The sequence below is a fragment of the Nicotiana tomentosiformis genome, chromosome 2, assembly GCF_000390325.3.
Source record: "Nicotiana tomentosiformis chromosome 2, ASM39032v3, whole genome shotgun sequence".
NCBI lineage: Eukaryota > Viridiplantae > Streptophyta > Magnoliopsida > Solanales > Solanaceae > Nicotiana > Nicotiana tomentosiformis.
In genome coordinates, this window is record NC_090813.1 from 125,811,696 (window position 1) to 125,872,643 (window position 60,948).

At 40.9% G+C, this 60,948-nt stretch overlaps 3 protein-coding genes across 3 annotated transcripts; 2 read left to right on the forward strand and 1 right to left on the reverse strand.

Annotated features, from left to right (window-relative positions):
- The first annotated feature begins 36,707 nt into the window (after nucleotides 1-36,707).
- On the forward strand, nucleotides 36,708-37,641 carry LOC138905566 (uncharacterized). The gene is made up of 2 exons (XM_070194086.1): nucleotides 36,708-36,767; nucleotides 37,216-37,641. Exons 1-2 carry the CDS (start codon nucleotides 36,708-36,710, stop codon nucleotides 37,639-37,641), a joined length of 486 nt encoding a protein of 161 aa, XP_070050187.1.
- Nucleotides 37,642-42,399: 4,758 nt separating this feature from the next.
- LOC138905567 (uncharacterized) lies at nucleotides 42,400-46,095 on the reverse strand. Its single transcript, XM_070194087.1, has 5 exons — nucleotides 46,089-46,095; nucleotides 44,949-45,038; nucleotides 43,631-44,022; nucleotides 42,805-42,978; nucleotides 42,400-42,534 (listed from the first exon to the last, which is right to left on the reverse strand). The coding sequence occupies exons 1-5, from the start codon at nucleotides 46,093-46,095 to the stop codon at nucleotides 42,400-42,402; spliced, it is 798 nt and encodes a 265-aa protein (XP_070050188.1).
- Nucleotides 46,096-46,894: 799 nt separating this feature from the next.
- LOC117273190 (uncharacterized) lies at nucleotides 46,895-47,452 on the forward strand. The gene has a single exon (XM_033652275.2). It carries the CDS (start codon nucleotides 46,895-46,897, stop codon nucleotides 47,450-47,452), a length of 558 nt encoding a protein of 185 aa, XP_033508166.1.
- The last annotated feature ends 13,496 nt before the right edge of the window (nucleotides 47,453-60,948 follow it).

The following is a 60,948-nucleotide window of genomic DNA, read 5'->3' on the forward strand; positions in this document are numbered from 1 at the left end:
GTCATAGACCACAATTTTCAAATCTTACACATACAACACCTCGTGCCCATAATAACAATCACCTTCGCACGGCAAAGCCCATGTTCTACCATGTACTTTGTAACCGTGATAAATATTAATTTAGATGAACGAAAGATATATTTAAACACCATAAAATATAATAACAATCTTGAATAAAGTAAGGTGTCAAATGAAATAATGAGTTTATTTTAGAAATCAAGTAAAGTAAAATAATATACAATTTGTACGAAACAGAGTATAAGATGGGTTTAGTTTAGAAATCAATAAAATTGAGTTAAAGTATCATTTTTAATCAAAGAAAAAATTTAGTTAAATTAACGAATTATATATAGAATTTGTTAAGGAAAAACATGATAGCAATTTTAAGTAAGGTAAACACCTAATAGGGTGATGAGTATAATTTGAAACCCAATTATAGTGAAAGTTCAATAACCATATAGAATAATAAGGCACCGAGTGAGATAACGAGTTCTATCTTAAGAGGCACATAGAATAAAGCATGTAAGTAATTCTTTTATTTAAACTATTATGTTACCAACGACTCAACAGAATATGATATAGTGACTCCACACAATTAAATTCACATTGACAATCAATTCACCAAGTTATAACGAAGGCACATTGTCACCACCCAAAACCCACTATGGGCCGTGATGGCGCCCAACGTCGCCGTTGGGCAAGCCAACAGTGAACTATCACATTAATTGTTCATTTTATTACTTTCAAAATCATAAATTTTATTAAGGAAGGAAATTTACACTTTTAAATCCACAGGAATGTACATAACTAGTAGTTTATAAAAGAAATGAAAGGCGTTAATGATATATAACTCCGTAAGCAACAACTAGCATATCCCAAAACTCGGTGTCAAAAATGCATGGGTATTTATTGGTATGCGATGTGTCAACTGGAATGCAGCTCACCATAAAGTCTCCTCAACAGCTGCGCCTACGCGCCAAGATGACCACCAGATGAACATGTCGGTTCCTTCACATTTAGTGCAGAAGTGCATCATGAGTACGTTAATCAACACGTACCCAATAAGTATCTAGCCTAACCCTAGAGAAGTAGTGATGAGGGGTCGAAGTCGACACTTACTAGAGGTCCAATAAAGTAATATAATAAATCATAAGCAGATATGAAGAACACAATAATTATGGGGTAAATCTGTAAGTTACATAATCTTCCAAAAATTTCTTTTAAAGGTATGAATTTTTCAGTCTTGTATTCTACCGCAACAACTCAGATGTATCAAGTCCCAGTATCAACTAGATAAGGAATACCATATAAAATGCCAGGCATCAGTGGGAGGATAATCTCGTGAATATTCGACTGCCAGCGATATAACGCACGATTATGCCGAGGTCGTTCGGTCCGATTCAGAATAATGTGTACACTGCCGAGGGTCGAGCCGTACGAACCATAGATGCATATATTATACTGCCAAGGCATTCATCCCGCTCCACAAAAAATGAAGGAAATTATCGAATTACGAGACACGTGCTTACAATACAGTACATGAGCACAAAGTGAATATAATCTTTATTGTTTCTCAAATAACTTGTCAACCACTCAAGGTGAAAAGGCTCAGCCTAATATATATATATATATATATATATATTTCTAAATAAATTTCAATTATGAATTCAATTAATTCAGACAATAGAATGAGTTCAAATAATTTCAATATTATATGATAAAGTCCTAAGTCTACCCGGGCATAAGCATGCTTTAGCCACGTACAGACTCTCGTCACCTCGTGCGTACGTAGCACCCACAACTAGTAGCCGATAACAATTACAAAACCTAGGGGGTAGTTTCCCCCTCACAAGGTTAGATAGGAGACTTAACTCACTCCAAATTTCCATAACCGGTTCCAACGCCTCTCTAAGACCTTAACTCAAAGCCAAACATCCCGAAACTAGTTAAACAACGTGTAAATCAATCAAAATATACTCCAATGCTTACAATTTAACAATTTATAATGATTCCCAACTTCGCTCAAAAGTCAATAAAGTCAACCCTCGGGCCCACGTGGCCGAATTCCGAAAATATTCGAAGATAAACTTTACCCATAACAACACGAACTCAAATATACAATTTATTCCTAATTTCATTTCCAAAATCATGGTGAAAATCCAAAATTATGAATTATAGGTCTTCCTATTAAAATCCCACAATTTCCATGAATTTTTATAAATTTCCATGTGAAAATCCGTATATAATCCAAGTATTTAACTAGTAATAGGTGGGAATCACTTACCTCGTGTTGCTCAATGAAAACCCCCTCAACCTAGCTCCTCAACTTTGGCCAACCCAAGAGAAAATGAGAGAAATAAGAGGTAAGTCTTGATTTAAAAGCACCACTGCCCTGCAACTTTCGCACCCGCAGATCTCTAGCCGAACCTGCGGCAAAAACCATCGCATGTGTGGTTCTCTCCAAGCTAGGAAAATCTGCTTCTGTGAACCAAATTCCGCTCCCGCGGACCGCTTCTGCGGCCCACCCCACGCTCCTACACTCTCGCACATGCGGATACCTTCCGCTTCTGCGACCCCAGCTGCCCAACTCGCTTTCCGCTTCTGCGGAACATTCTTCGCATCTGCGGGCTCGCAGATATGCAAATATCCTCGCATTTGCAGCCATCCCAGCTTAGTCCAAATGTCGCTTCTGCAACCACAACGCCGCACCTACGGGCTCGCGCCTGCGACCCTTTCCACGCAGGTCCGATTGCACCAGATCCTAGCTGCCTCAACACTTCGCCCAAGTCCAAACTCGATCCATTCAATCTGATTCGCACCCGGGGCCCTCGGGACCCCATCCAATCACACCAACAAATCTCAATACCTTATACAAACTTATGCAAAATCTCAAAACTCCACAAATAACATCAAAATCATGAATCGATGATCAAAATCTTACTTTCAACTTCCAAACTTCCAAACATCGATGAATGCATCTGAATCATATCAAAACATTTCGGAATGACACCAAACTTTGCGTCCCTATTTTAAGGCTCGGAACCCCAAATTGACATCGATAACACCAATGCCTACTTCGAACCAAACTTAGGAAATTCTTAAACCTTCGAAATGCCAATCGTCCATAATAAGCGCTGAAATGCTTCTGGACCACTCGGTACTCAACCCGAACATACGCCCAAGTCTAAAATCATCATACGAACCTATCAAAATCTTCAAATCCCGATTATGATATCGTTTACTCAAAATTAAACCTTAGTCAACTCTTCCAACCTAAAGCTTCCGAATTTAGAATTTTCCTTCCGAAACCACTCCGAACTTCCCGAAATCCAATTCTGACCACACGTACAAGTCGTAATACATGAAGTGGAGCTACTCAAGGCCTTAAACCACCGAACGACGCACTAGAGCTCAAAACGACAGGTCGGTTTGTTACATTCTCCCCCACTTAAACATACATTCATCCTCGAACATGCCAAGAACGGTTCCAGAGTTGTCCAAAATTACTGTTTAACACCTTGTGCACCTACCCATGCCACCACAACCCAGTTGAACACATTAGCTCGAGCCAGACTGAATATCCTCCCTTTTTATTTAGTCAATAAGTCTTAGAACCAAATTTTAACCTCCGAATTTCTCTACAAAACCTGATTCTAACATACGAACACCGTATCAATCACTACACAGTGTACCAAAACATGATCATGCACCTTTACTGAAGTCACACCATGCACCGCATGATTCACATGACCATAATAACATCCTCCGACCACAATAGTTGTAATTGCATGAATCTGATGCCTGCAATACGCCTCATAACACATGTAAGCCATGTCCCAACTCTTGCAATACCGCCACGATGAAATAGATGTGTAGAAACTCATAATCACCTGCCAAAATAATAAATCATGGGGTCTCTTCACCTGACAAGCACCATTACCTTATTCTGAACTGAATAAGGATATTTTCTCTTTAATATACCCTACTAAACTCCGATCGCACTGATCTCAGGTCCAATAATCTCATCTCACCCAGTACAAGTTGCTCAGGCAATAATCCACCTCAAACACTGACCAATATCTCATATGACGTCGTCAATGCTCCGACAAGCTACAACTCGAATATGACACATAAGGAGGAGCAAACTCTGGAAAAGAACTACCCAGCCCACGTAATGAATAAAACGGCCAAGCTGATATTATGGTTCCATCTCGGAGATAAGAAACAAGGCACACAAATAAGTATAGGGAACTGTACTTAAAATCTCAATGTTGCGACGTGCAACCCGATCCAACTATGATACTGTTGTGGCATGCAATCTGATCCCAAAAACATACCCGTGGCGCCGTGCCACCCGATCCAACAATATACCCGTGGCGGCATGCCACCAAATCCAATTCTAAGACTCCCCGAAGATCATCTTTCTCGAGCCATCAATTTAGAAACAGAATTAGATTCTGAAACTGCTACACACCGCCATCTCTGACAACCGCTTCTCAGGCACCATTTCACAACACCCTGCCCCGGAGGCAAATCAAAGAAGACACAACACCGGCGAGCCTTAATGCGTTCAACAAGGACGACGACACCACATCACAATTGAGAATTCCACCACGCTCAAAGATATCAAGTCTCGTTACTTCATCAACCCAAGCCTGAACATCCATAGACCGATTGCCTTTCCTTTGCTGGAATTAAGTGTTGAACCTCTAAACCATGAACCGAGAAATCCTCTTTTCGAGCCATTCACTGCCGCGATCCATAAATAAGCACCCTACCATCATACCAACACTGTGTGGTTTATTGATTGACATGGTTAATATCGCTCGTAGCCTTCTCTCAAAGTACTACTCGCCTATTCAAGCTAACATAATGCTTATATTCCAACGGAATTAGGATTAACAAGAACACATTAATTATTCCCATATAATAACCAAGCAAGGTGATTAGGTATATTCTTATCCTAACCGCAAATCCATTCCCGATGCTCGAGTTCAAGATCTTGCTCTACTCAATCTTATATGCAATCTAGAATTCCCTCTCCAGGGTTCAATCCTAGATTCGTAGATAGTATTTAATTGGTGATTAGGAAATCAAATAATTAAGCGCAAGACTGAATAAATAAACTAATATAATAAAATAATAAGAATAATTCAAGATTCAAACTACAATGTTCATGTAGCACCCAAAACTCTAGAACTAATAAATTATGTGATTAAAAGAAGGGAAGAGAAGAAAAACTAGTTGGAAGCCTCCTCCAAGCGTGGTTCGTGTTCCCTCATGTGAATTTATCTTCAATTTGTGTTATATATCCTCCAAATTAGGTTTAGGACCCCTTTTATATGAGTTGGGGCCGTGTAGGACCCACATAACCTTATCTCGAGCGAAATAGGAAAAATCATGTACCACAACGTCTAGACCAGCACGCGAGGCGGTGGCCTAGTGCTGAATCTAGTAGCGTTTCACGTCTACTTGGGCGTTCTTTCAATTGCTGCCTAACTTCTGCTTCGTTTCTCATTCTTTTCCTTAACTTCTCAATTCTTTGCAATTGTCTCTTTTGTCTTCTTTTGTAATATTAAACTTTAATCATTATCCAATAATTAAATAATCATGAATTCATTCTTGTAGTGTATAAAATACTCATAAAATATCTACTTTGCTTCAATTTCATTTCTAAAGTGCCTACACATAAAATAAACTCAATTAAGCACAAACATAGTAAGATTTAGCATTAAAATACCAAAATCTAAGGTAAGTAATATACTAAAAATATATAATTATAGCCAAACATCATTACCCCACACTTATACGTTGCTCGTCTTCGAGTCAACCGATAATTTACATATAATTATAGAAGCACACTATACCAATTACTATGGTTGATAGCAACAATTAAATCTTAGCATATGCAATCACATACACTTCCCCTTTTTATGGCATTCTTCAAAAGAAACATTCACAACGAAGACAACTTGCTCATAATAATTCTAGCATCAAAAACTGACTCAATGTCACAATGCACTCATGGCTTGAGCACCCAACATCATAGAGAAGTCTAATAATGTTACATATCCCTCGTGAAAACCATGTGCCCTCACAACAAGAACAAGAAAGTAAGTTGAATCCAGACATTTAAATCACATGCTCAATATATTTTAAGGACTCACATGCATCAAAAAACGTCGCTCACTCTCACAAAGAAGTCACATGCATGCAATTAGTACCATAGGCTTGCCCATAATGTAAATCTCCACTGATGTAGGCTTGCTCGATCTAAAATCAATTAGGACTTTTTATGGTTGTAATGTGGGCTAAGGGACGGGTAGGATATATTTAGGAATAGTGATTCACCCTCCTAAGTATTTTAACACATCACATAATCAGTTTTAGTGCATATTCTTCAATCCCAACTTCAATTTCACAAACAAATCACCCTCAACATTCCCTCTTTTATTTAAGCACTACTTTAATTCACACTTACTAGCAAAGACAAAATCTCATTTTATTCATCTACATATATTTTTTCTTCAGCATAGTGTTTTCTTTCAATAACAATTCTTTCTTCTTCTACAATTTCCGTTAGTGGTGTATTCCTTTAAAACACAAGTGCATCTTTCTTCCTTTCATTGGTTCCACTCAAAACCCACCCCACACGTAGTCCTTACTTCTTCTAGGAGTTCATTTCACAATTAAAGTGCCTTAAGAGGTAGCATGATCAAAATAATGTCAATTAAGAATAAAAGGGATATGGACTCGTAATGTGGGTGCCAAATAAAAGTCTATAGGCTCAAAAGGGTTTACTAGGGATAAATTTTATTTGTGATAAGCAATTAATTAAGCTCAAAAAGATCAAAGATGGCCTAAAATCTTTTTTCAAATCGAGCATTACCTGAAATTTCACTTCAACTCATATACCGGACAAATTCTAGACTCAATCACAATAATATGGACTACACAAAATCTCACTTCACACATGACACATGACTCACTAAGGACGGTCTCATTTCGACTCTCCAATAATGCAAGTATTCACATAGCCACAAGATATTAAGCATTTAGCACAAAGTGAATATAAGTGAAGCAAAAGAGACATAGGCGTCACAAGACATGCTATCCAATTTCATCAAGGCATTATGAACAATTTCAAAATATAGGGGAAGATACTACACATGATAAAGCCTAAATATACTACTATCAAACAAGTCAAGGGCGCCTAAGAATTACATCATTCTTCCGCCTTTTATTTCCTAAATCCTAATCTACTCTAAAAAAAACTACTACCCGGTTCAAACTATATCCTATGGAAAAGAATCGAGGAACAAAAAAAAAACCACAGGGGATTATTACTACCTTAAAAAAAATAAAAGACATGTGTTTTTTTTGGATTTTTCTGTTTTTCAATTTTTGTTTTGTATTTTTTTTATTTTACAAAAATCACTACACTAAGAAAGAATACTACAATTAAGCTTGGATAGCACATAAAATCACCTAAACAATCTCCTCACCCCACACTTAAAATTGTGAAATGTTCTCAATGCACATTGTAAATAACAAGAGGATAAAAGATACTACCCGGTAGGCCAAAGGCCGAAGAATTAACAGCTCAAGGGATACTCAGACTTCTCTTAAGTGTAGTCCTTTGTGCGGGCACCCCACACTTAGTTTTAACCACCTGCTCGATTTTTCACAGGTCTATTGGCTTTGATTCCATGCTCCTAGTCTTCCAAAACACAAAAAACAACACTATAATGATAACACAATAAAAAAATTAAATAAAAGTAAAAATAAAAAAATAGAATTGAGTTGCCTCCCAACAAGCGTCTTATTTAGAGTCATGGCACGACTTGCTCCACTTTCACCACTTTTTTTTCCATTTTCAGGATATGAATTGCGCCCCCAATTTTGCATCAATTTTTCTATCATGTTCTTGGGGCGGTGGTACAAATACAAAAGAGCCAAGTAAAAATTGTAGCATCTTGCACTTCTTGGCCTTTATGTGAGGGATATCGTTTTGTCTCCTTGGCATCACAAATTTTAGAATATAGGCACTTTGCTCCAGTAATGACTCGGCCAGTCATTTTTAGAGTGCTAGCCCCGATCCCCTATTTATTGCTCCCTCTATTTCATTATATGGTTACGTGACTTGCCGGGAGGGTTTATTTTTGGTTTCGGAGTGAAATAGGACACATAGTCCCTAAAAATAGAAGTTTAAGTTGTAGGGGTTGATCGTAGTTCGAATTGTATGAAGACGATTTCGGAATAGAGTTTTGACGGTTCCAATAGCTCTGTATGGTGGTTTTTGTCTTATGAGCGTGTACGAATGTTGATTTGGAGGTCCGTAGGTCATTTCGGCATTAATTGGCGAAAGTTGGAAAGTTGGACGATTTTTGGAACGTTTGACCGGTAGTGGACTTTTTGATATCAGGGTCGGATTCCTATTTAGTAAGTGGGAGTAGGTCCATAATGTCAATTATGACTTGTGTGCAAAATTAGAGGTCAATAGGACTTTATTTGATAGGTTTCGGCATCAGATGTAGAAGTTAGAAGTTCTAAAGTTCTTTAGGCGTGAATCGATGCGCAATTCGTGGTTTTAGCATTGTTTGATGTGATTTGAAGGCTCGAATAAGTTCATATGATGTTTTAGGACTTATTTGTATATTCGGACAGGGTCTCGGGGGCCACGGATGTGGTTCAGAGCAAATTCGGACCAATTTTGGACTTAGCTTCATTGCTGAAGTCACAGGCCTACTGGTGTCATCACACCTGCAGAGGGTTTGACCGTAGGTGTGGAATCGCAGGTGCGGAGGTTTAAGCGCAGAAGAGAAAGGAGACCCAGGGGCTGGGCTCGCAGGTGCGCCTCCGCACGCGAGGCCTTTTCCTCCGCAGAAGGGGAAGTGGAGGAGGGGCTTTGGACAGGTTCACAAGAGCGGTCTCTTTCTCCGCAAAAGCGGGCTCGCAGGTGCGAGCCATGGTCCACAGAAGAGGAACTCCTGGACCTAAGTGGAATCCGCACCTGTGATGGTTTATCCGCAGGTGCGGCGTCGCAGAAGCGACCCAAAGACCGCAGAAGCGGAAGTCACTGGGCAGAAAAGGGAAATTCGAGGGTTTGATTTCACAATTCATTTTGGGACTTTGATAGCTAAGTTTGAGGCGAAATTGCGAGGGATTTTCAGAGGAATTATTGGGGTAAGAGTTATTGAATCGATTTCTGGTTAAATGACACTAATCTATCATTGTTTTTATCATGTAATTAAGGATTGGAGATGGAAAAATTGGGGAAAAGTGGTAGAACTTCTTAGACTAAGTTTTTGGGTTTTGAAAGGCGAAATGAGGCCGGATTTAAATAATTCTTGTATGGTTGGACTCGATGTCGAATGGGTGTTCAGTTTTTGTAATTTTGGTCAAATTTCGAGACGTGGGCATGGATCGACTTTTTGGAGCAATTTTTCAATTCTTTGTTAAAGTCGTAATTTCATTATTTAAATTAGTTTCTTAGAGTTATATTTATAGTATGAAATTATTTTGGCTAGATTTGAGCCGATCGAAGTTGGAAAATCGAGGGAAAGGCCTTCTTATTGATTGATTAAGCGAGGTTTGAGGTAAGTGACTTATCTAACCTTGTGTGAGAGAAATTCCCCTTAGGATTTGGTATTGTTATGGTAAATTGCAATGTGTGAGGGCCGTGTACGCGAGGTGATGAGTGCGTACACGGGCTAAATGTTGAGATTTCGATTTTATTTAAGTAGTTTCCTTTCTATGCCTTAATTGAGCTACTCTAGCATATGTAGTCAATATGTTTAGCCTATTTTCACATGTCTACGTGTCTTACCACTCATTTGCAATTTTTACAACATGTGTAGTTGAATTACCTGTTTCCTTGATTCCGTATTCATTCTTTAACTGTAGGATTCTTTGCTTGTATCATCATTGTTTCAATTGTTATGTGTTGGTTTTCGTGATGACTGTTGGTTGTGGCACGAGGTTTCTACCGTGTGGATTGTTATTGTGGCACGAGGTTTCTGCCTTGCGAATTGTTATTGTGGTACGAGGTTTTTGCCGTGCGGGTTGTTATTGTAGCACAAGATTTCTGCCGTGCGGTTGTTATTGTTTACACGAGGTTTTTGTCGTGCCGTTGTGAGATATTTACTTTTGGGACTACGAGGTGGTACTTCGGGAATACCCTTGTTGTTTTCCTATGTTTGCTGCAATGTTGTTGTTGTTCCTTAACTTGTAAGATTTGTGTTTCCTTACCTGTTGTAATTGTCTTCTTTTATTCCGTGTTGTTATCTTCTATGAATTTCTATTGTTACAGTTTTCTATCATTTCATTACATCATTGTATCTTCTGCCTTGTTTTTCCTATTATTCCTAGTAGGGCCCTGACTTGACCTCGTCACTAATCTACCGAGGTTAGGCTTGGCACTTACTGGGTACCGTTGTGGTGTACTCATACTACGCTTCTGCACATATTTTTGTGCAGATCCAGGTGCATCCTATCAGCCTCAATATTAGTGTGTTGTGTTGCTGCTTTGGAGACTTTAAGGTACACCTGCCCGCGTCCGCAGGCCTTGGAGTCCCCTTCTATCCCGTTCTTTTCTTACTTCTTTACATTTTGATTGGCAGTGATGTATAGGATTGTTCGATACTGTATTTAGAGCTTGTGACTTATATCTCACCAGGTTTTGGGATTTTACGTATTGAGTTTTGGTAGATTCATTTTATGAAATTGTTGGGATGTTCAAGTTTTAATCTCTTATTTAATGTTTCCGCATATTGATTAGGCTTACCTAGTTTTAGAGACTAGGTGACATCACGATATACTATGGAGGAAATTTGGGGTCGTGACAAGTTGGTATCAGAGCACTAGGTTCATAGGTGTTATGAGTCACACGCAGGTTTAGTAGAGTCTCACGGATCGGTACGGAGACGTCTGTGTTTATCTTCGGGAGGCTATGGAACTGGTAGGAAAAGCTTCACTTCTTTGATTCCTTATCATGCAAAAATTTTGACTACGGATTCTAAATTTTTGTCTTTCTATTTTCTCACAGATGGTGAGGACACGTATAGCTGGATCTGATGACCAGACACCCGCAGCCCCTGCTAGAGCCGCGAGAGGCATGGGCCGGGGTAGAGGCCAAAGACGTCCATGTGGTGCAGCTAGAGCACCGCACGAACTGCTACAGAGGAGCCACCAGTAGCACCAGTTGGAGGGCAGGCACCTGAAAGGCCTGTTACTGCACCAGCCCTCCAGGAGACTCTTGCCACTTTGGCTCAAGGAGGGTTGATACCCCTTGCTCCTACCACATCTTAGGCCGGGGGAGTAGCACAGATTCCCGCCACCCGTATACCAGAGCAGCGGGTCCAGGTTAACTAGGTTCCAGAGGTCATACCAATGCAGCTGGTAGCCCCAGTTCAGCCCGAGGTTAGGGCAGCAGTTTCTGAGGAGGAGGAGCTTAGGCTCGAGAGGTACAAGAAGTACCACCCTCCTACTTTCAGTGGCTTGGCGTCAGAGGATGCCCATGGTTTTCTTGACGAGTTTCACTGTATCCTCCCTACTATGGGTGTTGCGGAGTCTAGTGGGGTTTCTTTCACTACGTTCCAGCTTAGAGGAGCGGCCTATCAGTGGTGGCAAGCATATGAGTTGGGTAGTCCGGTCGAGGCAGCTTCACTCACTTGGACTCAATTGTCAGATATGTTCTTGAGGGAGTATGTCCCCCAGAGTCTCAGAGATGCATGGTGCGTAGAGTTTGAGCAGTTGCACCAGGGTTCTATGACCGTGTCGGACTATGCGGTCTGATTCAATGATTTGGCTAGGCATGCATCAGCCTTAGTTGCTACTGTTCGAGAAAGGGTTCATCGATTTATCGAGGGGCTCAACCCCAGTATTAGATTTAGCATGGCCTGAGAGTTGGATATGGACATTGTATACCAATAGGTAGTGGGGATTGCTAGGAGGTTGGAGGGTATGCTGACTTGGGAGAGGGGGGAGAGAGAGGCCAAGAGGTCTCAAGAGTCTGACACATATAGTGGTATTCGTTCCCCAGCTGTAGCTCGTCAGGGTAGGGGTTATGTGAGTCGCCCTGTTCATTCAGCACTTCCAGCCGCCAGCTATACTTTGGCCACTCCTAGGCCCCTTGCTCCTTATTATGCACCGCCAATGTCTAGCACACCTCCTACACGGAGTGCCTCCAGTGGTTAGTCCAGCCGAATAGGCTCGAGCTAGACACAACAGCCACATCCTCTGAGAGCTTTTTTTGAGTGTGGTGACACTCATCATATGGTGAGGGATTTCCCCAGGCTCAGGAGGGGTGCACCTCCACAGACCACTCAGGCACTGCGTGACCCACCGGGTGCTCAGGCTATAATAACAGCACCAGCTACCACTCCACCTACACAGCCAGCTAGAGGTGAAGGTCGAGCAGGTAGAGGTTACCCTAGAGGGAGAGGCCGGGCCAAATACTATGCTCTTCCTGCTGGGACGAAGGCATTTTCTCCGACTCTGTCATCACAAGTATTGTTCCGGTCTGTCATAGAGATGCATCAGTCTTATTTGATCTAGGCTCCACTTATTCTTATGTGTCATCTTAGTTTGCTCCGTATTTGGATGTATCCCGTGATTCTTTGAGTTCTCCTGTCTATGTGTCTACACCCGTGAGAGATTCTATTGTTGTATTGACCATGTGTATCGGTCGGGTTTGGTTGTTCTTAGTGGTTTTGAGACTAAAACCGATTTATTATTGCTCAGTATGGTGAATTTCGATGTTATCTTGGGCATGGATTTGTTCTTACCCTATCATGTTATTCTTGATTGTCACGCCAAGATGGTGACGTTGGCTATGCCAGGTCTACCACGGCTAAAGTGGAAAGGTACTTTAGATTATGTTCCTAGCAGAGTTATCTCATTTCTAAAGGCTTAGCAGATGGTTGAGAAAGGGTGTGATGCGTATCTGACATATGTGAGGGATGTTAGTGTTGATACTCCTACCATTGAGTCAGTTCCGATAGTGAGGGATTATCTAGACGTATTCCTAGCGGATCTTCTGGGCATGCCACCCGATAGGGATATCGACTTTGGTATTGATTTGTTACCGGGCACTCAGCCTATTTCTATTCCACCCTATCAGATGGCCCCATCAGAGTTGAAAGAGTTAAAGGAACAATTGCAAGAGTTGCTCGATAAGGGCTTCATTCAGCCCAATGTGATGCCTTGGGGTGCTCCAGTCTTATTTGTAAAGAAGAAGTATGGTTCTATGCGAATGTGTATTGATTATTGCCAGTTGAACAAGGTTACAATGAAGAACATATATCCATTGCCCTGTATTGATGACCTATTTGATCAACTTCAGGGTGCCAGAGTGTTCTCTAAGATTGACTTGCGTTCAGGCTATTAACAGTTGAAGATTTGGGAGCCAGATATCCTGAAGACTGCTTTCAGGACTCGGTATGGTCATTATCAGTTCCTTGTGATGTCTTTTGGGATGACCAACGCCCCAACAACATCCATGCACTTGATGAATGGTGTATTTCAGCCCTATCTTGACTCTTTCGTCATTGTGTTTATTGACAACATTCTGGTGTACTCTCGGAGTTGGGAGGATCATGAGAAGCACCCGAGGACTGCGCTTCAGACATTGAGAGAAAAGAAGTTATATGCAAAATTTTCAAAGTGTGAATACTGGCTAGATTCAGTGGCATTTTTGGGTCATGTAGTATCGAGTGAGGGGATCAAGGTAGATCCAACGAAGATTGAAGCAGTGCAGAGTTGTCCTAGACCATCCTCAGCTACAGAGATTCGGAGTTTTCTTGGCTTGGGGGGGGGGGGTATTACCGTCAATTTGTAGAGGGTTTCTCGTCTATTGCAGCACCTATGACCAGGTTGACCCAGAAGGGTGCTCCATTCAGGTGGACCGAGGAGTGTGAGGAGGGCTTTAAATAGCTCAATACTTCCTTGACTACAACCCCAGTATTGGTATTGCCTATTTGTTTGGGGTCCTATACGGTGTATTGTGATGCGTTGCGCATTGGTCTCGGCACATGGTTGATGCAGGACGGTAGGGTGATTGCCTACGCATCTAGACAGCTGAAAGTGCATGAGAAGAACTATCATGTCCACAACTTTGAGTTAGAATCTATTGTTCATGCCTTAAAGATCTGGCGACACTATTTGTATGGTGTCCCTTGTGAGGTCTACACCAATCATCGGAGTCTACAACATCTGTTTAAACAGAAGGATATTAACTTGTAGCAGCGGAGATGGTTGGAGTTTCTTAAGGACTATGACATCTCCATTATCTATCATCCCGGGAAGGCCAATGTGGTGGCCGATGCCTTGAGTCGCAAGGCGGAGTGTTTGGGCAGTTTAGCATATCTACCAGTAGCAGAAAGGCTTTTAGCCTTGGATGTTCAGGCCTTGGCCAACCAGTTTGTCAGATTGGACGTTTCCAAACCGAGCCGAGTTATGGCTTATGTGGTTTCTCAGTCTTTTCCTTATGATCGTATCAAAGAGAGTCAGTATGATGACCCCCATCTACTTGTCCTTAAGGACACAGTTCAGCATGGTGATGCCAAGGAAGTCACTATTTGAGATGACGGTGTATTATGGATGTAGGACAGGCTATATATGCCCAATGTAGATGGTTTGCGTGAGTTAATTCTCTAGGAGGCTCACAGTTCGTGATACTCCATTCTCCCAGGTGCCGTGAAGATGTATCAGGACCCGAGGGAGTATTATTGGTAGATTAGAATGAAGAAGGACATAGTGGATTATGTAGCTTAGTGCCTAAATTGTCAGCAGGTAAAGATTGAGCATCAACGACCAGGTGGATTGCTTCAGAAGCTAGAGATTTTGGAGTGGAAATGGGAGTGGATCACTATGGATTTCGTTGTTGGGCTCCCATAGAATCAGAGGATGTTCGATACAGTTTGGGTGATTGTGGATAGATTGACCAAGTTAGCACATTTCATTCATGTGGTTACTACTTACTCTTTGGAGCAGCTGGCTAAGGTTTACATTCGCGAGATTGTCAGGCTTCAAGGCATGCCAGTATCTATCATCTCTGACCAGGGTACGCAGTTTACATCGTGGTTCTGGAGAGCTGTACAACACGAGTTGGGTACTCGGGTGGAGTTGAGTACATCATTTCACCCTCAGATGGACGGACAGTCCGAACGCACTATTCATATATTGGAGGATATTCTTCGTGCATGTGTGATGGATTTTAGGGGTACTTGGGATCAATTCCTTTCACTTGCAGAGTTTGCCTATAATAACAGTTATCAGTCGAGCATTCACATGGCCCCGTATGAGGATTTGTATGGTAGGCGATGCCGGTCCCCGGTGGGTTGGTTTGAGCCAGGTGAGGTTAGGCTATTGGGTACATATTTGGTCCAGGATGCTTTGGAAAAGTTTAAATTGATTTAGGATCGACTTCATACAGCCTAGTCCAGACAGAAGAGCTATGCGTATCGAAAGGTTTGTGACATTGTATTCATGGTTGGGAAGGGGTATTGCTTTGTGTTTTGCCCATAAAGGGCGTTATGAGGTTCGGGAGGAAGGGAAAGTTGAGCCCTAGGTATATCGGGCCTTTTGAGATTCTTGAGAGGGTTGGAGAGGTGGCTTACAGACTTGCTCTACCACTTAGTCTCTCTGCAGTTCATCCAGTGTTCCATGTTTCTATGCTTCGGAAGTATCACGGCGATCCTTCTCATGTGTAAGACTTCAGCTCAGTCCAGTTGGACAAGGATCTATCTTATGTTGAGGAGCCGGTGGCCATTTTGGACAGGTAGGTTCGAAAGTTGAGGTCAAAGAACATCACTTCAGTGAAGGTTCAGTGGAGGGGTCAGCCAGTCGAGGAGGCGACTTGGGATACCGAGCATGATATGCGTAGCCGTTATCCTCATCTTTTCACCACTTCAGGTATGTATTTAAACTCGTTCGAGGACGAACGTTTATTTTAAGATGGGGAGAATGTAATGACCCGGCCAGTTATTTTGAGAGTGCTAGCCCCGATCCCCCATTTATTGCTCCTTCTATTTCATTATATGGTTATGTAACTTGCCGGGAAGGTTGGTTTTTGGTTTCGTAGTGAAATGGGACATATAGTCCTTAAAAATGGAAGTTTATTTCGTAGGAGTTGACCGTAGTAAGAAGCTACTCAGAGACTGCCCGCATCATTGTCAAACTGATGAGGTATTGGGTCACACTTTTGTTGATGGGTTAGATGAAGCATCAAAGATGAATCTTGACTCAGCTTGTGGGGGTAGTTGCATGGCAAGGCCGTATAGTGAAATACAACTCTTGCTAAATAACTTCACTGCTAATGACCATAATTGGCAAGGAGAGGGGGATTCAAGAAGGGGAATTAAACAGAAGGCAGCCGGGTTGATTGAGCTTGATGACTTTTCCGCCATGAGAGCCGATATAGAAAAATTGGCAAATCAGATGAATAGAATGACAACACAACAAATGCAACATGTACAGCAGATGTCTATTTGTTGCGAACTATGCTGAGACAGTCATATGATTGACATGTGCCCCACGAATCCTGAATCTATATACTATGTGGGGACAACAAAACAGAGGTCCTATGAATCAACATGCGCAATATGGGAACACTTACAACCCAAACTGGAGGAATCATCCTAACTTCTCATGGGGCGGAAGTCAACAGAATCAGTATAGGCCTCAAGGGAATTTTACTCAACCTCAGAAGCCACCCCAACAAATGGAAGAAAGTACGAATGACTTGCTGAAAAAGTTGTTGCTAGACAATCAACAGCTCAGGACCGATTTCAGAAATCTTGAGAGGCAAATGGGGCAGTTAGCAGCAAACCAAAATACTAGACCTACAGGCTCACTTCCCAGTGATACAGAGAAGAACCCTCAAGTTAATGCAGTTACACTTAGAAACGGGAGGGAACTAGAGGAAGTGCCAAAGAAGATAAAGGAAAAACCTATACCTGAGGGGGAGCTGACACCTAAGGCAATACAAGAGTCAAAGGAAAATGATGCAAGTTCAGAGCGAATGGAGGTTACATGGCCACCACCACCTTTCCCCCAAAGATTGGAAAAAAAGAATGACGATCGCATGTTCAACAAATTTCTCTCTATGTTGAGTCAGGTTCAATTAAATATTCCATTAGTGGATGTACTTCGTGAAATTCCAAAGTATGCTAAGTACATAAAAGACATAGTGGCTCACAAGAGGAAATTGACTGAGTTCGAGACGGTTGCACTTACTGAGGAGTGCACATCAAGGGTCCAAAACAAGCTTCCCCAAAAGCTTAAGGATCCTGGCAGCTTCACCATTCCAGTGCGAATCGGTAATATTGACGTGGGACGTGCTCTTTGTGATTTGGGTGCAAGCATAAATCTGATGCCTTTATCCTTGTTTAAGCAATTGGGTCTGGGAGCTCCGAGACCAACCACTGTGATGTTGCAATTAGCTGATAGGTCCATAGCCTACCCCGAAGGAGTGATTGAAGATGTGCTGCTGCAAATTGGAAAATTCATCTTCCCAGCTGACTTCATTATTCTAGACTTCGAGGCTGATGAACAAGTTCCAATCATATTGGGACGACCTCTCTTGGCTACTGGTGATGCAATAATTAAAGTGAGAGAAGGGAAAATGATTATGAGGGTGGACAACGAGGAAGCAGTCTTCAATGTCTACAAAGCAATCCAACTTCCCTGCCACTATGAGGAGCTCTCTATGATATCTGTTGTGGAGGTGGATGAGAAACTTCTTGACACGAGTGTATATCTAGACGATTATCTAGAAAAAGCAATCATGATGTTTGATAGCTTGGAGATGGATGATGAGGTTGAGGAGATGATGCATATCCTAGATGCATCATGTGCTTACATGCAAGGAATAATCCCGTTTGAGCCCCTGAATAGGCCAAGTGGCCCCCCACCAAAGCCGTCAATTGAAAAAGCTCCAAAATTGGAACTTAAACCCCTACCCCCTCACCTTCAATATGCTTATTTGGGAAGTTCTGACACTTTACCTGTTATTATTTCTTCTAACTTGTCTAAATTACAGGAAGAAAAGCTATTAAGGGTGCTACGTGAGCACAAGCGAGCAATTGGGTGGACAATGTCTGACATTAAAGGCATTAGTCCAGCTTTCTGCATGCACAAAATCCTCATGGAGGACGGACACAAGCCAAGTGTAGAACACCAACGCCGACTAAATCCAATCATGAAAGAAGTGGTAAGAAAAGAAGTGATTAAGTGGCTTGATGCAGGTATTGTATTTCCAATCTCTGATAGTAAATGGGTAAGCCCCGTTCAATGTGTGCCGAAGAAAGGGGGGATAACCGTAGTAGTTAATGAAAATAATGACTTAATTCCTACAAGAACTGTCACTGGATGGAGAATTTGCATAGATTATAGAAAACTGAACAATGCCACCCGGAAAGACCACTTTCCCCTTCCCTTTATTGACCAAATGCTTGATAGATTAGCTGGCCAGGAATACTACTGTTTCCTGGACGGTTATTCGGGGTATAATCAGATTGCTATAGCCCCAGAAGACCAAGAGAAAACTACATTTACATGTCCTTATGGCACGTATGCGTTCAAGAGAATGCCCTTCGGTCTTTGTAATGCACCTGCGACTTTTCAAAGGTGTATGATGGCTATTTTTACTGACATGGTTGAAAGATTTGTAGAAGTATTCATGGACGATTTTTCTGTGTTTGGATGTTCTTTTGATAGTTGTTTGATGAACCTTGATAAAGTGCTAGCTAGGTGTGAAGAGACGAACTTGGTGCTAAACTGGGAAAAGTGCCATTTCATGGTACGTGAAGGTATAGTTTTGGGGCACAAGGTTTCAAAAGATGGTCTACAGGTGGATAAAGCAAAGGTGGAGACGATTGAAAAATTGCCCCCACCGACATCCATCAAAGGCATTCGCAGTTTCTTGGGTCATGCAGGTTTTTATCGTCGTTTCATTAAAGATTTTTCGAAAATTTCTTCTCCTTTGTGCAGGCTTCTAGAGAAAGATGTTACCTTCAAGTTTGATAATGCATGTCTGAAAGCATTTGAGGAGCTGAAGGGAAGATTGGTGACTGCACCAATTATCATTGGCCCCGATTGGGCACAACCATTTGAGTTGATGTGCGATGCAAGTGACATAGCAATCGGAGCGGTGTTGGGGCAAAGGAGGGATAAAATCTTTCACTCCATTTATTATGCAAGCAAAACTATGAATCCAGCTCAGATGAATTATACAGTTACTGAAAAGGAGTTGCTTGCAGTGGTGTGGGCGTTTGACAAGTTCAGATCCTATCTAGTGGGAACCAAAGTCATCGTCTACACAGATCATTCAGCTATCAGATACTTATTTGAAAAGAAAGACGCCAAGCCGAGGCTGATTCGTTGGGTCCTCCTCTTGCAAGAATTTGACTTAGAGATCCGAGATCGAAAAGGGACAGAAAATCAAGTGGCCGATCATTTGTCCAGATTAGAAAGTCGGGACCATGTAGCTGAAGGAGGGTCAATCAAAGAAACATTTCCGGATGAGCAAATATTAATAGTCACCTCAGGTGAAGCCCCATGGTATGCAGATTATGTGAATTTTATTGCAAGTGGGGTGACGCCACTAGAATGGACACCTGACAATAGAAGAAGATTCTTACATGATGTAAGGTTCTACATGTGGGATGAGCCATTCTTATATAGGCAGTGTGCAGATCAGTTGGTGAGAAGGTGTGTTCCTGAGGAAGAGATGAAGGCTATACTGCATGACTGCCATGCTTCGCCATATGGAGGTCATCACGGCGGGGATAGAACCGCCCAAAAAGTGCTACAATCAGGTTTCTATTGGCCAAAATTGTTTAAGGATGCACATGCCTTCGTTAAAAATTGTGATAGATGCCAAAGAACCGGAACTATCACGAGGAAGCACGAGATGCCCTTGCAAAATATTCTGGCAGTAGAACTTTTTGATGTTTGGGGGATTGATTTCATGGGACCATTCCCATATTCTAACGGGCACAGATACATCTTGGTGGCGGTCGACTATGTTTCTAAGTGGGTGGAGGCCATTGCTCTTCCTACTAATGACGCAAAGGTAGTGGTAAGCTTTGTAAAGAAGCACATCTTCACACGTTTTGGGACTCCAAGAGTGTTGATAAGCGACGGGGGAACTCACTTTTGTAACAAATTGCTGAATAATATTCTTGCAAAATACGGAGTTAAGCACAAAGTTTCCACTGCCTATCATCCCCAAACGAGTGGTCAAGTAGAAGTTTCCAACAGAGAGGTAAAGCAGATTTTGGAAAAGACAGTAAGTATGAATAGAAAGGACTGGGCCGGGAAGCTGGATGACGCATTATGGGCATATCGCACTGCATACAAGACCCCAATAGGTACTTCTCCGTACAGGTTGGTTTATGGGAAGGCCTGCCATCTGCCCGTCGAGCTTGAACACAAAGCATATTGGGCGATTAAAAAGCTAAATATGGAGATGGACTTGGCCGGTGAGAAGAGATTGCTACAACTCAACGAGCTTGATGAGTTTCGATTGCATGCGTATGAAAATGCCAAATTGTATAAAGAGAAGACCAAAAGATGGCATGATAAGCATATCCAACATCGTGAGTTTGAACCAGGTCAAGAAATTCTACTGTTTAATTCAAGGCTAAAGCTTTTTCCAGGAAAGCTTAAATCTCGATGGTCGGGTCCGTTTGAAGTGGTTAGTGTGAAACCTCATGGTGCGATAGAATTGTGTGATAAGGGGTCCAATGCGACATTCTTGGTAAATGGCCAAAGAGTAAAACACTATTGGGGTGGTGACATTGCACGTCACAAGACCACGATGGATTTAGTGGAGGCATGAAGAACATGTTGCGTCGTGCCGCGACGTTAAATCAGGCGCTTCTTGGGAGGCCACCCAAGTTAGTTAGTTCATTGTTTTGCAGGAATTAGATCTTGTATGTATAAAAATAAAAAAAAATAAAAAATTTCCAGATATGAGAAAACGAGGCGGATGCGTCGCATCCCCCTCAGCATGAAAAAAATTGACGGGCCAATTGCTCAAGGCAGTGAAGTCTGCCTATCGCGTCCGTGTCACGTCCAATAAATTTTGAAGGAAGAAGAGGAGATGCATCGCGTCTAAGCTCGCACGCACAGGTAAGTACTATATATTTTAACACATCTTAAGAAAAAAAAAGTCAGGCATACAAACGCATACAAATTCATTAATCGAACTTGCGACGCATACAAACGCATACAAATCTCTTTAATTCAACTTGCGAAGCATACAAACGCGACAGGTATGCATCATCTTCTTCGTTCTTTCTTTGGCTTCTCTCCTAATTCTTCTCTCTTCCCTCTCTCAATGGTAGCAACAAGTAGGTTTTGCAATTTCAAATATCACACATGTAATTAAGAAAGGAACTGACAAAGCCTGGGGTTTAGGGCTGTCGTTCTTGGTAGTTGTAATGGTTGCGAGATGATAAACTATAATTCCCTTCATCTCGTCAAATTTTGGGAGGGTAGTCGCATTACCCAACTGATAGAATGAACTAGGCACACTTGTTGCATATCACATGTTTGACGAATTGTCCATGAGGAAAATTTAGGCGTCGGTGAAGTCTGAGTAACCGAGCAACATTGGAATATGCTTGAGAATAGGTGTGGGGTCGAATGAGGTGCTATGTGAAATTGACCGTGGTTAGTGAGCGTCGCTAGGATAGACCTCATGTTGGGCATAACGATATCTATATAGCGCAATGCTTATTTGTAAAAATTGAAGAGAGTTATCACATACTTGCTGAAAGCCATGAGCTATAATTCCATGAAGTATTGAATGGCATGACTTTACGAATAATTGGAAGTGCAAGCTGTTGCAACTGCTTTAAAGCTGAACTTCGCTGTTTCATATGCTAATTGTTGATTTCTTTGCATTGCAGGTACTTAGATTCGTAAAATGACAGCAACGAGTAAACCGTCCAAGCAACAAGACAAAGATGGTAACAAGCAACCGCCCAAAAAGCCTACCGGAAGGGCAGCAGGCGGCCCAAATCCACAGAAAAAAAGGAAGCGGACGGAGAAGGAAATGGAACTGCTGCCTAGGCAGTTAAGTGATGATTCAGAGCAAGAGGAAGAGGAAACATTAGTCAGGAGGACAGTGAAGAAGGGTATTACACCAAGCAAAGGAATAGAGATAAGAGAGCCTGTGACATACCAAAGAAAAGCCTCCAAAAGGAGTGATCCGACTGATAAAGGGAAGGAGAAGATTACTACAGAATCTGAGTCCGAATCCGATTCGGATAATGACCTCCTACATGTCGACATGAGTGATGAAGATGAGGGTGAACCCATAGACCGAGTTGCTTGGGAGAAAAACTTTGTTAATGAGAAGGCATTCCGAGCCTATAAGAAGATACTGGTTTCAAAGAAGTATATTCCGGAAAAGCCGATCAACATCGGAACACTTAAGAAAAAGTACTCAGAGTTTCTAAAATCAATTCGAGAGGTGCAACAATGGGGACCCATCTTGAAAGGTCACGGCAAAGCCAACCTCACCATTGTTAGAGAGCTTTACGCCAATTGGCGTCACGCCAGGGGCAACATTGTGCGAGTAAGAGGGGTAGATATTAATGTGTCAGCTGAAGCTCTGAATAACTTCTTAAGGGTGCCATACACACTTACAGATAGGTTTGACTCCATATGCAAAACACCAGATTATGCACACATTAAGTCTGTCCTATGCCCTACCAGGAAGGATGCAGAATGGAAGCATGGGAGTATGGAGTACCATTCTATAGCCAAGGAATTCATGAGTGCGTTAGCACGTGTGGCTCTAAATTTCATATGTAACCGCCTGATGCCATGCCAACACAAAACTGATGTCCCTCGTCACCGCGCACTAGTATTATATGCTTTATTAGAGGGGATACCGCTCAACTTAGGAGCCATCATGCATGATCAAATGCAGCGCACCAGGATGAATTACAAGTGGAGGTTGTTCTTTGCTAATACCCTATCGGCTTTCTTGACAGAGATGGGAGTACTATGGGACAAGGAGAATGACGACATTGAGGCTAAAGCTCCAGGACCATACGATGTCACTCATGTTCTAGAGCCGAACAAGGGAAGGTCTTCTAAGCTCACCATTCAACAATTATTTGAGCAGATGCAAGCAGATATGCAAGAGAACAGGGCTGAGCTGATAGCGACTTGTGTCGAGTTAAGTGCCACTAGGGATGAGTTGAGACAGACTCGTGCGGATCTAAGCCGAGTTCAGACCGAGCAGGCCACGATGATGAAGGAGATATCATTACTCCTCAGAGCTCTGGTTCAATATGTAGGTACAGACATCTCACAGCTGATTGCATCATCCACTGCCGGACCATCCACTCCTGTTCCTCCTATAGTCACTGAGGCTCCACACAACAGGCCTACTGAGGTCGCTGTAACACCTGCTACAAAATCAGCTCCAGTTGTTGATGATAGGACAATGACAGCTCTCCCTATGCGTGAGGATGATGTTGAAAGGCCGGAGAGGGTCATGATGAATGCTATGGATGCAGATGCTCTTCCACAGACTGCGGATGAGCCCTCCACCTTGACTTGAGGGAGTTCTTCTCACCCTACTTTACCTTGTTTGTGTGCATTGGGGACAACGCACAGTCCTAAGTGTGGGGTGGGGGGATATTCATATTTTGTTGTATGGATGAATGTACTAAAATATTCACTGGATTAATGGCATATAATAGCAGTAAATTCATCTATATGGAGTAACTCTCAGTTTATTCTTGAAGTTAAAAAAAAAAAAATATATATATATATATATATATATATATATATATATATATATATATATATATATATATATATATATATATATATATATAGTATCTTTGTAGGTAGTAATAATCCCCTGTGGTTTTTCTTTGTGCATCGGTTCTTTTCCATGGGATGTATTTTGAACCGGGTAGAAACTTTTTCTTTTAGAATAGATTAGAGTTAGAAAATAAATGGAGGAAGAAATATGAGATTCCGAGGGGGCTACTGACTTATTTGATAGTAGCATAGTCAGGCTTTGGCATATGTGGGGCCTCTCCTATGTTTTGAAATTGATCATGAAGCCTTCATGTATTGGATAGCATGTTTGTGATACCTATGTCTCGTTTACATGACTTATGTTCACTTTGCGCTTAATGTTTAATATCTCGTGGCTTCGTGAATACTTGCATTGTTTGAGAGTCGGAATGTGACTGTCCTTAATGAGTCATGTGCCATGTGTGGTGAGATTTTTTGTGTAGTCCATGTATTGTACTTGTGTCTAGAACTTGCCCGGTATGTGAGTTGAAGCGAAATTTTAGGTGATGCTCGGTTTGAAAAATGATTTTAGGCTTTCTTTGATCTTTTTGAGCTTAGTACTTATCATAAATAAAATTTATCCCTAGTTAACCAATTTGAGCCTATTGACTTTTATTTGGTACTCACATTACAAACCTATACCCTTTTTATTTGGAATTGACATTATTTTGATCCTTTTACCTCTTAAAGCATTTTAATTGTAAGATGAGCGCTAAAAGAAGTAAGAAGGAACTAAGTGTGGGGTGGCCTTTGAGTGAAACCAATGAAAGGAAGAAATATGCACTTGTTTTGTAAAATAATACACCACTAGCGGAAAAAAAAAAAAAAAAAGAAGAAAATAAATAATAATAATAATTTGGAATAAATATAGATGAATAAATTGTTGTTTTGTTCTTGCTAGTGGGTATGAATTAAAGTAATGCTTAAAGAAAGAGAAAATATAGTTGAGGGTGATATTATTTGTGAAATTGAAGTGGGGTTGAAGAATTTGCGCTTAAGTTATTTGGTGATGTGTTAAAGTGCTTAGGAGGTTGAGTCACTATTCCTAAAATATATCCTACCCGTCCCTTAGCCCACATTACAATCATGAAAAAGTCCTAATTGATTTTAGATCGAGCGAGCTTACATTAGTAGAGATTTACATTAAGGGCAAGCTTATAGTACCAATTACATGCATGTGATTTCTTTTGTGAGAGTGAGCGATTTTCGTTGATATATGAGCATGAGATTCGAATGTGTGGATTGATTAGACTTTCTTTATTTTTGTGAGGGCACATGGTTTTAAGAGGGATAGGTAACATTATTAGACTTCTCTAGGATGTTGGGTGTTCAAGCCACGAGTACATTGTGACAATGAGTCGGTTTTTGAGGCTAGGATTGTTATGAGCATGCTGACTTGTTTGAATATTTTTGAAGAAGGGCATAAGTAAAGGGAAGGGTATGTGATGCATAGCCTAGAGCCTAATTGTTGCAAATAACCACGGTCATAGGTGCAGTGTGCTTTGAATGATAAGAGCTTAATTTTGTTTCGTCTACTATAGGATGGTTTGTTCGAGGACGAACAAAGGTTTAAGTGTGGGGTAGTGATGTTTGGCATATTTTGATATGTGTTGATGTTACTTTACCCATGTTTTAACCACTTCTTGATGTTATTTGATCTTTAAAATTCCCAACATGGTTTAATTATTGGTTTTATGACTAATTAAGTTATGTGTGACGATTTAAGGTGTTTGGAGTGCAAAATATGAAGAAAAGGTGGTCTAGCCAGAGGAAGAAGGGTTGGATGCGTCGCATCCAACCTAGAAAAACATCATCTTTCGTGCACCCTTAGCAGTGAAGTCGGCCCATAGCGTCCGCCATAGCATCCGAGACTGGGAAGTAGAAGAGAAGGGTGGATGCGTCGCATCCACCCTCGAATGCAAAACTGGGAAGTAGAAGAGAAGGTGGATGCGCCGCGTCCACCCTCACATGCAAAGTTAAGAAATGGAGGACGAGGTGGATGCGTCGCATCCACCTTAGCATCAACCCCTGAAGCCGATTTGGACTAGGGTTAGGAGAACTCTAGCCCACGACTTTTGGACGCAATATATAAGCTTAAAAACGCTTTTTTTAGGGGGATAGATCGGAGAAGGGGGAGAAGCTATAACCAAGTTCTAAAACCACGGAATTCGTCTTGAGTTCTTATTCTCTCTTTCTTTTATTGATTCTTATGCACTCTTATGAAATTTTGGATGATTGCCTGAATATGAGTGGCTAAGAACCCTATTGTTCTAGGGTCATGGGTATACATGAATGTTGATGTTTGAAGTTTAATTTGACGACGTTGGGTTTATCATATTGGGTTGTTTATTTAATTCTGTTTTTAATTATTTTGCTGAGTAGCTAACAGTGAAATACTATCTACGAATCTAGAGTTGAACTCGAAAGTGGGAACCCTAGATTGCATATAGAAGTAAATAGAGTAAGTTCTCAAACCCGGGCATCGGGGAACGGATTCGCGATTAGGATAGACATATACCTAATTGCCTTACTCGGTTGCAATACAGGAATTGTAAATGCGTTCTTGTTAAACTTAATTCCATAGACATATAGGTATTAAGTTAACTTGAATAGGCGAGTAAGAACTCGACAGATTCTTACGAGTGAAATTAACCCTGTGAATCAACAATTCAGATAAATCATTTAGTTATTTTAAACTAAGAATGCAACATGAATGTTAGATGACCCGTGACCCTGGAATATTATATCCTATTGATTGTTATTCAAAACTATTTAAGTGTTGTGTTTAATTCTTAGCAATTCATTATTTGATAGTCTTTAGGTAGTAATTTAGAAAATTATATATTTTGTTAGAAATATCTTGAATCAATAAGCTATTCGAGTTTGAATTAGTCAAAAGTTAATCATAAGTCTTCGTGGGAACGATACTTTATTCACTACTTTATTACTTGACGACCACGTATACTTGCGTGAGTGTGTTTGGACCCGACATGTATTATGAGTACAACCAACTCAGCAAGTAATAATAATAAATGAGGAACCGAAGATAGTGACGAGCTACACAGTTATAGTTCACTTTCAGTAATTCCAACAAAGAATAGACATGCTTTCAATTCCAGCAGTTTAAGTCAAATCAATTCTATACAGTTCAAGTTTATGTATTTCGGATATAAAATCTTTCAAAAAATTTCACAACAATGACAAATAGCAACTAAGTGAAACAACAAATGAAAAACAAGTACAGCCTCTCACGACAACCATCACTCACTGGGCTCCCAGCCTTCAGCACTCACACTCAATGAGTACCCGCGCTCACTGGGGGTGTACAAACTCTGAAGGGGCTCCTACAGCCCAAGCGCCATAATCCGCACAGACAACTCACGTGTTGCACGGACAACTCACGTGCTATAGTATCCTTACCTCACCGACAGGCCCTCGGCCTTACTCAGTCCTCAACCTCTTTAGTCTCTCGGGCTCTCAAAAATCACAAAGATCAGCCCAAACAAAGATAACATAGTGTATCAACAAATATCAAGAAAGACTGAGGTATGATATGCAAGTAACATCATGACTGAGTACAAGACAGCAATTAACAAATAATTCAACAAGTACGCGACCTCTGTGAGTCCCAACAGTACTATCACATAGACTAAGCATGATTTCTAACATGATTTACACTCAAATTTCTTCAACACATAGAGAGCATATAGCTAACAACAAGTTATTCAACTTTACAGTTTCACGGGACGGACCAAGTCACAATCCCCCCAGTGCATTCCCACACGCCCATCACCTAGCATGTGCGCCACCTCCAAAATAATTATATGATACAAATCCGGGGTTTCATACCCTCAGGACCAGATTTATAACTCTTACTTACCTCAAGTCGTGAAGTTTTTATTCTGCAATGCCTTTTCCTCGTGAATTGGCCTCCAAATGTCTCGAATCTAGCCATAAATAATTCGATTCAGTCAATAAAATTTATTGGAATTAATTCCATAAGAATCCGAAATTAAGCTCAAAAATTATCTGTGGGGCCCACATCTCGGAACCCGACAAAAGTTACAAAATATGAATGCACATTCAACCACGAGTCCAACCGTATAAATTTTACTCAAATCTGATATCAACTCGACCCTCAAATCTCCAAATTAAACCAAGAGGGTTTTCACAATTTTCCAACTTAATTCACCAATTAAATGTTGAAAACAATCATGGATTCAGATAATTTAATCAATATAGTGTTAAGAACACTTACCCCGTTATTTTTCTTGAAAAACTCCCGAAAATCGCTTCTTTCCCGAGCTCCAATCCGTCAAAAATGAAAAATGGGATGAAGTCCCATTTTTAGAACTTAAACTCTCTGCCCAGTCATTTCCTCTACGCGATCGCGAACATCCCCACGCGATCGCGAAGAACAGTTTTCCACTGCCCAGATTTAACCCTACGCGATCGAAAACAATGTCACGCGATCGCGATGCACAACTTCACAGACCTACGCGATCGCAAACACATTCACGCGATCGCGAAGCACAAGCTCCCAGAGATACGCGATCGCATCCCTATTCACATGATCGCGTAAAACAAACTCAGCAACCCCCCAGTTAACCCTACGCGATCGCGGATATCCCCACACGGTCGTATAGAACAAAACTCCACTGCCCAACTAAGCCTACGCGATCGCGTACCAATCTTCACGATCGCGAAGAAGGCTTGAAACACCAAAAATCAGCAGCTACCAGCAGTGCAAAAATGAAGGAAAATAATCTGAATACCATCCGAAACACGCCCGAGCCCCTCGGGACCTCAACCAAATATACCAACAAGTCCTAAAATATCATACGAACTTAGTATAACCCTGAAATCACCTCAAACAACGCTAAAACCACGAATCATACCCCAATTCAAGCCTAATGAACTTTGAAATTTTAAGTTTCCACAAACAACGCTGAAACCTATCAAATCACGTCCGATAAACCTCAAATTTTGCACACAAGTCATAAATGACATAACGGACCTATTAAAAATTTTAGAATTGGATTTCGACCCCGATATCAAGAAGTCAACCTCCTAGTCAAACTTTCCAAAATTTCGACTTACGCCATTTTAAGCCATATTCCACTACGGACCTCCAAATAATTTTTCTGACACGCTCCTAAATCCAAAATTACCATACGGAGCTATTGAATTATCAAAATTTGAATCCAAGGTCGTTTACACATAAGTCCACATCCGGTCAACTTTTCTAACTTAAAATTTTAATTATGAGACTAAGTATTTCGTTTCACTTTGAATTCCTTCCGGACCCAAACCAACTAATCCGGTAAGTCATAAAACAACTGCAAAGCATAAATTGAGCAGTAAATGGGGAAATGGGGTTATAATACTCAAAACGACCAGTCGGGTCGTTACACTCATGGGCTAGATTCGAGAACGGTGGCTAACATTTCAATCTCACAACTGCATAAGAAGGTTGAGCGAATCGAGCAATTCCGTGATGAGGTCGACATGATGAAGACAGCGACCTTAGGGTGGAAAGAAAGTATGGACCGCTTTGCTGTTGAAAAAAAGGTTGCTCGAGCCTAATGGTCATCGGTCAAAAGTCAACTTCGAGGCACGAAGGAAAAGAGCTCAGATCAGGCAAAGAAAATAGAGGAGCTCGAGTCTCGGTTGGCTTTCGAACTTACAAAGGCCAAATCTGAAGCCGAAAAGGCAAAGGCCGAGGCAGAGGCGATCGTGGCCATCTACCGGGCTGATACTGAAACCGCTCAAGTCCAAGCGAGAAAGGCAGTCGAGACCGCTCAAACTCGAGCACATTGGATTACGGAACTCGCCAAATGACAATCTCGGAGGGAAACCCTCGAGGAGATCCACGCTCGAGGTTTTGATCTTACCGACGAGATAATAAAGGCTAGAGATCATGAAGCTGATGCTGGAGCGTTGGCCTCTTCTGATGATGATGATGATGATGATGATGGAAGCAAGAGCGAGTCCGAGAATGGGGAGGACCTCGATGGAGAAGAAGATGCCCCCGGAAGGGGTCCTCAATTGATCATCCTCGACCCTGATCTTTGACTGGTACCGATTTTGTACATCGGCCCAGGTTACCGCTGGATATTTAATTAAATTCTGCTTTAGCTGTCGTGATGCCACCGAACTTCATTCGTTCAAACCCTGAGTAAAGGCTTGAACAGCCCAATCATCTGTGACCGGTGGTAGTTCCGTGCGTTCCATCTGGAATCGAGATACGAATTCCCTCAACATTTTGTTGTCTTTTTGTTTCACCTTGAAGAGGTCTAACTTCCTAATTGTAACCTTTATTGCTCTGGCATGTGCCTTTACGAAGGAGTCTGCAAGCATGGCGAAGGAATCGATAGAATTAGACGGCAAATTGTGGTACCATATCATTGCTCCTTTCGACAAGGTTTCTCCAAATTTCTTCAGTAAAACAGATTCAATCTCATCGTTTTCCAAGTCATTCCCTTTTATTGCGCATATATAAGAAGTGGCATGCTCATTAGGGTCGGTGGTCCCATTATGCTTAGGAATTTCTGGCATTCGGAATTTTTTCAGAATGGGTTTCGGAGCCGCACTTGGAGGGAAAGGCTTTTGTACGAATTTCTTTGAATCCATACCCTTTAGAATCGGCGGTTTCTTCAGTATTTGGTCAACCCGAGAGTTGTATGTCTCTATTTTCTTGTCATTTGCCTCGATTTTCTTTTCTCCCGATTCAATCTATTTAGTGAGCTCCTCGAGCATTTTCATAATGGCGGGGTCAGTCCCCGATTCGTTGGCGTTTGACCTTTCCGGCACAGGCTCGGTCCTATGGACGACTTCTGGTTCGATCCTACTCGGTGTTCGGTGCTGATTTTGTAGTTGTGCTACAGCGGCTTGTTGAGCCTGTAATATTTCGAATATCAATTGGAGGCTAACTCCACCATCTTCTTCGCCCTGCGTACCTCGACCACCTGATCGAACTTCCCTGCGTATGCTACCTTCGGGATCAACGCCCAAATTTGCATATAAGGCGACATGTGAACTGACATCGATGGGATTTGCAATTGGTGCTCTCTCGAGGTCAGTCTGAGGTGCCTCGGTCCCTGGGGCAGCTATATTGTCATTTTTCCCGTGAAATCCGAGGTCGTTGTCACCATGTGTAGGCGTTGCTTGTGAGTTTGACATGTTTATCCTGAAAACAAAGATTCTTACGAGAATAAGTGTAAAGCAGTGTGTGTTATCGGAATCAGTATTAAGCAATCACTATTATCCTTAGCCCCACGGTGGGCGCCAAACTGTTTACCCTTAAAATTTGATAACAATTAAACTTATAATGTGGTTCTAAGGACACGTGATTTCACTTAATACCAATTGATAAATATGAAGATTAATAACAGAAATAAACTATAAAGTAAAGCAAGCCAGTGTTAGAATGGAACTCAGCCCTCAAGTTTGGATGTCTTCGAACTGGTTGATGTAAGAACAATCAAAATATAACAAACTGATGAACAATAGTATAAACGAGAAAGAGAATTATATAACTTTGATATTTGTGAACAATGTGTCCTTACAAATGGTTAATACTCCCCTTTATATAGTAGAGGAATTCTACTTATGGTATAACTCTAATTACAGAAGAAAATCTCATGATTAACTAATTAACCGTTCCTAATTTGATCCGTTCTGAGATTTTCGCCATGATCTTCGACCAGTCACGGATATTTCGCCTCTCCGTTATTATGTTATCTTCGATCTTGCTCGATGCCTGTCTTATTCGATCTCGATCGCTGCTGGCCTCGATCTCGACAAGTATCTCGAATCCCAAAGTTGGTACTTTGTCCTCGTACCTTGGTCTGATCCACTACGGGGCCGACTTTCGATGCAGCTCCCTGGTCCCAGTCAGATAGAAAAATTGGGTGGGCTCGATTTTAACCGTATACAGAATTATATATAGATCGGTATATTTTAGAGGTTCTATAAGAGAATTTAGTATTTATTTATGACGGTAATGCAATTGAAAATAATAACTTACATTCTAAACCTCATGAAAATGGGAGAAAAGAGATCCCAAGCTTTTTCTGCCTCTGCAATACACTTTGCAAAATCTCATTTGACTATGGTCAATATAGTAGCGATTTGTAATTGAATCTTAAACCATCTAGAAGTCGGTAATGAAATTAAAACCCTATATATACATCTCTGTTTTTTTTATTTAAAACTTGTGACCCCACGATTCTGGTACTTCTTGAATTTATTGAGTATTTAATTTACTCCTCTACGCCAATAAAGCTGAATCCCATCCATGACTAAGAACCCTAATTGTACTGTTTATGTTGGAAATTTGGATGAGAGAGTAACCGATCGTGTATTAAATATGTTAGAAATTCAAGCAGGGCGTGTTGTTGACTTGTACATTCCTCGTGACAAGGAAACTGACAATCCTAAAGGTTTTGCCTTCATTAAATATGAGACGGAGAAGATTGCAACCTATGTTGTGAAGCTTTTGTCTAGTCTAGTGACACTCTACAGTAGAACACTAAAATTTGCGGTTTCTGGGCAACGCAAGCCCTCTAATAACTCGCCAATTGCGACACAGCCTACCTTAAATATATTCCCCCCACCCCCCACCCCAGACCAAGGCCTCATCCTATACCTTATAACTAGTGTTATAACCCGCGCGATGCGCAAATAATTTGATAAATATTAATCTTATAAAATTATGATCTATATATCATATTATTTTAATAAATCTTAGTTGTTATTTTATTATTTAATATAGTATGCAGAAATATAACAAAATCTATACAATATCAAAGGATACACATCATATAATAATCAAATAAATTATTTGATCCTTATTTATTCTTTATTAAATTAGCAAGTACTTAGTACTATACATTTACTAATGTGACTTTTTATTAACTTGATAATTTGCTTATTTTCATACTACTTCTCTTTTAATATAACATAGATATATGTTTTCTTACTCTGAAAATATTTTTATTTTTTTCAAACTTATGTTATACTATTCAAAATTCTTCAATGGTCTAAATTTATCAGTAATCTTTTGAGTGTTATTTGTTTTTATTTTATTTTTTAATTAATTCAAAATATAAATATCATAAAATTATCTTTATCCTCCTCTTTTCGTACATTCTTTTCTACTGTAATATTTGATTAGTTTTTTTTATTTGTATTTTACTAAAAATTTAAATAATGTAATATTTATTTACTAAACTTTTTTTTGAAATTCATCAAAAGTATAAAGATATAAGACTTTTATTACTTTTATAAAAAAACTACCAATATTTTTAATAATTATTAATTTCTGTTATATATATATACTATGCTTATCTTATGCATAATATTCTAATAGTATCTTTATATTTTGTATTTTTCATTATGTAATTATGAGTTCTATTATTGACTAAAATTTCCTATATGAGAAATTTAATTAGTATATACATTTTTACGCTATCGCTTGAAATTCTTTTTATTTATTTATAGTATTCTTCCTTTATAACTATTTTTAGTTATGCGCATATGTAATACTTTTCTCATCATAATTCTAATTATAAGTCTTATATTCTTATATTTTCCGGCAAATTAATAGTTTATTTCTTTTTTGTTCCTTGCTTATCTAATTGTATTATCCATTACTTAATATTATTAAATTATCATATGAATTTATAATAAATTACTAGTTTAATATAATATAATGAGTATAATTTTGTATTACTCTTAAAATTTAACTTGACTTTATCCTGTATGACTTTCTCATAATTATTTTTATATTTAAATTTATCAATAATATTTTCTAGTATTATTGATTTACTTAATTTTATCAAATAAATTTAAAGCGTGAATAGAATCACATTATATATATTCTCTTCTTTATACATTAGTTTTTGTTCTACAACATTTTGATTTTTTCATTTAGTGTTCATCTATAATACGAATATAATTATTATAATATTTTTAAACGGATGGTGTTGAATTAGTTCAAAGGTTAAATAGAAAATTTCTGTTAATATATGTCATAAATCTACTACTACTAATAATAATAATTATTATTATTGTATAATTTTTAATAAGAAATTAAATTTAATTCTTCTTTCCATTTGTATGTAATATGAAAGTTTAATTTTTTTTATTAAGATTCTACATAAGAAGTAAAATTATATCTTTATATATTTTATTTATTTTTTGAAATTATTGTTTATGTTATTATCTTTAGTTTTATCCTATCCATGTAGCATATAGCATGACCATATGAATTATTATTCAAAAACTTTGTCATCTCAAAAAATAAATTAGTCTTATTATTTTATATATCTCTACATTGAAGTTATATATTTATATATTTTTTTTCTTTTTATAATAGTTTTCTTAAAAATATATAGATATTTAATTGTTTTAAATGCAAATTCAAAAAGAGTAACTAATTATTAACTAACCTAATTAGTTTTATCCTAAAACTTGACACTTGTTGAATTTTTATTATGACATTTGATATCATCACATTGATTTACTTCTCATATTCTATATAGATACAGACAGAAGATGATAACGGGATTTCACCAAATTTTGTGTCATTCTCAACGTCAGCGCCAAACTCACACACACAAGTTCCAGTTCCCCGACCTAGTGTTTCAGTAAACCGATATAGTGGGTATCGATCGCATTATGATAGCAACAACAATTATGATTACGATCAAGACTATTTGGGGAAGCTTTGGATAGTATAACACGCTCTAGGCGTTATAAAAAAAGTATAACACGCTCTAGGTTATGTATACGGTTAAAATCGGGCTCATCCAATTTTACTACTTGATCGAGACCGGGAGGTTGCTTCGAAGGATGATCTCGTAATGGACCAGACTAAATCACGAGGATAAGGTACCGAGTTCAGAAGCGAGGTACATGTCGAGATCGAGGCTAGTAGCGATCGAAGCCAAATGAGACAGACATCAAGCAAGATCAAAGATTGCACAATAACAGAAAGGCGAGATATTCGTGACTGGTCGAGGATCATGGCGTAAATCTCGGAACGGATCAAATCAGGAACGGTTAATTAGCTAATCATGAGATTTTCTTCTGTAATTAGAATTATACCATAAGTGAAATTCCTCTACTATTTAAAGGAGGGTTCTAATCATTTGTAAGACATATTGTTCACGGATATAAAAGCAATATAATTCTCTTTCTCGTTTCTACTATTGTTCATCATCTTGTTATATTTTAATTGTTCTTGTATCAACCAGTTCGAGGGTATCCAAACTCGAGAGTTGAGTTCCATTCTAGCACTGGTTTGCTTTACTTTATAGTTCATTTTTGTTATTAATTTTCATATTTATCAATTGGTATTAAGTGAAATCACATGTCCTTAGAACCTCATTAAAAGTTTAATTGTTATCCAATTTTAAGTATAAACAGTTTGGCGCCCATCGTGGGGCTAAGAATAATAGTGATTTCTTAATACTGATTGGGATAACACACACTGCTTTACACTTGTTCTCGTAAGAATCTTTGTTTTTAGGATAAACATGTCAAACTCAAAAGTAACGCCTACACATGGTGACAATGGCCTCAGATTTCATGGGGAAAATGATAATATAGCCGCCCCAGGAATCGAGGTGCCTCAGGCTGACCTCGAGGGAGCACCAATTGCAAATCACGTTGATGTCAGTTCACATGTCGCCCTAAATGCAAATTTGGGTGTTGATCCCGAAGGTAGCGTACGCCGGAAAGTTCGATCAGGTGGTCGAGGTACGCAGGGGCGGAGAAGATGGTGGAGTTAGCCTCCAATTGATATTCAAAATGTTACACGCTCAACAAGCCGCTATAACACAACTACAAAATCAGTACTGAACACCGAGTAGGATCAAACTAGAAGTTGTCCACAGGACCGAGCATGTGCCGGAAAGGTCGAACGCCAATGAATCGAGGACTGACCCCGCCGTTATGAAAATGCTTGAGGAGCTCACTAAACGGATGGAATCGGGAGAAAAGAAAATCGAGGCAAATGACAAGAAGTAGAGACATAAAACTCCCGGGTTGATCAAATACCGGGGGCACCACCGATTCTAAAAGGTATGGATTCAAAGAAATTCGTACAAAAGCCTTTCCCTCCAAGTGTGGCTCCGAAACCCATTCCGAAGAAATTCCGAATGCCAGAAATTTCTAAGTACAATGGGACCACCGACCCTAATGAGCATGTCACTTCTTATACATGCGCAATAAAAGGTAATGACTTGGAAGACGATGGGATTGAATCTGTTTTACTGAAGAAATTTAGAGAAACCTTGTCGAAAGGAGCAATGATATGGTACCATAATTTGCCGCCTAATTCCATCGATTCCTTCGCTATGCTTGCAGACTTCTTCGTAAAGGCACATGCAGGAGAAATAAAGGTTGCAACTAGGAAGTCGGACCTCTTCAAGGAGAAACATAAAGACAACGAAATATTGAGGGAATTCGTATCTCTGTTCCAGATGGAACGCATGGAACTACCACCGGTCACAGACGATTGGGTTGTTCAAGCCTTTACTCGGGGTTTGAACGAACGAAGTTCAGTGGCATCACGATAGCTAAAGCAGAATTTAATTGAATATCCAATGGTAACCTGGGCCGATGTACATAATCGGTACCAGTCAAAGATCAGGGTTGAGGATGATCAATTGGGGACCCCTTCTAGTTCTGTTTATCCAAACAGGATCGTCAGCAGAACTCAAAGGGATATCGACAGAGAACCCCGGTCGAACAGAGATCGGTATCAACCATACAACGCAGATCGTAGAAACAACGGCCCAGGATGCAATCACATCCGACATGATCGAAGGAACGATCGAGGAGGAAAAGTGGCTTCGATAAACATGTCGATCCCACAAAAGCACCACGATCATCAGAATACAACTTCAGCATCGACGCATCAGGTATTGTGTCAGCTATTGGGAGAATCAAAGATACTAGATGGCCCAGACCCCTACAAACGGATCCATCAAATATGCAAATACCATGGTACACATGGTCATAGAACCGAAGACTGCAGACAACTAAGGGAGGAGGTGGCCCGTCTATTCAACGAGGGTCACCTTCGAGAATTCTTGAGCTACCGAGCTAAAAACCATTTTAAAGACAGGGATGCGAACAAGAAAAAACGAGCAGGAAGAACCACAACACGTGATTCACATGATCATTGGTGGGGTCGATATTTCACAAGGACCCGTGTTCAAACGCACTAAAGTATCAATCACCAGGGAAAAATGAACTCGAGACTATGTGCCAGAAGGCACTTTATCATTCAAAGATGAGGAAGCAGAAGGGATCTCACAACCCCACAATGATGCTTTGGTAATCTCTATCCTTATGAATAAAATTCAGGTTAAACGTGCTTTAATTGATCTAGAAAGCTCGGCCAACATTATTCGATCAAGGTGCGTAGAGCAACTCGGCCTACAAGATCAGATCGTACCCGCAGCTCAGATTCTCAATGGTTTCAACATGGCGAGTGAAACAACTAAAGGTAAAATCATCCTACCATTAAATGTAGCCGGAACTATTCAAGAAACAAAGTTCCATGTGATCGAGGGCGATATGAGATACAACGCACTTCTCGGAAGACCTTGGATCCACAACATGAGGGCGGTCCCCTCAACCCTTCACCAAATGCTGAAGTTCCTAACACCGGATAGAGTAAAAATGTTGTGTGGGGAACAGCATGCTGCCAAAGAGATGTTCGCAGTCGATAAAGTAATACCGGTATCAGCGCTTTCGCCAACAAAGGGATCGGAGTCTAAAGGAAAATAGGAAGCTAAATAGCAACCACATCCACCGGCCTCGTCTTAGTCGAAGAAGCAGGGAACGGACGAGGACGATAACTACTGGATCCCTTGATCCTTCGTAATCCCCGAGGATTCCGATGCTACCAAATCGACAGTCAAAGAGCTGGAGCAATTCATACTGATCGAGCATCTACCCGATCAAAAGGTATACCTGGGTACGGGGTTAACCCCAGAGCTCAGGAAAAAACTCATTAAATTTCTTATCAATAATATGGATTGTTTTGCTTGGTCCCACCTAGATATGACAGGGATCCCGCCAGAGATCACTACACATCGACTGAGCTTGGACCCAAAGCTCCGCCCGGTAAAACAAAAGAGAAGGCCCCAATCCAAGGTAAAACATGCATTCATCAAGGATGAGGTAGCCAAACTTCTCAAAATAGGATCCATTCGGGAGGTAAAATATCCTGAATGGTTAGCAAACGTAGTTGTAGTCCCTAAAAAGGGAAATAAACTTAGAATATGCGTAGACTATAAAGATTTAAACAAAGTATGCCCTAAAGACTCTTTTCCTCTGCCGAATATCGATCGCATGATCGATGCCACGGCCGGCCACGAGATCCTTAGTTTTCTCGATGCCTACTCCGGGTACAATCAAATACAAATGAATCCGGAGGATCGGGAAAAGACTTCGTTCATCACTAAGTACGGCACATATTGTTATAATGTAATGTTGTTTGGACTATAAAATACTTGTGCCACTTATCAATGCTTAGTAAATCGAATGTTCGAAGAATAAATAGGTAAATCAATGGAGGTTTATATTGATGATATGCTAGTTAAGTCCCTGCGAGCAGTGCGAGCAGAGGATCATTTGACACATTTGCAGGAGACCTTCCATATACTAAGGAAATACAACATGAAACTCATCCCGGAGAAATGTGTATTCGGGGTCGGCTCGGGCAAGTTCCTCGGCTTTATGGTATCTAATAAGGGAATCAAAATCAACCCCGATAAGATCAAGGCAATCGAAGACATCAGAGTCGTGGACAATATTTAAGGCCGTACAAAGATTAACAGGGCGCATAGCCGCCCTAGGCCGATTCATCTCGAGGTCTTCAGATAGAAGTCACAGGTTCTTCTCACTGCTCAAAAAGAAGAACAGTTTTGCATGGACCCCAAAATGCCAACAAGCATTGGAAGAATTAAAGCGGTACCTCTCGAACCCGCCACTGCTTCATACTCCGAAAGCGGACGAGCAACTCTACTTGTACTTAGCAGTCTCAGAAATCATGGTAAGTGGGGTCCTAATTCGAGAAGAGCAAGGTACGCAATTTCCTGTTTACTATGTTAGTCGAACTTTAGGTAAGGTCGAGACATGATACCCATACTTAGAAAAATTAGCGCTTGCCCTAATAAGCGCCTCTAGGAAATTAAAACCATATTTTCAGTGTCACCCGATCTGTGTGGTGACTACTTATCCCCTTCGCAATACTTTGCATAATCCCAAACTTTCAGGCCGATTGGCCAAATGGACCGTCGAGATTAGTGGGTATGATATCGAATATCGACTTCGAACGACCATCAAGTCTCAAATCTTAGCAGACTTCATGGCCGACTTTATGCCAGCCCTCGTACCCGAGGTCGAAAAAGAACTATTATTAAAGTTGGGTACATCATCGGGGGTGTGGACCCTCTTCACAAACGGCGCTTCGAACGTGAAGGGGTCCGGGCTAGGCATCGTTTTGAAGACTCCCACGAGTAATACAATTAGACAAGCTATCAAAACTTCCAAGTTAACTAACAATGAGGCCGAGTATGAGCCCATGATTGAAGGTCTAGAGATAGCTAAAGGTTTAGGAGCAGAGGTCATCGAGGCCAACTGTGACTCCCTGCTTGTGGTAAACCAAGTGAACATAACCTTCGAGGTTCGAGAAGATCGAATGCAGAGGTACTTGGACAAATTACAGGTGACTCTACATCGGTTTAAAGAATGGACCCTACAGCATGTGCCTCGAGAACAAAATAGCGAGGCCGATGCCCTTGTAAATTTAGGGTCATCCGTCGATGACGATGAGATTAGCTCAGGGACTGTCATACAACTTTCAAGGTCAGTAATCAAATAAGGCCATGTCGAAATCAAATCCACAAGTCTGACCTGGGATTGGAGGGACAAATATATCGAGTACCTAAAGAACGAGAAGCTTCCATCGGATCCTAAGAAATCGAGGACTCTACGTACAAAGGTTGCACGATTCACATTGGCCGAAGATGGAACACTATATAGAAGGATGTTCCATGAACCATTGGCAATATATTTGGGACCAAGAGATGCCGACTACGTCCTACGAGAAATCCATGAGGGCACCTACGAAAATCATTCTGGTGCCGAATCAGTGGTTCACAAAGTCATCAGAGCTGGATACTATTGGGCCGATATGGAAAAGGATACAAAAGAGTTTGTTAGAAAGTGCGATAAATGTCAAAGGTATGCGCCGATGATTCACCAACCCGGAGAGCAACTCCACTCAGTCTTATCCCCATGGCCATTCATGAAATGGGGAATGGATATCGTCGGCCCTCTACCATCGGCCCCAGGTAAAGCTAAATTTATTTTATTTATGACTGAATATTTCTCTAAGTGGGTTGAAGCACAGGTTTTCGAGAAAATTAGAGAGAAAGAAGTCATAGACTTCATCTGGGACCACATTATATGCGATTCGAGATGCCTGCCGAGATCGTATGCGACAATGGAAAGCAATTCGTCAGCAGCAAAGTGACAAAGTTTCTTGAAGATCAAAAAATAAAAAGGATCTTGTCAACGCCATATCATCCTAGTGGGAACGGACAGGCTGAAACGACAAACAAGACCATCAATCAAAATCTAAAAAAATGATTGAACGATGCTAAGGGAAAATGGAGAGACATATTTCCCAAAGTCCTTTGGGCGTATCGAACAACGTTAAAATACAGTACGGGGGCAACACCATTCTGTTAAGTATATGGCGTCGAAGCTCTGATCCCGGTTGAAGTCGGGGAACCCAGCGTCAGGTTTCGATATGAAACGGAAGAGTCAAATCATGAGGCTATGAATACAAGCCTCGAATTGCTAGATGAAAAACGAGAAACCGCCCTCGTTCGAATGGTCGCACTGAAATAGTGGATCGAAAGGTATTACAATCGAAGAGCCAATCTTCGACACTTTAAAATCGGGGACTTGATTCTGAGGAAGGTCACCCTCAATACTCGAGACCCAAACGAAGGAAAACTTGTCCCGAACTGGGAGGGACCATATCGGGTCCTCGATATCATCGGAAAGGAATCCTACAAACTTGGCACGAAGAACGATGAACAATTACCAAACAATTGGAATATATCACTCCTCAAACGATATTACTGCTAAGGTACGACCTTCTCCACTTTAGTTTATATTTTATACTAACCAATTGCAGGTGTTTAATCGAATACATCAAAGGATTCTTCAAACACAAAGTCCTTAGGTATGAAAGCACATGTTGCACTCTTTTTCCCTTAGACCGTTTTTGTCCCAAATAGATTTTTTCCGGTGAGGTTTTTAATGAGGCAACCATTGTTCATGCTAACTTAGAGAAATTCAACAGTATCTTAGGCTCCTTTACAATCAACCTCGAATACTGGGGGCATCACCCCTGGATAGTTACAAGGGAAATACTTTGTGCCGACAGGGTCTCGATAGGTAAATTTTGTAAGGGTCAAACGGTCGAACGAACCATGCCTATGTAGATTACTTGAGCCCTGGCAAACATATACGTATGTTAATCTATTGAAAAAAGTATTTTTCCTTGCCAGATATTTTATGCCTTAGAGAAATATTTACTTTACAATGTCATGCTTGTGATCTATTGTGGAAACTGGCTTAAGGGACGGTCACAGCTAAAGTTCAAACAATTGACCCCGCACTCGGGGACTGCCATCCAAAAAATCGACATGATCGAATTACTAAAACCTCGAGATCGTAAGACCTTAAAAAAGTAACCCTCAATTTTATAGGTCACGGTCACCCCACTTGGGGACTGATACTTCGAATAAGTTTGAAGTATAACAGGGGAACAAGCCCAAAAGGTGAATCCCAAGCTAAAGGCTACGGCCAAATTAACACGGTTCGGAGACATCCTATTTTCGTTATAAAATAGACCTTCGAATATTTTCATAAATAGGTTAAAAATGCTACCCTCGGCTGAATTACTAAGGGTCACGATAATATCGATCCTCGAAAACCCTAATAGGTATAAAGTCGTTCGAACACTCGAACAAATTCTTTATTTTATGCTAAAGCATTACGAAACAAAGGGTCTCGATAATATTGACCCTTGAAAACCCTAATGGGTACGGAATCGTTCTAACTCTCGAGCAAATCCCTTATTTCATGCTAAGGTACAACAGATTTTATATGATTAAACAATAAATCTTTCAAGCCGAAAAGGGGGAGAAAGTCATTCTTTTTACTATGGCTGTATCGGCCTAATTCAAGAGCCTAAAGGGCCATTTTATTTCTGAGTTCGAGAAATCATCCTCACTCAATTAAAACCTAAGGGTCACCCTACTCCGAGTTTGAGTAAGTACTCACTCGATTAAGACTACACTAGTCCGGCTTCGATCAATTTACCTAAGCCTCGAACTTTTGAGTAAAATTTTCATAAAGTATGAATGAAACAGAAAAAAGATCTTTTATATATACGAAGATATTTACAAGGACCGATCAGGGTCCCACACAAAAAATCAAAAAAGAAAAAGCCTAAGATTCCTAATTTTCCTCAGGCGAAGCTTCTTCTTCATCGAGGTCCTCCTCATTCTCGAACCCGCTCTTGGTGCCATCATCATCGTCACCATCATCATCGGAAGAGGTCAGCACTCCAGCATCAGCTTCATGCTCTCTAGCCTTTATTATCTCATCGGTAAGATCGAAACCTTGAGCATGGATCTCCTCGAGGGTCTCCCTCCGAGATTGGCATTTGGCGAGTTCAGCAATCCAATGTGCTCGAGTTTGAGTGGTCTCGGCTGCCTCTCTCGCTTAGACTTGAGCGGCTTCAGCATCGGCCCGGTAGACGGCCACGATCACATCTGCCTCGGCCTTTGCCATTTCGGCTTCAGATTTGGCCTTTGCAAATTCGGAAGCCAACCGAGCCTCGAGCTCCTCTATTTTCTTTGCCTGAGCCGAGCTTTTCTCCTTCATGTCTCGAAGCTGACTTTCGACCAATGACAATTGGGCTCGAGTAGTCTCTTTTTTTGCAGTAAAGCGGTCCATACCTTCTTTCCACCCCAAGGTCTCCGCCTTCATCATGTTGATCTCCTCGCGATACTGCTCGATCCTCTTGACCTTCTGCTGCAGTTGTAAGATTGAAATGTTAGCCATCATTCCCGAATCGAGTCCATGAGCTTTAAAGATTTTCATTACCCTCTCGATCAGGTCGGTCTGATTTTTGTGAGTCGTGGCCAACTCGGCTCGAAGGTCTTTGATCTTTTCTTCTTTTTGCCCACTGAGAAGGTTGAGGGCATTCCTCTCTTTGGTAAGCCTTTGAATGTCGGCCTCTTACCGACTCAGCTCAGCTCGAGATTGAGAAAATGCTTCCCGATGAAGCGCTGAGGCCTACGCAGAAAGAAGAAAAGAAGTTAGACAGGAAGAGAAAAATGAACACAAGGGTAATACCAACAAAGGGAGTTAAGGCTTACCCGATTTAGAGCTTGCTGCGCTTCGTTGAAAAGGCTCGATGCCTCGCCCGAATCCTTCCTCGAGACCTCCAAGTCGCTTAGGCCGGTAGCATCTTCGACCCCAGTAAAGTAATCACTGAAGAGGTCCTCCCTTCCGTGGGCTCCTTCGATGGAGGGGTATTCAAGGCCCGAGCCTCTTGAATCATTTCCTCAGAAAACGAGGGGAGCAGCAGGGAGCCTCCAATTTCTATTGCCCCAAGTGGAACACTTGGGGCGTTCTCTCCATCTCGAGGGGCCTCGAGACCAGCCCCTACAGTCGTACCCACTGTTGGCTCATTATGGTGGGAGGCATCTTCAATCCTCGATGACTCGGGGACTTCGCCAAAGTCTCTTCCTAAGACCCCCTCATCTCGAGATGGAGTCTCTGCAGCCTTCACCGATTCAGTGGCCTTTAGGGCCTCGGTGCTCATTCCCACTCGGGCCACCAGCCTAGAGTCGTTTTCTTCCTCTTCTTCCTCTTCCTCCCTTAGACGCCGAACAGAGTCTTCGATCAGAAGGATGATGTTCTTCTTCGGCTTACGATCCGCCTTCTTCTTAGATTCCGGATCCTCGGAGATTGAGGTCTTTTTCCTCTTTTTGTCCTTCGCCGGTTTTGGTGCCAGGATCGAAGTCTCCTCCTCACCAGATAGGGGCCTCATGACAGCATCTTTGCCAAGGCCTGTATGAAAGGAAATTAAGTAAGAAATGCTTTAACAAAATCATCAAAGACGTGGAAAAGGGGCTTACCATGAGTCTTGGCCTCCCATCGGCCATTTGATAAATCGTTCCATGAGCGCTCGGTATATGTCGAGGTCGAGGCCAGGTTTCAAACCCAGCTCTCGAGGTTGGGAAATGCGTGGGGCATCCAAGCGACCGCTACATCATAGAAAAAGACATCGATGAGAAAAGACAAAGGAACAAATAATACATGGAAACTAATAGTGAGACGGTACTTACGATTCATGTTCCATTTCTCAGGAAATGGCATCTTCTCGGCTGGGATTAGATCGGAAGTCCTCACTCGAATGAACCAGCCTATCCAGCCTTGATCCTTGTCCTTGTCTATGCTCGAGAAAAGCACTTTGGTAGTCTGATGTTGGAGTTTAAATAACCTGCCTCGATAGAGGCGGGGGCTATACAATCTCATAAGGTGCTCGAGGGTGAAAGGGAGCCCCTTGATTTTGCTCATGAAGAATCGGAGCAGAATAACAATTCGCCAAAAGGAAGGATGGATTTGGCCTAGGTTTATTCGATATTGATGGCAGAAATCAACAATGACGGGGTCGAGGGGGGCCAGTGTGAAAGGGTAAGTGTAAACACTTAGAAACCCTTCCACATGGGTGGTGATCTCTTCTTCGGGGGTCGGGATCACCACCTCTTTTCCCTCCCAATTACAGTCTTTCTTTACATGCTTAAGGTATCTCTCAGTTATCGAGCATATATACCTCGACACTGGCTCGCATCGACAAGGAATCGATGAGGCTTTATCGGTCTTGAAATCGGAGTTTAGCGCGCAGCCCCAGGAATGCATTCCTCAAGACGGGGTTCCACCGGCGTTTTTCTGCCGGCCAGTTGAGAAGATGAAGCAGCTTCTTTTTATGGTACCGTTTTTGATATTTTTTTCCATTTTTGTGTAAGTTTTAAGGAGAGGAAGATAATAGGACTTGGCATTTGAGAAAGGATTAACAGCAAAACCTGAAAAATTGTAAAAGGGAAGAACTTAAGAAATGTAAAAGCTTTGGAGATTAGAAGGAAATGAAAGTAAAGTTTGAATCAATGAGGAAGGGGTCTATTTATTGGATTCATGGCGACGGTTCAATGGCACTAGTGGCCGACCACCAGCTGCTACTCATTAATGACTTGGGAAATTGTACCGAATGGATGTTTCGGTCACTCCCGTCGCTTACGTCACTAAGATGACGTCATGACAGGTCGAGGTAGAAAATCGAAGGCCCAATTTATTTCTTGTCATTTCACTCCAAAAAATGAGGGGACTATCTATATACGGTTAAAAACGGGGCCAGTAGCGATCGAAGCCAAATGAGACAGACATCGAGCAAGAACGAAGATTGCACAATAACAGAAAGATGAGATATCCGTGACTGATCGAGGATCATGGCATAAATCTCGGAACGGATCAAATCAGGAATGGTTAATTAGCTAATCATGGGATTTTTTTCTGTAATTAGAATTATACGATAAGTGTAATTCCTCTACTATTTTAAGGAGGATTATAATAATTTGTAAGACATATTGTTCACAGATATAAAAGAAATATAATTCTCTTTCTCGTTTATACTATTGTTTATCAGCTTGTTATATTTTAATTATTCTTGCATCAACCAGTTCGAGGGTATCCAAACTCGAGGGTTGAGTTTTATTCTAACACTGGTTTGCTTTACTTTATAGTTCATTTCTGTTATTAATCTTCATATTTATCAATTGGTATTAAGTGAAATCACATGTCCTTAGAACCTCATTATATGTTTAATTGTTTTCCAATTTTAATGGTAAACAGGTTGGTTGGGCCGATACGATACCCATAAACCGATGACTTATCCTTCTTTTTGATATTTAATGAGCTCTGGGTATTGATAAACATCTGACTTGTCCCATTTCGTTTATGCTTAAACTTAAGGAAATTTTAGTTTTGTTTGGGCAACTAGCCCGTCTAGCTTTCAATGGCTTTTGCTTAGTAGGGTTCTTAGTCCTTTTCATTTTCCTTAATTTTTTTTTAACAAGTACACTCCATTTGTTTAAGTGTATAAAATGCAGTACGAAGCAAAAGAAGGATGCCAAAGTTAATAATTCAAGTAAGGGACAAGTCTTTATTATTCCAATCAGGAAAGACGGGCTTGCCTCGATCCGGGTGAACACCTTAAGACTTTTTTTTTTGTATTTTGGGTTGCTTTTTATTTATTTACCAAGAGTCACTTCACATATTTGGAACTGCAACGACAAATGATTGATTGACGATCGATGAACGTATATTCAAACATGTATCTTGTATATACATTTTTATCACTTAACCAAAAGGTTAAATAATATATAGTCTCATCTCTCATTTTAGAGCGTAACTTTAAAGGTTAAATTATTTTTGGTCTAATTATAAGTGTAAACACTAAAATTTAATTAAGTGTTTTGAGTTATAAATGTTAAATAATGTAAGGAAAGTTTAGTCTTTGTATCTACAGGTTGTTATTAGTCGTTATTAGTTGTTAGGGGGTTAGTTAGTTAGTTAGTTAGTTAAGATTGCACAATTAAGAGTAGTGTATAAATATATGTACTTAGCCTCCACTAATTATTAAAAAAATACAGAATTTTAGCTTCTTTTGTCTTCCTCTGTCTCTCTCAATGACTATGTCTTCTTCTTCCTAAAATCTTCTCTGTAATCTCTCGATAAATCACAACATGGTATCATAGCTTTTAAGCTCAGAAAGCTAGCTTACTTCTCGATCCAAATTACAGATTCTACTTCTTTATTTGTTCATTTCTGTGTTTTGTCAAAAACTGCAATTACCAGATTCGTGAAATCTTGAATCAACAAGAAAATGGCGATTTCTGATGAAAAATTAGGGCAAACACCAGGAATTCAAATCACTGGTGACCAAGTGAATCAAAATGTTGGAAATCAAGCAATTAGCATTGACTATAATCATCCACTCTTCTTATCCCTTACTGATGTAAGTGGTATTCAAATCATTTTGTTTCAATTGACTGGAATTGAGAACTATTCCGTCTGGTTTAGGTCTATACGAGTGGCCTTGCTAGGAAGAAATAAGTCGGGTATGGTTGATGGTACATGCAAGAAGGAGAAATTTTCAGAATCGATGTGGAATCACTGGGAAAGAGTCAATGCAATTGTGTTATCTTGGATTATGAACTCAGTGGCAAAAGGACTTCTTAGAGGAATTATGTATGAATCGAGTGCTCAGGTGGTTTGGGAAGACCTTTCAGAGAGATTCAACAAGGTTGATGGATCAAGAACCTATAATTTGCATAAGGAAATAGCAACCATATCACAAGGAACAACTTCTATATTAGTTTACTTCTCAAGGCTGAAGGACTTATGGGAAGAATTTGAGGCATTAGTACCTGCACCTGGATGAGAATTTATGGTGTACTTGCAGAAGTTGAAGTTATACCAATTCTTGATGGGCTTAAACGATTCATACTCTCAAGCTAGAAGCCAGATTTTGATGAAAAGTCTCATTCCCACAATAAATCAGGCATATGCATTAATTGTAAATGATGAGGGGCAGAAATCCTCAGGAATCTTGGGTTCTAATCCTACAAGTAAATGGAAAATTATGAAGTTGCTATGTACTCGAAAGTTGGAGGATCAAAATCAGAACCAAAGGTTCGGAAGAAATTATAATTTGTACTGTGAATTTTGCAAGATTAAGGGGCATATCAAAGAAAATTGTTATAAGATTGTGGGATATCTTGCAGATTTCAAGAACAAAAGAAGAGGAAATGCTGGCACAAATACAGCATACAATGTTAATCTACTGCCAGAAAATGATCACTCTACTACTCGAGATCATCAGCAACTGCCTATGTTCAATTATGAACAAAATACAAATGTGCAAGATCATGTCAAAACTGGAGGTAGTTCTCAATGTAGCAAAAGTCTATACATAACCTAAAGCAAAGGTCTGATGCATGTATCTCAATACAATATTTCTTCAATTATGTGAGAACTCAGTTTGATAAAACAGTAAAGGCAATTAGAACTGATAATGGTACATAGTTTGTGAACTCTATGTGTGAACAATTATTCAAAGAATTGGGAGCCATACATCAAAGTCACAAGAGCTATCAGATTTCAAGCACAAATACCTATTAAGTTTTAGGGTCACTGCATATTAGTTGATGTCTACTTAATAAACAGAATGCCCATCTTAGTTATTGGCGACATATCTCCCTTTGAAAGGTTATATAAAAGAAAGCCTTCTCTAATGCATCTTGGAATATTGGACTGTCTCTGCTTTGCTAAAACTATACAAGAGCATGACAAGCTAATGCCAAGAGCAAAAATATTCATATATATGAGATACTGAGAATTCCAAAACGGGTATATCTTGTATGAACCTTCAAATAAGTCATTTTTCATAAGTAGAGATGTAGTATTTAGAGAAGATATATTTTCCTTTATCAAGAAAGAGTACAACTCTCAACCAATATTTGTTGATACAATACCAGACTCAGGAATGCAACTAGATAATCCTATAATACTAATTGAGAACAGAACAGAAGCTACAATCACTAATGAGGGTGACAACACTGGAAGAGGTGAAACAGATAATCAGTACAACACAGAAGAACGTTATACAGACATACATACAACATATACAGAAATGAAATTCTATACATAACCTACACATGACATACCATCTACTACTACTAATCACAATTCACAAGAAATACCATCTACTACTACTGAGATACATAATCAACCACAAACTGAAGCTAGAAAATCCTGCAGAGACAAACATCCTCCAGTCTGGATGAGAGATTTTGTATCTCTCAATATTCATCAAAATGTACCTTATGCTCTAAACAAATATATCAGTTATGATCATCTCTCCTCTAACTATTAGTCCTATGTAGCTGCAACCTCATCAGTTACTGAACCAACTAACTACTCTGAAGCAATCTTAGATCCAAGATGGATACAAGCAATGGATGAAGAGATAAGAGCATTTGAGAACAACCATACCTGGGATATTGTAACACTACCAGTAGGCAAGAAACCTATAGGATGCAAGTGAATTTACAAAATCAATTACAAAGCCTCAGATGAAATTGAAAGGTTCAAAGTTATATTAGTAACCAAAGGCTACAAACAAAAAAGGGCATTGATTATCAAGAAAAATTTTCACTAGTGGTGAAAATGGTCACAGTAAGAACCATTCTTGCCTTAGCAGCTACAAGGAAGTGGCATATACATCAAATGGATGTATATAATACCTTTATTCAAGGTGGCCTATTTGATGAAATTTACATGGAATTACCATAGGGATTTAAAAACCAGGGAGAGAACACTGTGTGTAGACTTATTAAATCTATGTATGGGCTCAAACAAGCCCCTAGACAATGGAATGCAAAACTGCGTGAAGCCTTGCTGAGATTCAACTTCAAACAAAGTCAGTATGACCATTCCCTATTCATCAGAAAAACAACTGAAGATACTACTATAATTCTAGTATATGTAGATGATATGTTAATCACAGGTGACAGTCTACAATTGATTGAGGAGACTAAAACCTACTGCAGAATGCATTCAAAATGAAAGATTTGGGGGAGCTAAAATACTTCTTATGGATTGAGTTTGCTAGATCTAATCAAGGAATAACTATGCATCAAAGAAAATATGCTTTGGAACTAATCTCAGAAGTTGGTCTAGCTGCAGCCAAACCAGCAGTAACTCCTATTGATGTTAACATCAAATTAACCTCTAAGCAGTATGATGATTGCATTCGTAAGACAAAAGGTTCAGAAGAAGAAGATATATTAGTTGATCAAACTTCCTATCAAATACTAATAGGAAAACTTCTATATTTAACAGTAATCATGCCAGACATAGCATTTGGAGTTCAAACTCTTAGCCAATTCCTTCAACAGCCCAAAAGATCACACATGGATAGTAAAATATGTTAAAAGTCAACCAGGGCAAGGGATTTTGCTATCAAGTATACAGAACAATACAATCACTGCCTTCTGTGATGCAGATTGGGCTGCATGCCCTTTGACTAGAAAATCAGTTACAGGGTTCCTAGTTAAAGTTGGTGACTCCTTACTTTCATGAAAATCTAAGAAACAAACTATTGTATCTCGAAACTCTGCAGAAGCTGAATACAGAAGCTTAGCAACAACAGTAACTGAACTCATATGGATGTATGATTTACTAACAGAAGTTGATACACAGATTCAGTTACCTATCAATATCTACAGTGATAGCAAAGCAGCTATACAAATAGCTGCAAACCCAGTCTACCATGAAAGAACCAAGTATATTGAAATTGATTATCACTTTGTGAGAGAAAGAATTCAACAGGGACTTGTCATCACCAAATATGTTGCAACAACAGATCAACCTGCTGATATTCTTACAAAGGGATTAACCAAAGTGCAACATAAATATTTAAAATTCAAGCTAGATGTGATCAATATTTTTCCACCATCTAGCTTGAGGGGAGTGTTAAATAATGTGAGGGCAGTTTAGTTTTTGTATCTAAAGGTTGTTATTAGCTGTTAATAGCTGTTAATTAGTTAGTTAAGATTACACATTTAAGAATAGTGTATAAATATATATACTTAGCCTCCACTAATTATAAAAAAAAATGCATAATTTTAGCTTCTTTTTGTGTTCCTCTCTCTCAATGACTGTGTCTTCTTCTTCCTAAAATCTTCTCTGTAATCTCTCCATAAATCACAACAATAAACTATCCAACATGCCATGTCTCCCTGTGATGTGGACAAGCATGATTTCAAAATGCCTCTTTGTCTATTGCCTATAGTGGAGTAGTAATTAATATACACTAGATGGCAAAGACAACAATTCTCTGAAACATCGAAAAATTAATGTGGACCAGAGCAGCTGATAAGAGTACAGAATTGACTTTTCGAGTCACTCACGAGCTCCCTCTTGATTTTTCCTTTTTCTTTTGGTTAAACGAAAAATATAAGCCATACTATGACTAATTAGATTGAAGTACGTACTTAAATAACTAAGTAAACCTCTCATCATTTAATTAAAAATTATTGATCTACAGCTAGAGCAAGAATCTTTGGATCGGTGATGTATGTCAGCAGCTTAACGCGTAGTTATCTCATTTACAATATGGTTATGCTAGTATATATTTTGGAACTCTTCTTTTGCTTAATAGAAGAAAAGAATAGATGATGGCGATGTTGCCTTTGGTTGCAGGTGAGGGGTGTATTCATTTCCTTGGGTTCCAACTACAGTATATATATAAAAGTTATTTTTTTTAAGGAAAATATAGTAATACAAAATTTACACTTAAATATTATCATTAAAAGTTATGGCTCAAATGCTTGCTAGTGAGTACTCAACTGCTCATTGATTTAAATTTTGACAATACCACTGATGTCGACGACATCTAGTCGGCTACCCCTAGTTGTTGCCGCATCTATCTTTTATGATTAAGTTGAATCCCGCATTTAAAGAGAGCATAATATATATATATATATATATATATATATATATATATATATATCAAATTTTAAATTTATAATTTCAAAGAATATTATAAGTTCAATATTAAAAATTTTAATAATTGAACCCATCAAAATTATATTCTATATCCATCTATGATTTTAGGCCACAACCACGGATAGAATGGTTGGACATCAACTTTGCACGAAAGGTTGGTGTGAAAGATCTCTCAATTTTGACCTCCTTTACTAGCTATGCTATAATTAAAAAGATACATTGGCTCGACTAATTTAGAGGTGTGTCGAATAAGTACCACTAAAAGGAGACACTCCCTACTTCTTATTGACCCTAAAGTTAAAAGTAAAGGTTTTAACCCTAATAATTTAATTTACTTAAATGATATTATATCATACTATTTTAACAGCTTCATTTGCTAATATAAATGATATCACAATTGCAATTATCGAGCGGTGGTGTATCTTTTTTCATTTACCCATCTATCGGATTGCAAGAACAAACTCTGTCGGCGAAGCAACCATTTAATGTGTTTCTTGACTAGTTCGAGTCTCCTCATTCATAAAACTCCTAATTAAATATGTGTTTACCCGAAAAACGAATAGAATTGAATTTATATATAGTTCTAAGGATACGTGGTATAAATTGGTACAAATTAGAAAAATAAGTAAAGATATATCGAATATTAACTGTAAAAAGAATGAATACAAACCCAAATTGAATAAACAGTGATTGATAAAAAGCGGGATGAATCAATATCAAAGCCTAAAAAGGATAATATTTGCTAGATGCTATGTAAATCTCAATAAATCTGAATGTGTGAATGAATGGATGAATATCTCCCTTTGTGCCCCTCCTCTTACAAATGATAACCACTCTTAATATAGTGGAGGAATCCTACTTTGGATATAATTAAAAATACATAGTGGGGATCTCATGATAGATTAACTAATTAGCTTTTCCTTGATTCAAGTCGTAGTTTCCGCCGAGATTCTCTTCCCACTTGCGGCTATAATGGCATTTTTATTTTTTGGCTCGATCTCGATCTTGGCCGATCTCAGTCTTGATCGGTCTCTAGGTCTCGAGCTCGATCTTGGTCGAACTCGTTATCGATCGGTCTCTGGGGCACGAGCTCGATATTGATCGGTCTTTGGGGCCCGAGCTCAATATTGGTCGAACTCGATATCGATTGGTCTCTGGAGCCCGAGCTTGATAACCTAACTTCGCATCATGACTTTGATATTACAATGATGAACCTCAGACCATTATGTTCCGATCTCGATTTGTCATAAGAAGGGCAGACTCGATTTTGACCGTATACAAATAGTCCCCTCGTTTCTCGGAAGAAGATGACGAGAAACAATATGAATTTCCGATCTTTGACTTAGTGGATGATGATGTCAGCGATGAGCCCGATTATGATGTATGTTACAAACGTCCCGTCGGTCCAGTTATCAAGGCATTAAATTTCTGTCAGTCGTTGGTCGGCCACTGCCGGTTCTGAACCGTCATCACCAGGCTATAAATATTCAAACTCTCATCCTCATCCAAACTTTTCACTAAAAAGCTTCTCCTCTATTCTTGCATCTTCTTCAGAAAATCCCTCTGCTTCATATACTTCATCTTCTTCAGAAAATCCCTCTGCTTCATATACTTTACATCGCATACAACCCTAATTTTCTTTTCTTTTATTCATCAATAGCGAAAACCTCCAAAACGGTGCCGCAAAAAGAGGCCGCTTATTCATCACGACCTGCCGGCGATGAGGATGCGGCAGAGCCTCGCCCCGAGGAGTTCGTTCCGATAGGGTGCTCAACTGTCATTGATTTTAAGGTTGAAAAACCTTCTACGGTACCAGGTCGATGTGACCCTACGATTTTGCTTGAAAAGAATCGGAAGAGAATCACTATTCTCCAAAAAAAAAAGGTGGATCTGGCCTAGGGTCACGTCATACCTTTTGCAAAAGGCGATGGTACCGTAGAAGTATAAACGTAGTCATGGTAAGTTTCCTTCTTAGTTTGTTTGTCGCTCGATCTTCTTCACTTGCTTACTCCTATTTTTCCTTTGTAGGACTTGGGAAGGATGTTGCCATAAGGCCCTCATCTGGTGATGAAGAGGTCCCTGCCTCGAAGCAGGTCACAGAGAAGAAGAGAAAAGATGCACTGAGTTCCCCGGTCTCGGAAAAGAAAAAACCGGAGAAGAGAACTCGCAAGCCCAGGGAGGGCTCCCGTATCATGCCTCCGAACTCGATCCACCGATTAAGGGACGAGCCAGAAGAAGGAGAAGAGGAATTAGCATGTGTATGGGCTAATGTTGTGATACAACAATCCTCTAAATCGGCAGAGGTAGATAAGGGAGCTTTGGCCATAATTCCTAAACAAGGAAAAGCCGAGATCCCGTCTCGAGCTGAGATGGTTGAAGGAGAGACTGAGGGCATGACTTATCGGGCAGCAGAGGATATTTCGAGAGACGATCTCGGGATAGTCGATATTATGGGATCCCCTCAGTTTTCAGATGTTATGATCTGCGAGGCTAATATGTTGGAAGGTCAATCTTACGAGGGCATTCACGAGTCGACCGATATCAATGGCTTTTAGGATGGGCTCGAGTCCGCTGCTTCGGAGGATAATACCGGATTCGGTGGATTATCGATACCGAAGAAAACATCATGGTCGGGTATTGCCGATCTTCATCGGGCCTACAATTGGTGGACCAATTCCCGGCCCTGAGTGTTGATCCCGACCGTAGGCGGAAAATAGTACTCTCCGTCCCGGAGGATGCCCGAATTTTTTCTCCCCCCGTGGGGATTGCCAGATACCTTTGGTCCTTGGTGACTGAAGAGGATAAAACCGTGATGAATGCGGTAGGACCCGCCTGCCTTTTCAATGAGGCCCAACATGCTCTGAATTGGGTAACTTCGATGGCATCTCTACTGTTTCTTTTTACACTTAGAGTTGTAGATAATTCTAACATCTTTTCCAATGTTTGTAGGCTTTGGTGTTGCATCACGAGGCTTTCCTCCGAATCCGAGAGGAGTATGAGGTCGAGGTTCGGAACCTCATTGAGAAGAGTGACTCCTACAAACTTCTTAGTGAAAAACTTCGAGCAGACTTGGCAGCGGCTCGGGATGAGCACCAGGAGATGGCTGAGTAAGTATTCTGAATTCTTCACGATAGTGAAGATGAGTTGGAGATAACTACTAACGATCTGATTCTGCAGGTTCGGCAGAGGCTTGAACAGATCGGATGGCTCAATTCGCAGGTAGATGAGCTAATAGCCGAGGGAGAAATATTCAAAACGAATATGGATATCCTCGCCTCGAAAAAGAGGTCGTTCAAGCGCAATTGGAGTTGGCTGAGGCCCAGCTTCGGGCTGCAAAAGAAACCGCCTCGGTGCAGATCGAGAGGATCAAGGAGCTTCAGCATCGGTTAGATTTGGTCACTTATGATAAGGCAGGCTTGGCTAATGAACTCGAGATGGCCAGATCCGATGTGGTCATAGCCAGGTCTGAAGCGGCCATAGCCAGATCTGAGGTGACCGAGGCCAATAAAAGAGCTGATGCTAAAGTGGCCCAGTTCAGGATCGATGTTGAGGTCAACCAGGCCAAGGCCAAGAGCATGACCGAACATGCTAAATGGCAAGCTCGGATGGAAGCTCTTGAGGAGGTCAGTGCTCAGGGCTTCAATGTAGAGGCCAAAATTAAAAATGCCAAGATGGAGGAAACCAGGGCTCGAAGGCTGGCCTTCCCTGAGGAAGATTCCGATAGCTCGAGCGAATCTGGAGACGAGGAAAATCCCGAGGACGAGGCCTCCGATGAAGACCAAGCCACTTAGGATATTAAAGTTTCTTGTTTTTCTTTTGTATTTATTCTGGGGACGGTTTGGCCTTTTGTAAAAACCTTTGAATATAAACATAAGGCTTTTCTTGCCTTTTTGCTTTTTGTGTTTTTCCTTTGCTTTTCTGCACTTTACAAAGGTCGAAAATGCCTTAGCATAAAATTGTGTTCGGGGGTCCGGGCAAACCTTGCCTTTATTTCCCTTCTGCCTTATAAATTTATGAAGTTGTATTCTAAGGTCGGGGTTCAGATAATTTGATCAAAACCGAACTAGTGTAGCCCATAGGCCTTTTGATCAAGTGAGTGCTTGCTCGAACTCGAAGTAAAGTAACCCTTAGGGTTTTAGTTGAGCGAGGACGGTCTCTTGAACTCAATGCAGAAGACAGCCCTTAGGCTTTATGGTCGAGTGGGTGCTTGCTCGAACTAGAAGTAAAGTAACCCTTAGGTTTTTAGTTGAGCGAGGACGGTCTCTCGAACTCAAAGCAGAAGACAACCCTTAGGCTTTATGGTCTAGTGAGTGCTTGTTCGAACTCGAAGTAAATTAACCCTTAGGGTTTTAGTTGAGCGAGGACGGTCTCTCGAACTCAAAGCAGAAGACATCCCTTAGGCTTTATGGTCGAGTGAGTGCTTATTCGAACTCGAAGTAAAGTAACCCTTAGGGGTTTAGTTGAGCGAGGACGGTCTATAAAACTCAAAGCAGAAGACAACCCTTAGGCCTTATGGTCGAGTCAGTGCTTGCTCGAACTCGAAGTAAAGTAACCCTTAGGCTTTTGTAAAAAGGATTATTTATGTCTTTGTCCCCTTTCCGGCTTGAAAGAGTTTCTTATCATTCGTATTTGCGAAACTTGTAATGCCTTGGCATGAAATAGGGAATTGTTCGAGAGTTCGAACAATTTTGGACTCATTAAAGTTTTCGAGGCTTGATATTATCGAAGCCTTTTATGATTTTGCCGGGGGGTAGCCTTTCTAATCGGTTTATGATTGATTTTGAAGGCCTGCTTTGTTACAGAATTCTGACATCTCCGATTTGTGTTAATTCAGTCGTAGCCTCTTTAGTCCGAAATTTGCATTTTGGGCTTATTTTCCCATTTTACTTTCGAGCTTGCCCGAAGTATCAGTCCCCGAGTGGGGTGATCGTGGCCTATAAAGATCCCTTTTTAGTTCGGGATTTGCCTCTTGGGCTTAATCTGATATGCAACCGAAGAGTCAAACGGTGAGGCCATGAGCACGAGTCTGGAACTATTGGATGAGAGGCACGAGGCCCTAGTCCGGTTGGCTGCCCAGAAACAGCGGATAAAAAGATATTACAACCGAAGAGCCAACCTCCGACACTTCAATGTCGGGGACTTGGTGTTAAGAAAAGTAATATTGAACACCTAGAACCCGAACGAAGGGAACCTGGGACCGAATTGGGAAGGACCATATCGAGTCATCCGTATTACCGGAAAAAGTTCATATAAACTCGAAGTAGGAAATGGTGCACAGCTACCAAACAACTGGAACGTGACCCACTTAAAATGGTACTACTTCTAAGGTATGACCTCATTCATTTTTTATATATATATATTACGAATTGGGCTAACACTTGCATGAAACAACCAAAGGAGAATGTAGCTGTTAGGTCTGAAAGCACGTGTTGCACTCTTTTTTCCTTGAACTGGATTAGTCCCAAATGGGTTTTCCGACAAAGTTTTTAACGAGGCAACAGTAAATCGTGCTAACTCAAAGTTGAAGACCGGTTTTAAATCGAAGTCAATGGTCGCATCAATAGTATCCAAGCCCTCTTGAAGATCGACCTCGAATATTGGGTCCATCACCCTCGCGTCAAGATTTTTAGCAAGGACGGAAACTTTATGCTTAAATAGTCTAGGCTCGGTGGTTAGGATTTATTGTAAGGGCCAAATGATCAAGTGAACCATGCCCGTGCAGGCCACCTTAGCCATAATACGAGCTTTTACGCGCTTACAATCTTAACCGTTACGCACATAAATGAAAGAAAGTCTACCTTGCTAACAAACATTCTTTTTGCTTCTTAAAAGCATCGAACCTAAGGGCTATTTCTACTCGGGAACTATTGAGCCCAAGGGTCACCCTTATTCGAGCCCAAGGGCCACCCTTATCCGAGCCAGAAGGGCTACCCTCACTCGGGGACTGCCGTCCGAGATAAGTTCGGGCAACTCGGGTTATCAAAACCCGGGGGCACAAAACCTATTAGGCAGTGCCTAAACCTAAAAGGTTACGACCAGCCTAAAAATGGTTCAGATACATCCGAATCCCGTAATTAAAATATAAGGCCTTTAACAAAATTCTAAACATGTTCAAAGGTTACCCTCGACAAAGATATAGTCTAAAAATATTTAAACAAGCATCTTGGGAAAATTTCCAGCCATTCCAAGCTCCCATAAGTTCAAGCAAAATTTGCATCGAGAACAGGTCTTGTTCGGACCTCCGAGAAATGACTTACTACTACGTTCGATTATATGCTAAGGCATTAGAAATGTTCGCAATTGTAAAAAGATGCTAAAGATAACAGACTTGAAAATTGTCAAATGGGAAAAACTTTATGCATTTCGGAGTATCTTTACAATCCAATAAAAACGACCTCAACAAAATATATGTACAAGATACAAAAACAAATAAAAAATCCTAAGGCATCTCCGCTTGGTATTCACCGGAACCCGACTCGTCACTAGAACCGTCGAGGCCTTTGGATTATTCAGAGCCTTCGGAGCCTTCTTCACCTCAGGGTTCATCTAGCCTCTTGGCCTCGACCTCGAGCATTTTTCCCTCTTCGATCTCAGTAGATAGGTCGAAACCTCGGGCATGTATTTCTTCGAGGGTCTCCCTTCGGGAAAACCACCTCACATACTTAGAAGTAGTCTTCAGGCGAGCCTCAGCAACTTTTACATCAGCCTACCACCATCTCGTCAACATCAGTCGAGGTTGCTTCCAACCTGGACCTTGTTGTTTCGGGCTCCTTGCTAAGGGCATCTCGTTCAACAAAGGTCGAGCCTAGTCGTGCTTAGAGGTCCTCATTTTGTCGAACCCACTTATCAGCCTTCTCTTTCGCCACCTGAAGCTGAACTTTCACCGAAGACAGCTTGGCCTGGGCGGTCTCCTTCTCCGAGGCCAGCAGGTCCATCTTCTTTTTCCACCCATCGGCCATCACTTGGATCTCATACATCTCCTTGTAGAGTTGGTCGATCTTCTGCTGGACCTGTAAAGTATTATTGTTAGCCCCTGTGACTGGACCTTTGTTTCTAACTTCGAAAATCTTTACCTTTTCCACCAAGTCGGCATGCTCCTGCCTTAAGGCCGGTGCCTCTTTCTGAGCTATAACCAGCTCATCTTGGAGCTAAGGAACTTGTACATGTCCCTTAATTGGGCAAGCTCCTTGATCTCGAACTCTAGTTGGTTGACCTCAACCCGGTACCGAAGGAAGCTCTCATGGTGAAGTACCGAGGCCTGCAAAAGGGCAAAGAAAGAGTGAGTAACGTCAAACACAGATATCTACAGATAGATGGAAGGAAATGATGCCTTACCCAGTTCAACGCATGTTGCGCCTCATTAAAAAGGCATGGCACGTTCACTACATTCATTTTTGCTTGGTCCTCCTCGGTCACTAGGCATCAGAGGTAGCTAGCTACCCCCACAGGAGCGGACAAAACTCGATCATCCTCCGGGATGGTCAGTATAATCGAACTCTTGTGTCCAGGGTCCACGCTCGGGGCGGGGAACTGATTAACCAATTTTGGGCTCGAGCTCGGCCCGCCGGCTTCCAAAGCGTCCTTTTTCGGAACTTCCAGGTCACCTAGCCCGGAGAAGTCTTCCAAAGTGGACGAGTCTAATCCGTCGAAAAAGGAGTGAAGGGGATCTTCTGTACCCTGGCCCCCCTCATTGGATTTCTCTTTCTCGTTTGGGCCTCCTCAAGCATAGATTCAGTATAAGAGGGCATCCCCGAGATCTCAATTATGTTGGGAGCTTCTTTTGGAGCAGAACCAACATCATGGGAAGTTTCACCCCGGGTGTTCACGTCGGTCTTTTGAGTTTCAGGGGGGGTCGATCTCACGAGTCTCCCCCTCGGATGCATCACAGTCCCCGGGATAGGTCGTCCCGTGGGTTACAAAAATAGATTCATCCTCCGGCTCGTCCCTAAGTTGGAGGAGGGAGTCGGAGTCTGGCACCCGGGAACTGGAGCCCACCATGGGTTTGCGGAGCATCCCCTTCTTCGGTTTCTTCACCTCGGAGCTCAGGGAGTCCGAGGGTTTTCTCTTCCTCTTCTATTTTCCCTCAGTGGTAGCAACAGAGGGATCAACGGGCGAGGGCACATCTTCATCCCCTTCCGAAGGCCTAAGTTTGGTGGTCTTAGGCAAACCTACAATAACAAAGAAGGAAGATGAGTTAGTATAATAAAAGGTGAAGACATAGTGTTGGCTACTCGAAAAGAGACCCTACCATGAGAACGAGCCTTCCATCGACCCTTCAAGAGTCCGCTCCATGTACGTTCAATGTACGACATCTGAGTACAGATGCCCTCGATCCACTCCTTTAACCAGGGGAGCACATTCGGAACCCGGGCGACAGCTGCACAACCACAAGCATGAATGAGAAGATAGAAATGGAAAAAGAAGAATTTTTGATGTTGAAAGAGGGAGCTGCACTTACGAGATGCATTCCATGTATCAAGGAATGGCATGTATTCCTAGCGGATCAAATCCTCGATCTTTACTCGGACAAAGCGTCCTTGCCAGCCCCGATCTCGGTCTTTATCGATACTAGAGAAGGGGGCCTTGCTGGCCCAGTGAGTAAGCTTGATCAGTCCCCCTCGGAACATCCGGGGACTGTATAATCGAAGCAGGTGGTCGATCGTGAACCGACGAGATTCGGTCTTGTTCACGAAGTTACGGAGGAGAGTCCCGATCCTCCACAACAATGGGTGGATCTGCCCGAGGCACACTCATACCTCTTGCAAAAATCTAGAACTGTAAGGCCCCGTAAAAATTTTACCTAAAACCCGGGGGTTTGTGGTGCCCAGGTAGAGTAATATATTTCAGGGTACGGACTTTTTGGGTTGAACATAGTGTCGGGGAGTTGAAGAAAAATTGTTACATAATAGGGCATTTTTGCAGTCCATTATGCGACCGAAGAACTGATATGCGGACCGCAAATCCACCGCAAAGTGAGACAGAGAAATGGGCCAATTTTGGAGGTTGTTTTGCGGTCGATTATGCGACCGCATAATTATTTTGCGGGCCGCACATCCGTCACAGAACCAGCATGAAGATTTTCGGAGGGAGATTCTGCGGCCGCACAATTGATATATGGGCCGAAGACCTGGCCGCAGACTGGACCAGACTAGCCCAGCTTTTGGGACCATTTCTGTGGTCCATTTTGCGGGCTGTAGCCCTGATCTGCGGTCCACTCTGCGACCGCAGAGCTGTGTTCAGAGGGTCCATTTTTTGGTTTTTATAACCTGGCCCTATTTCGATATATAGACGTTAAGGACCATTTGTAAGGTAAAAATCTGATATTTTAGAGTGAGGAAATGCTCTAGAGTGAGAGGGGAGTTCCTA

Excerpts from the sequence above, each read along its gene's own strand:
- LOC138905567 (XM_070194087.1), bottom strand. Across the intron at positions 42,979-43,630 it reads CCCACCATAATGAGCCAACA|CAGAAGGTCAAGAGGATCGA; the intron begins GTGGGTACGACT and ends TTACAACTGCAG. Across the intron at positions 42,535-42,804 it reads AGGAGAAAAGCTCGGCTCAG|GCTAGAGAGCATGAAGCTGA; the intron begins GCAAAGAAAATA and ends GAGATAATAAAG.
- LOC117273190 (XM_033652275.2), top strand. The coding sequence starts at position 46,895 with ATGGCGATTTCTGATGAAAAATTAGGGCAAACACCAGGAATTCAAATC.
- LOC138905566 (XM_070194086.1), top strand. The coding sequence starts at position 36,708 with ATGTCGATCCCACAAAAGCACCACGATCATCAGAATACAACTTCAGCA. Across the intron at positions 36,768-37,215 it reads CTTCAGCATCGACGCATCAG|GTTAAACGTGCTTTAATTGA; the intron begins GTATTGTGTCAG and ends AATAAAATTCAG.